Raw genomic sequence first — 72,089 nt, 5'->3', positions numbered from 1 at the left:
TGTATCAGTGTATGTGTGCAGAAAAAGCTATTTTCTTAGCAAGAAACTAACTACTTTCAAGACATTGATAATTTTCAATTATCTAGAAATATTTAAGCTTAAAGAAATACAAAGTTAGTTTCTTTTCGAACTCTACATTTAGCACGGCCGCAGGAGCTTAATGTGCCTAATTGCTCTTTTTACACGGGCGATTCAAGATTTGAGTTTTATGGGTTCAATCATCAAGATTTTTGGTGAACCTATTATATTTTTAAAGTTATAAATTTACATTTATTATTTATTATAATTTTAGTAATTTTTACTCATAAATTTAAGCTTTGCATCGAAAATATTGGGTTCAGTTGAACTCGGTAACTTTAAGCTCCATCCGCCCTTGCTTTTACATACTCTACATTAAACAATAAATTGAGAAATCCTAGGGGAAATAAAGGAAATAGAGAAGAATTAACCCAAATAGCCACCCAACTAATCTCTTAAATATAAAATAACTAACGAATGTATAATTATTAACAAGTAGTATATAATATATGTATTCCGCCTAGAAAAAGTAAACATTAAATCTGATCGGCTATTTGTGTAACAATTTGAGAAATACCTCACTTGGCCTAAACCAACATGAGCCAATTAATGACAAACCCAATTATGAAACGAGAAACTAAATAGTATAGTCACTCTAAAAAATTAATAGCCAGCAAAAAGTATATTTTTGTATATTAATATATAATATATAAAATATACATATTTTTTATATAATATTTTGTATATTAACTAGCGAATATAATTATTTTTGACCGACTGACCAAATATGTAGCTTGCCCATTATTAAACTTAAGGGAGTTCACTCCTACCAGCTTTTCTCTAGTAGTAATAGCGCTATTCACTTTTCAGTCATGTAGTTAATAAATAATCACTGTTATAGAGTTTCAAATTTCACAATTGAACTTCCATGACAATATCTCGGAATTACATCAGTAAAATTTGAAACTCTATAACAATTGCTAATTTTCATTTGCTGAAAAGTAGCTATTTGTGAATTTTATCCATTTCTCTACTCATAATTTATTATATCTAAAAATAAAATTTTGTTATAAAATAAAGACCGTAAAGTAAAGACAAGTATAGAGAGAAACTGATATATTATTCAATTTCAAACTAATGTAAATAATAAACTGAAAACTCCTCTATTTATAGAAGAAAGGAAGCAGCTGCGAGACTTTTCAGGAAGCAGCTGCAAGGCTTTTCTTGAGGTGCTTGTAAGTTGTCTGCATGAGATGCTTGCAATCTGCCTGCTTAATAAGAAGCTGCTGCAAATCATTTCATTGAGTTGCTTGCAACCTGCCTGTATCAGCTGCTGGTAGATAAACTTCAATAGAGTACCAAACGGATAATCTTCTTCAGGAAGATTCTCTATAGAAGAGTAGTAAATGGACATCCACAATATAATTAATTTCATAACACTCCCCAATGGATGTTCATTAAAAGATATTGTGCCTCGTTAAAACCTTACTAGGAAAATCGATTGGAAAAAATCTTAGTGAAAGAAAAAGAGTACACATATTTAGTAATACGCATTTCTAGCTGCCTCATTAAAAACCTTACAAGAAAACCCCCATGGAAAAAACTTTAGTAAGAAAAAAAGAGTATAATGCGTATTTCACTCCCCCTGATAAAAACCTTGTTTCAAATATTTGAGTTTTCGCATTCCAATCTTGTATATCATCTTCTCAAAAGTTGAAGTTGGCAAAGAGTTAGTGAACAAATCTGCTGGATTGTCACTTGAACGGATTTGTTGCACATCGATGTCACCATTTTTCTGAAGATAATGTGTGTAGAATAATTTTGGTGAAATGTGTTTCGTTCTATCTCCTTTTATAAATCCTCCCTTTAATTGTGCTATGCATGCAACATTGTCTTCGTATAAAATTGTGGATATTTTATCACATTTCAAACCACATTTTTCTTGAATAAAATGAATCACTGATCTCAACCATACGCATTCCCTACTTGCTTCATGAATAGCTATTATCTCAGCATGATTTGAAGAAGTAGCAGCAATTGATTACTTTGTGGAGCGCCATGATATGACAGTACCTCCACATGTAAACACATACCCGGTTTGAGATCGAGCTTTATGGGGATCAGATAAATAACCTGCATCTGAACCAACAATCACTGCACTACCTTTGTTAGCATAAAACAAACTCATATCAAGAGTTCCCTTTAAATATCGCAAAATATGTTTAATCCCATTCCAATATCTCCGTGTAGGAGAAGAGCTATATCTTGTTAGTAAATTAACAGAAAATGCTATGTCAGGCCTTGTAGCAATAGCAAGATACATAAGTGCACCAATTGCACTAAGATAGGGTGTTTCGGGACCAATGAGTTCCTCATCCTCTTCTGTAGGTCAGAACGGGTCCTTATTCACTTCAAGTGATCGAACAACCATTGATGTACTCAATGGGTTTGCTTTTTCCATGTAAAAGTATTTTAAGACCCTTTCTGTATAGGCAGATTGATATATTTAATATCTCGTCTGCTAAATGTTCAATTTGTAGTCCAAGACAAAGTTTTGTCTTTCCAAGATCTTTCATCTCAAATTCTTTCTTAACATATTCAATTGCCTTTTGGAGCTCTTCTATAGTTCCACCAAGATTTATGTCATCAACATAAATAGCAAGTATAACAAATTCTGATGCCATTTTCTTTATAAAAATATATAGACAAATAACATAATTTATGTAACCTCATTTCAACAAATATTCACTAAGGCGATTATACCACATGCACCCAAATTGCTTTAAACCGTACAAAGATCTTTGTAATATGATTAAATACATTTTCCGAGATTTTGAATTTGCTTCAGGCATTTTAAATCCTTTAGGGATTTTCATATAAATCTCATTATCAAGTGACCAGTACAGATAAGCTGTAACCACATCCATCAGATGTATTTCAAGCCTTTCACGTAAGGCTAAACTGATGAGATATCGAAATGTTATGGAATCCATAACGGGTGAATATGTTTCTTCATAATCGATTTTAGGTCGTTGTGGGAATCCTTGTACGACAAGGCGAGCCTTGTATCTTTCAACTTCATTTTTGTCATTCCTTTTTCGTACAAAAATCCATTTATGACAAACTGATTTTATACCAACAGGTGTTTGGACTACTGGTCCAAAGACCTCTTTTTTAGCAAGTGCGTTCAATTATGATTGAATTTCCCCTTGCCTTTTTGGCTAATCAGATCTTTGTCGACATTCTTTGACAGGTCGGGGTTCAAAATCCTCACTATCTTGCATAATGTTAAGTGTAACATTATATGCAAAAATATTATCCACCACTATTTCAGATCAATTTAAATTAATCCCATCACATGTAGAACTTATTAAAAGTTCCTTACTTACTTGAGTCTCGGGTTCATTGATTTCTTCAGAAAAATCAAAACTAATAAGATCTCGGGTCTCTTCAGGAGATCCCTTTATAGTATCGTTTTGATCATTTGTCAATTTTCTCCTTCGAGGATTTCGATCCTTAGAACCCAAAAGGCCTACCACGCTTCAAGCGTGCTTTAGGTTCACTAGCTCTCATGCTAGTAGATGGTCTTGCTGGCATATCAATTCGGATAGGCATATTCTCTGCAGGGATATGTGACTTAGTTATTCTTTTCAAATCAGTAAATGCATCTGGCATTTGATTTGCTATATTCTGAAAATGGATGATCTTCTAGACCTCCTAATTACATATATGGGTACATGGATCAAAATGGGATAATGATGAAACATTCTACATAATTTCTCTTTTGATTTCCTTTTTCTCTCCCCCTAATTGTGGGAAGTTAGTTTCATCAAACCGACAATCTACAAACCGAGGAGTAAATAAATCTCATGTCAATGGTTCAAGAAAGCGAATAATAGAGGGTTATTTAAACCCAACATATATTCCTAACCTTCTCTGCGGGCCCATCTTACTGCGATGTGGTGGTGCTACTGACACATATACAACACATCCAAAAATTCGTAGATGGACAATATTTGGTTTATGACCAAAAACTAATTGTGATGGAGAATATTTATTATAATGTGTCGGTCTGAGACAGATATGTGATGTTGCATGCAAGATTGCATGGCCCCAAACAGTAGTGGACAATTTTATTTTCATAAGTAGTGGTCTTGTTATCAATTGGAGGCGTTTAATAAATGACTCTGCAAGGCCATTTTGAGTATGAACATAAGCTACATGATGTTCAACTTTTATCCCAACTGATAGACAATAATTATCAAAATCTTGAGATGCGAATTCTCCAACATTATGAGGGCGAATAAACTTTATAGGATAATCTGGGAATTATGCCCTTAATCGAATTATTTGGGCTAATAGCTTTACAAACGCCAGGTTGCTAGATGATAGTAGGCACACATGAGACCATCTTGAAGATGCATCTATTAGAACCATAAAATATCTAAATATTCCACTTGGTGGGTGAATAGGTCAACATATACCCCTATGTATACGTCCTAAAAAGGCAGGGGATTCAATGCCAACCTTCATTGGTGATGGTCTAGTGATCATTTTGCCTTGATAACAAGCATCACAAGAAAATTCATTCTTTGTAATAATCTTCAAGTTCTTTAATGGATGCCCAGTCGAATTTTCAGTAATTCGTCTCATCATTATTGATTCAGGATGGCCCAGACGGCCATGCCAATGCACAAAAATATTTAGAATCAGTAAACTTCTAGTTTACGATATTGTGTGCTTCAACTGTAATAATTTTTGAATAGTATAAGCCAGAAGATAAAGCTGGTAATTTTTCTACAATGCATTTCTTGCCAGGAACATTCTTTGTTATACAAAGATATTTCATATTCATTTCATCTATCGTCTCAACATGATACCCATTTCGGTGGATATCTATAAAACTCAACAAGTTTCTTCGGGACTTAGAGGAGAATAATGCATTATCTATAATAAGTTTTGTTCCCTTAGACAGAAATATAGTGGCTCTTCCGGAGCCTTTAATCAAACTTATATTACCAGAAATTATTGAAATATTTGCTTTTTTCCTTATGCAAATAAGAAAAGTATTTCTAATCAGTATGGCATGAGTTGTTCCACTATCAATTACACAAATATCTTCATGATTGGTCTTTGATCCAAACATAATTTGAGGATTATTCATATTCTTCAAAATGACATAAACAAAACAAATATGATTGTAAACATCACTATCAAAGCATAACTTTTATTTATGTACAATAATTACATAACCAGTAATCTACTACAAACAATAAAAATTAAAATATTTACATTTCTACAGATTCATCACCGATCACATGACTTGTTTCTCCTTCTAGGAGTGCAAAGTAATCATCTACATCCAAATGCATGAAGTCTAAATTATCTTCAGAAATAAAATTTGCTTCAGTATTTTTCTCTGCCTTCTTTAGGGATGCTTGATAAACTTCAACCAGGTGCTTTGGCATACGACAGGTACATGACCAGTGCCTTTTTCCTCCACATCTATAACATGTATTTTCTGCATTTGTTGCTTGCACCGCTTCATGCTTTTGTTCCTTCCTTTTCCACTGCTGGTGGTGAAGAGGGTTCTTTGGTGAATTATTATTACCATGATTAGAGTTTCTTCCCCGACCACGTCCCCGACCACGACTGGGGCCACGACCTCTTCCACGCTTAGCTTGGTGAAAGTTTGTCTCATTCGCTTCAGTGAATTGACAAGAACCAATAGGTAAGCTTTCATGATTTTTCATTAATAGCCCATTATGTTGCTCAGCTACAAGAAGATGCGAGATAAGTTCAGAATACTTTTTGAATCACATCTCTCGATATTGTTGCTGCAGGAGTATATTCGAGGCATGAAAAGTGGTGAAAGTTTTCTCCAACATATCATGATCAGTAATATTATCACTACATAATTTCAATTAGGAAATAATTCTGAACATAACAGAATTATACTCACCGATAGATTTAAAATCTTGTAGCCTTAAATGAGTCCAATTATATCGTGCATGTGGAAGAACGACCATCTTCAGGTGGTCACATCTATCTTTTAAATTATTTCACATTATGTATAGATCTTAATAGTGAGATATTCTATTTTCAAGTCTTCATCAAGGTGATGGCGTAGGAATATCATTGCTTTGGCACAATCTTGATTTGATGCTTGATTTTTGTCCTTGATGGTGTCTGCCAGACCTATTGCGTCAAGATGAATTTCAGCATCAAACACTCAAGACATGTAGCTTTTGCCCGATATATCCAGAGCTATAAATTCAAGTTTAGAAAGATTTGACATTATTTAAAAAAAATGTTCGTACTTATGATACTTTCAAAGTATTTGCTCGAGATGGCAGAGTATCGTGCTGATAACGTGTTATAAAATAAAGACTGTAAAGTAAAGACAAGTATAGAGAGAAACTGATATATTATTCAATTTCAACTGATGTACATAATGAAGTGAAAACTCCTCTATTTATAGAAGAAAGGAAGCAGCTGCAAGGCTCTTCAGAAAACAGCTGCAAAGCTTTTCTTTAGCGGCTTGTAAGCTGTCTGCATGAGCTGCTTGCAACCTGTCTGCTTAATAAGAAGATACTGCAAATCATTTCATTGAGTTGCTTGCAACCTTCCTGCATCAGTTGCTTGTAGATAAACTTCAATAGAGTACCAAACGGATAATCTTTTTCAGGAAGATTATCTATAGCGGAGTAATAAATGGACATCCATAATATAAGTATTTTCATAACAAGTTTTTATTTCTTTCATCTATAATTTCGTATGTCAATAACGCAGTTGATATTTATGACTTGCACAGAAATTATAGATGGCTTTGTCTAGCCGAAAAGAAGAAACAAACAATTTACTTACTGTAAGAAATTATGAAGCGTGCAATCTAATGGGCCTTAAATGTACGGGCCCCAGGCCCAATTTTGTCTGGACATGGATAGAGTTTTGTGAATGGTTCAGCTTTTTTGTGGATCTAACTGTTATGTCTGCAATTATCCACTTTGGGAAAAGGCATTTTGTTCTTTTCTTCAATAGAGGTAATTGATGACCCGGCCCACATGAAAAAGACTTTAATATTAAGTTTAGGATTTTTCATTATTTGTATTTAAGGACATTGGCTTTATGGAGCTAAAGACAAAGTTTGATTCTGGATGAAAATGTGAAGTCCTTTTCTGAACTAGCATGTGTGTAAATGGTGACAATTTTTTCAATCATACTCTTGCCCTTTCCCAAAAATAAAAAATAAAAAAAATAAAAATTGGGGAGAGAGGGTTCTTGATACTTGTTTAGCGGTCAATGAAATGATGAGAATCATTAATCGAATTTCAATAGATAAATAATAATAGGTAATTTTTTCGCATCTTCTTATATATCTTAAGGGCTAGATTAACGAATATATATCCTGATAAGAGATGGCAGATTCCTAATGAAACAATTAAGGTGCAAACAAAATTGATCGGACACGGGCATCCAATTACATGCATATTTGTATTCTAGCATCTATAGATTGATAAAATTGGATTTTTGTCTCTGGGGTTTAGAAGGAAATTTTTATATTTATATACTGCAAGCTAGCTTATGTTAACTGAATTGTTTATAAAATAACTCTTCTTTTGGAAAATTAAAGGGCCTTATACAGTAAAGATTCTCCTTATTAACAACAATTCACTTCACTTTCTATTAAATAATGTAAAGAATGATGTATAAACAAGCAACAATAAGTCTCTAAATGATGCAATTAATATAGTGTACCTATACATATTCTGTTTTACGCTAAATTGAAAGCCAAATAACTTTATACAAGGGATGCCGCGGATATTTAATCTTTTAAGACATTTAGAAGGAAAAATAAAGTAGAAAGAGGAAGTGGATGGTAAATACAGATTTTAAGAAAGTTATATTGAATATTCGTTTATAAAGTCAAAGTTGAATAATTGATAAAACAAATTTTGACCTAGTCACTATCCAATAAATAGTTGCACATTATCAACAGCCTAGCATCATTTGACATGTTACATCCATAACTAGGTGCACAAAATGCCACCTAACTGACCCAATCCCACTGCTTCTCCTTCTTAATTTAACCTCATTTTCTTTCACACTTTTGGGGTAAATCTATGTCCCATTTCAATATTCACACCATTCCTTCCTCGAAGCAAAAACGTTAGAGCGAGTTATTCGGCACTTAAACTAATAAAAACTTGTAAATAACCAATGAAATAATTGAGGTGAGCGCAAGTTAACTCATATATCATATTATAAAAATTAATTTACTTTTTTCGGTGATTGTTTTATGAGGATTGAGGAGAAACAGTGATAAAAGGACATAATTTATTGGCATTGGGATTTTGGTGTACATATTTGTCTCTTTTAGGCATTATGGGAAGATCCAGCTGCATATCTTCTTTAAATAAATATTGGTAATAAATCCAATAAAATTCAATGTTTAACAGATTTGTATAATGGGGTGCCTCCATTCACACCAACGCTTCTTTAATGAACAAATCTGCTTGATGCCCCTTTCAATATTAAACTATATACAGTTGGCCATCTTTTCAGTCGTTGGACATAAAATCAAAATTTACTAAACAATTCTGATTATTTACACTGAACTCTAAAGCTGCCATAAGTCCATGTTTTGTTGGTGGCTACATTTTTTGTTAGGAAAATGGCAGTCCGGTACACGAAGCATTCCGTGTTTACGCAGGGTCCGGGGAAGGGCCACATCCTAAGGGGTATTATATAGGCAGTCTACCCTGCGGTGAGCATCAATGGCTGATTACATGGCTCGAACTCGTGACCTATATGTAACACGGAGACAACTTTACCGGCAGTCTACCCTGCGGTGAGCATCAATGGCTGATTACATGGCTCGAACTCGTGACCTATATGTAACACGGAGACAACTTTACCGTTGCTCCGAGTCTGAAAGAATAGAGCCAAGAAATGTGTTTTCATGTAGCAAAATTAAATAAAGTAAAAAGTAAATCCATATTTATAAAAAATAAAAATAAAAAAATCACCCCACTCCAAGTAAGATCAGAGTATGAGACAACAAAAGGAAAGCCCTATCAAGAATCTCCCCCTCAGCCAGTGAATGCAATAGTGCTGAACTCTACAATGATAATTACTCCTTACAAATGTCAAAATTTACTTACAAGATGTGCACTTAAACTTACTTATGTATCTGTATCCCCCCTCTATATATAGATCTATACCACAAAAAACTTAAGTCTAACACATTATTAATGAAACAAAACTTACATGTGTAAAAGGTACCGGAAACTAAATTCATATGGCATAATCTGAAGAACATGAGAAAGAGGCTCGTTATTCCTTCTCTCGAGGCAGCTAATCGCTTCTTTTCCACGTTCGTTTGGCAGTTGAAGACATATCCAATCAAGTAGTGACTCCAAATCCTTTGCAAAATCTAGCAGATACCAATCCAACAGTTTTGGTATTGCTACCAACTTCTTTGATGTTGAAATGCCAACAGCTGCCTGCAAATACTCCCTCTTTGCAACTTGAAGCTCATTTTCAATATTTGCTGCAGTGTATACTCTCACCTATTTAAGACAGCTCCTAAATTAGCATTTTTCTGAAAAATAAGTTGGCATTTTTGTGAAAAATGTGAAAATTTAGGTTGGTCAGTGCATGCTATTATCATATTAACCATATGTGCTGTTTGTAAGTTGAAAATTATGTAACATATTGGGATTGTTACGATGATCTAACATAGCGGATGTCAGACTAAACTTTTTCACATGTACTACTTGGAGAAACCAAGGTGCTTATAACTTACAGCAGGAGAGGAAAAACTTCCACAAGAGAGCGCAAATGTCACCAATGTTTCTGAAAACTCCAAACCAAAGATGCTGCGTGCAGTCATCTCGTCATTCTTTACACCCTTTGCAAAAGTCTGGTGAGAGCAATCAAATAGGATATACTTGTAAGTTATACTTTAGAGGCATGAGCTGGACAAAAAGTAATTTCCTTTATATTTGGAAAGCCACTTACATATTTTGAGTGATAAGGTAACCTCAGAATGAAGTGTTCAATGGTTATGGCATTAAGCAAGTGTCCACTAACATTTATTGTTGCCTGCAAAAGATGGAACTTCACCAATTAAAAAGTGAAGAATATGGATCATATCGTCGTCAACCAATTGAATTAGAAAACTAAAACAGTATAGTTGATTGCATGGATAGGATAGGACATCAAAGCATTACCTTTTGCATCAGTGCCACAACCATTTCAGGATTCTCAGGTAGGCCATACTCCAGGAATGCCTGAAATGTTAGACGAATGAAAAATAGTAAAAAGAAAATTTGAAAGGGAGCATACTCATAAATCAATATCACGTATTACTATCGACAGGTTATTCACAGAATACATTAAATTGTTAGAATGTAAACCTTACATTCATCATGCAGGAATTATATATGTTGATCCAGAAAGCAAGCTTTTCTTGGTGGGTGAGGCCCTGTAAGTTGACTGATGCAAGTTTCTCGAGTAGAAGTCTGGAAAAAAGGACCGATATATATGAGAAACCATCCTAATTGAAAATTTTGAGATTATACAATCTTAGTAAGCTAATTTTACCAACTTACTTTAGTCTACGAACTAGGAAAACGGATATTGTTGTTCGATTTGGATTGATTGAAGAAGCTTCAACTGCATATAAATGCTTATACGGACCGATATCTCTCCTTTCAAACCTTGAACATATGCCATAAGGATCTCCAAACTCTTTCTTCTCACATGAATTATATCCTGTCAATGAAGGCAATGTATCGGTTGTACTCCTGCTCTTCTTAGAGCTCATTCTGAGGAAAATATTTAACAAGCATTTCAGAATATTTTCTGAGATTGTATTTGGACTTTCAGCTGATGACGGTTTTCTGTCTTGATTAACAAAGACTCTCTCTTCCAAACTCCCGTGGTACACTACTTGGTCCTCAAGCTGAAAATTATAAAAGTACAATATCTGTTATGTTGTACAAGATACTCATTTCCGGAAGAAAAAAAAATGAAAGTCATTAATTATCAACCTGCAATTTCGGAGGATCTACGCGCTTCTCTGCTAATCTGTTCTCAGAAGGAAGCTTCTTAGCAGGAGTTTTGACAGTTTTCACTTTCGCATTTAGTGATCGATGCTTGCTTTTCGTGGAAGACCATGACTGATTCTCTTTTAAGCAGCTGTCATCTGAAAAGAAAATTGAATTTAACGAGGATAAATCACTCAGTTACCTTGACAAACATGAACGTCATTTTCCAGTTCCAAGAGATTACCTGAGAGAGAAGGCAATTGTCTACCTGAAAATGAAGCTGAATTCGCTTCCATTTGGGGTGACAACTTCGTTTGCTTCTGCTTGGGGCTCTTTACTTGATTTGGTTCAGTAGTATCAGTTACATTATCCATATTCCTCTTGGAAGACGAAATATAGACCGCTTCCTGATACAATCCTTGCCTGAAATGCACAACTTTCTCTTCTAGTCGAACAACTTCCTCCTCCAAAACAGCCACTTCAGCTAGAAGCTCCAGTGTCTGCGCATTTCCAATTACAGTACATATAGTGAATATTTTGGCACTAGCTCCTTCGACAGTACAGTTCAATCTTAAATTGTACATTGCACGAAGGAAATAAGGAACACGAACAATGTTGAGACATAATATAACCAAAAAATTGAAAATGTGCTCTCTCTAATAGTGTAAGCTATTCGATGAAAGGGTCACACAATTCAACAACAGACACCGCAATTACATCGTTGAAGAACAAGAAATACTAACATTTGGAGGGAGATAAGGAGGAAGACGAGGAAGAGCACCGAGAGGTCTAGTAAACGCCCTTTCGAGAGCTCTGTGGACGTTTTCCTCGTGCCTGAGTTTCTTCTTTAGCTTATCAACCTACAATTTACACATAATTAGTACAAATTATATACTACTAGTTACAGATTTTTACTGTAAAGCTAAAGAATTCAAGAATCAAAAATGTTTACATCTTGTAACAATGCCATCTTTCTTTCTCTGATTGCTTTTCTTCTATTTATGGTTGTTTTCTCGGCACCCATTTTCCTATCTCCTTGCATTTCCACTTTTTCCTTCAAAACAAGAAAAGAAGACATAAACAATTTAGCTTCCACAAGAAAAGAATTAGATGTAACGGAAAAGCATAAAGCAAACACTATAATGACCATAAACATGCAGATAAAAAGGAGAAAAAAAAAAGCAAAGATAAGATATGAAACGGATTTGGATAAGGATCAAAGCTTACACCTTTCTGCTTTTTCTCAATCTTAATTCTGAAATCAAATATCAAAACTCAAAATCTGCCGAAGCTAAGTAGATGATGTGAACTACAACAAGATTTAGAAGCATTCAACTAATCAAATAAATATTCAATCTTTTTCTCAAAACTACAATTAAATTTCAAATTACTTTAGTAAGCTCAGAAAATTTTCTTGGGAATTTCTGCTTCTAAATACATAATTTCCAGGAAATAAAAAAACAAGTAGGAGAACAAGATAGAAATGTCAAAAACACATTTTCCACTCCAAAATATACAATTAGAAGAGACTTCATTAGCAGAAAAGCTCTTACCATTACATTTTTGGATGGAGTTTTCAAAGACTGTAGACTAGTCCTGACTCTGGCATTCATCTTTTTATTGTATTTTTCTTCACTCCCCAGAAAAAAAGAATTAAATGAAGGTCGCAATAAAAGAGAAAACAGAGAGAATGAGGCCTTCAGAAGAATGAATTCATTGCATTTGCAGCAGATGCAGAACAGAGCGGGAAACTAATTGGGAGAGTTGAAATTCAATCCAAAAAACAAAAAAATTGAATGCAAAAACAGCAACCCAATAGGCCAAAAAAGACAAAAACAGAACACAACCCCTGCAAAAAATGGTTCAGTTGGATCCCAGCATTTTCTTGATTGGCGTGAAGTCAATGTATTTCATCTTCTGCTATAATCTATAGGCCACACTCACCATTTTTCAAGAACAAAACACTAGCTAGATAAAATAGGACCTGCATTATATATATTTTTTGTTTGATGAGTATATATATATACAGAGAGAGTGAGATGAAGTAGAAGGGTAAACGAGGAATAGGGAACTGTATTTTGTTTCTGTTTGAGATTGTGTAAAGACTGTATATTTATTGTCTATATTCCCTTGGTGATTAGAGAATGGACTGATGTGGTTGCATTTACTGTTTTAAATTTCTACTACTATATGTAGTTGTATTGTAACTGTTCGATTTGCACATGCACAATATTTTTTGTTTTGGTCTAATAAACTTTATAAAAATAGCTTATGAGAATATTACATAAGAATTCTTCTAATTTCAACTATGATCGGCGGATGTAATACTATGTTAATTTTTTTGTTATTTAAATTATTGCTACGCTCAAAATCGTATACACGTCCATTTTTTGATAAAATAGAAGTCTAATTTCTTTTAATGCTTTTTATTTTATTTTATATTTTAAAGGAAGAGTCTTGTAGTAACGATAAAATTATTTTCGTGAAACCTATAGGTCATGAATTCGAGTCATAGAAGCAATCACTAATACTTGCATGAATATATTCCGAGAAGTACCGTCCTTCTCCGGCATAAATACAAAATACCCTTTAGTCTAATTTATCCGTAAAGATTATGATTGACAATTAAGTCTTCGTGAAACACTAAATTTCCTATCTCATATTTGATTCCAAACTTTACTCTTTAACTCATATTGATTCCAAAGCTTTATTCTTATGTAAATACCTCCCTTTTAGATACTATTATAAAATTTTATGCCGTGTGCGGTTAACGTTATTCAGAAATAATTAATGATGAATTTATCAATTTTGCAACAAGAAAAATGTGTACTAAATATCCCATGTTCACGCATAGTCCGGATAGAGTTGCACCCCAAGGGGTGTGATGTAAGCAGCAAGTATTGATTTTTTGTGACCTATAAATCACATAAAAATAACTTTATCGTTGTGCCAAGGCTCCCATTTAATTTACTATTATTGCATATTCATTAATTTAAAATGCTAAATTCATTTTCATATGTTTCGTGGAAGGATGAGTGAAAGAGCATTGAAAGGTAAATTAGTGTTTGCGTTGTGAAAAAGCAAGAAAAAATACGCATCTAATAAGTGCATCATAGTGCCGTACGCTACCAGACAGCCCATCTTTCCGTATCATTATGAATTAACGTGCGCCATTACCCCTTTTTCTTTACTTTTGGAATTTTGCTTTCTTTTGGTTAATAACATTAATTCTAATTAAATTTATCTTTTTCTTTTGTTTCTTCTTTTGAGAATTGTCAATTTTCAGTACCAAAACTCATACAAGGGAATTTGATAAAATCTCACTCATTATTTGCAAACGAATTTCCATAAAAGCTAATGTGTCCATAGAATTTTGTACCACTTAGAATGCTTTGATTGGGTATAAATGCAAAACAAATCACAGCTAGATTCATTGACTTTTGGAGTGAGATAGGCCAAAATAGAAAGGAAGAATGTAATTGGTGAGAATCCACTAATTAGTTAACACACAAGTTATAACATGTATTAGTTTGGCTTTTTCGCAGTGCCTAATATTATATTTTCTCCTTTTTTAAATTAATAATAGAGATGATTTTACTATGTATTGTGTATTTAATTGTCTTTTTTGGGTATAATCATCTAGTATCCGGTACTCATTAGCTTGGCTAATATAGATTCGTCCACGTAAACCTCATTAAACGGAAAAATGCTTCCACCAGTAGTTTTTCCATTCATAAGGTTCGAACATGAAAACCCTAATTAAGGGGTAGGGCTCATCCATCTCGCCACACTCCTTAATTGTATATATTTAATTATCGACTAATCAATAATTTAATATTAAATACCAAAAATTACCTATTTTTAAAATTTTAATATCTTAAGATAAATTTCCAAAAATTGTTGAACTTTCTTATCAAGGTAAAAGTGAAGAATGTGGACATAAATATTAGTACAAGTAAATCTTCTTCCATTTTTTCTGGCTTAACCCCCCCAAATCCCAAAAGAAACCAAAAAAAATAAAAAAAAGAATTGTCCTTTCTTGAGATAAAAAGAAAATAAGATCTGGTAAGAGTGAAGGGGAAAAGGCTGATAAAATCACATGGCTGCCAACTAAAGTGCTTTAAACATGAAAGGGATTTATAAGGCAACCAAATAAATGAGAGTAACGGGCTTTTTGTATACTTGGATTTCACTCATTCGTTTTGTACCTTTAAAAAAGAAAAACATAAAAATGGTTCACGTTCAAATCACATGCTGATTATCAGAAACCAAAGTTGGAAGAGCAATTAATTTCATGATTTGGTCTCTAAAAGTTGGGTTATTAAAATTAAAAACTTTATACATTTAGCTAATCAAGTTAGCAACCCAATTAAAAGATTGTCATGAAAAGTACTTTTCCAATCTGATCAGAAAACATGTCTAAGTTAATTATTTGATACTCAATTTCATCACACTAGAAAAGTAGTATGAATCATTGAATTAAATTAAACCCTACATATTTGTGTAAAATGAAATACCTTATTAAATGATTTTTTGCAAAATAATGAAAAGCACCTTTGGGTAGCTTTTCAATTTTTGCAAACTGAAAAACTTTTATTTAATGTCGTTTGGTTGTTAATTTGTTTATCTGTTTTCGATACAATGATCACTTTTGCAAAAAAGGATTAGCTTTTTTGAAAGGCGACTCTATATTTTGTGTTATATTTAAAGTTATTTCGTAAATTTTGTGATATCTACAACAATGAGTTTCTTAATCTCATTCTGGTAATAAAAAAATGACTACCAAAAGAAACACTTATTAAAGAAGGAATTATTATATTACCCCCAAAAAAAGGAATTATTTTTTAGTAGGAAAAAGAATGGAAGGGCGTGATAAATACACATGGTGAGGTGGGAAACATTATTAGGGGTGGTGGGATTATGATATGGACATGCCACTCTTTTGCACGTGACTGACTCCAAACCACTACTACTAATATTTCATTAAGCTTTCTACTTTAGTATTATTGCTAATTAATTGGATAATTAGGGCATTTGACACGAAAAAAGATAAGGATCAACATATATAAGACAGATAGAAAATTTGAAACGACAGTTTCTTGAAGAGTGAAGTTTATCCTAATTTATATTTTTGTTCAAAAAATACAGTGGAAAAAAATGTTAATTACCTTGGCAAAGTTATAGCCCAAAAAGGAAAACTAACAAGTAATTTAATGCTTAAAATGCGTTTATAGAAAAGTATGATTTCAGGCATTTGAAGGTCAAATGAGTTTGTTCCTAATTTATTATTTTTGTTTGAAAAGAATATGGTGGAAATATATGTTGATCAGCTTGGCGAAGTTACAATCCTAAAAGAAATATCATTCCTTAAAAAGTGAATCCTAATGCTAAAAATGGGTTAACGTATGATTTCGTGCATTTACGGGTCGAAGTATTGCGCTCCCGTTTGGCATAATTTTGGTTACTTTTTTTTTTCAAAAAAATAAATAAATTAAACATTGTTTGTCTTTTTGGAAAAAAATTGAAACAAATTTTCAAGTTCCCAAAAATTGGTTTACGGCAGTTTTTAAGTGAATTTTTTTCTTCTACTCACAAAATTTCAACTTTTTTCTTAAATAAAATGTTTGTCCAAATACAACTTTAACTTCCAAAAAGTATTTTTCAACACAAATTCAAAAACTCTTTTTTTCAAGTTTCAACCAAATCTATATTTAATCGCTAGCTTAATCATCGAATTCGCTTAATACAATTTTCTTTTCCCATATAATGCAATGAATATTTTACTTTTTTGTTGATTTAGTTAGCGTAACTAATCGAATTAATTGGGCTAAATTATTGGATGCTGTAGAATTATATTCAAGAAGATAGGATTGGACTTGACATGAAATTTAAATCTAAAATTGTCGCTTTTACATATTTACCATTTTAAATAATGAAGATGAGAAAAACAAATGGATTGAATGGAATTGGAATGTAACGCCAACACTTGTTTTCTAGCAATAAATAAAAATCAACAAGTCAAGACATCATTGTCTACGTGCACGCTAAGTTTTTGGGACACAAAGTACAACTATTAATTAAAACTACCCCAATAATTAACTATGTTGAATCGGCTGTCTATAATAATTTTTTGTTACTTTTACGATCTAACTTATATATAATTGATGATATATATAAAGAATTAATTTGATTGATTATAGTATGTCCATTAACTTATTTTTGAAGTAACCAAATTAATTTTTCATATATAAATGATTAACATATCATCGAAGATCCTTAACCCGATAGTGTAAAAATTATATATGATCTGTTAACAAAAGTTAAACACATTATCTTAACTATGATGTCTTTATTACCCACTGTCAATATTTGATTATTAGCCAATAGAAATGGCTTCGAGCTCTATTAATTGTGTATTGGGAAGACAACTTTTAACAAGGGGAACTGATTTTTTTATTTTTTTAAAATTCTAGTTGTGAGAATTGTACTGGTTTCATAAACAAAATTAAATTCTATCTATACTACATATAGTACAAGTTTTCAGAAAGATAAGCATATAATATACGTGTTATTTTTTCCAAATCGAATTTCCAAGAATTCCGGATTTTCTTGTTTTCACTAGCTCTTCTATGGCCATACTCAAATCTTTCACGATCTTGCTACGTTGTAGTATTAAATTACCATTACATTATTTCTCGTAATTTTCGTGGTCCTATTACTATTGATTATTCACAATGCATTATTATTTTATTTTTCATTTGGTGATATTATAGTTTCAGGGTTCATATCTTGATCTTGACAATTTAGTCTTCTATAGTTTTTGTTATCGAGATATTTTCTCTTGTAAAATAAAAGGTTCTTACCGGTTCTTAGGACCTACCCTTATGCCTGAAAATATTACTATATAACAATAGTGTTTAATCCAAAAATAGATTTTTCGGTCAAAGTCAATATTAAGAAAAAATCGGGTTAATGATAACCAAGATTTACTTCACTTTCCTAATAATTTAAAGAATAAAGTAAGGAATGGAAACAATTGACAAAGAAAGAAAATACGAAATAGAGTGATAAACGCTCCCAAAATTGCGGTTAGAACTTGATGAATAAAGTAAAGAATGATTACGTATATTTCAATCTAAAATCAGATGTCATTACAAATGAGGTCTCAGTCCTTATATAGGAGCATACAATTATAATGGTTTCCTTACTTAATTCAAGCTCACTAATGTCATTAATTGCCTTGATTACCCGTTACCATATATAATTGCAACAGAAGTATTTATGGCTGAGGATTTCTTGTAACCGTAATTATATATCGATTTCATTTATGACGGGTTCGTACATCTTTCCTTCTTAACGGTCATTATTCATTCCGCTCGTGTTTCTCCTTTTACAGCTGTCAGGTCTTGTTCTTTTCTCAGTGTAACCCCGAAGGTGTTCCTTTCGTGCCTTTTCGCATTCTTTAACTCGTCTAATTAAGAACGCCACTTGTCGATATACTGACGGTCCGCGTACCATGACTTGTCACCTCGATGATAGTCCACGTGTTATGTCTTTTTTTCCACTAATACAGATAGTCCCCCCTCCCCCCCCTTCCCCCACCCACTTTCTGAATATTCGGAAAGTGGTAAGTATTTATGGCGGGAATTCTTTGCCGCCATTTCTTGAGTATCATTATGCCATTTTCAGAATCGATGCGACGTATGTCACATCCATTTAATGCCCATGCCACATGGCTTAGCTTGATTGGTTCTCTAGTTTTTCAGCGCTTTTTAGGGTTTTTCTGCGGCTGCATCAGTCACGAAGTGACGGTTCTATTATGACACTTCATAATGATCAACTTTGATGACGATTGCCTCTTCTTATAAATACTTCATCTCACTTGATTTTTTGAAATCCTTCTCCTTTTTGCTATATTTATCTTCATAACCTTCCTTCGTTTTCCTCTATCTTTCATCTGTATTTTCTTTGTTAAACTTGTCTTCTTCAACACCAGACCCTCGTAAAGTTGTGATAGTCGATCAGCTTGCTCCTTCTATTGCCTCTACTAGGAGTAGGAGAGGTGGCAGACTTCGCAGTATTGGTTCGTTATCTACTCGCAATTCTACTTTTCAAAGTAGTTCCGTCAAACCATCTTCTTCTAGATCTAGAGCCCCTTTAACCCCTAGATCTTCTTCTAAGAGTAGGGATTAGAATGAACCCATGCGTGGGCCTATAGTTTCTGAGATTGTTCCTCAAGAGTTTTCCTTTGTATCATATCGTGAAGCCATGAAAAATCAAGTTTCTTCTATAGTTTCCTTTAACCCTGTTGATCACTACCCAAGTCTGATCACTCCTGATATTCTTTCTTTAGTTCGACATAAATGTCATTGGAAACTAGATTTCCCAGTTTTAATTCCTAGTGCCAACCAAAGAATCACTTCTTACCATGTTGGCTTCTCTTTCGTTTATACCTACCCTTTCACTTTATGGTTCAAACCTCATATTGAACCGGTAATCATTGAGTTCTATCGTTATTTTAATGTTTGCCTTGGCCAAATCGGTCCTATTGTGTGGAGGGCAGTGGCATGCCTTCGTTATTTATCTGATTTGGTTTCCGCTCCTTTTACCTTCCGTCACTTACTTCATCATTACTCTCCTAAACTGTTTCGTGAATGTGTCTTTTCTCTCGTGGCTAGAATTAAAAGGGTTTTAGTCATCCCCAAGGATGACTGTAAACGTGGCTGGTATGCCCGATTTGTTGGTGCCCCACTAGTGGATTAGTGAGTGAAGACAACATGCATTTTCCCAAAAATAAAACTTTGCACGTAAGTTTTTTTTCTTTTTCTTTCTTTGATGTATTGACTTTCTTTACATAATCGTATATTTATTTCTTCAACAACCATAAAACTTTTTGAAGAAATTCCTTACTTCTATGTTTGGGTAGAAAAATATTGACTGCTGCTCCTATGGACAAAAGATCATGGAAATTTCTTTCACAGAAATTTGGTTGGAAAGTGAAGACTCACGATACCTTTTTATTCTCGTGGTTTCTTTCCCTCTTTACTTGTTCATATATAACTTTTTTCATCACCCTTTTTTTTATTAGGGTTTTCCATTCGTGGCATCAGCCCCGCATTTGTTCCCACATGTAAGTTCCGCACAAGAGCGGATTTTGAGTGCTCCGTCTTCCAAGAGAAAAACTACAGAAGCCCGTTGGTCTGATGATGAGGAGGATACTGAAGAAGGTTCCTTGGTGAGAAAACCGCATGTCAGAAGATGCGTGGTTTCAGATGTTGAAACCCCTATCTCTCAAGATTCCCCTTCTAGTTCAATTCCCTTTAGACTTGTCGATGAGCCGGAGAGTGCCCCTTTGGAAATTTCTGATGAAGACGTTGGTAACTTAGACATCCCCCCCCCCCCTCAAGTCCTGTTGAAAGGTTAATCGCCCATGGCTTTGAGGGTGATGAAGGACTCAGGCCTATTTTCCGAAGAGTTTCCACTTGCTTCATTTTCGGTATTGTCAGTTACACTTACTGTTAACCCCCTTATTTCCTTGCCTAGAGTTGCCCCAATGGTTGCCCCTAATGTTGTTCCTCGTATGGAAGTTTAGCCTTCTAGCAGTAGGAGGGGTATGGAAAAAGTTGTGATTGAAGTCCCCGATGGAGGGAATTTGTTGAAAAAATCTAGACAAGCTGATGTGTGGTTGAAACCGTTACTAGGACCCGTGGAAAAGAAGAAGTTGGAGGGTCACAATTCTTTGACTTTGATGAATGACATCATTCACTCTTCTCTTAAGGTATATCTTTACCTATCTTCATTTCCTTTCTTTTTTCTCATTGTAACTCTTCTCCTTTTGTCTTTTTGTAGATTAATTTGACAGGTACAGAGCTCATGAAAAGGATTTCATGGACTGACCAGTAGGTAATTGAGCTACGCACTGAGGCTGACAACTGGAAAGAACAATTTGAAGGCCTTCAGTTGGAAAAAGACGTTCTTGCAGAGGAGAAATGAGCTTTGGAGCAATAACTGAGGATGGTCTCCGCTTAGTTAGCAGTTTTAAAAGCTTCTTCCAGTCAAGTTGAGAAGGATAAGGACAGACTGGAATCTTCCTTTGCTGAACAACATTCTACGGCTACTGAAGAGATAAGGAGTTTGAAAGAACTCCTTAATCAAAAAGAAGTTTACGCAGGTGATCTGGTGCAGATGCTTACCCAAGCTCAAGAAGATCTCCGTTCCTCTACAAGTAAGATTTAGTTCCTTGAAAGTTCTCTTGCTCCTTTGAAGATAACTTATGAAGCCTCGGAGGCAGAAAAAGAAGAATTGAAAGCTGAAATTGAGCAGTGGGAGAAGGATTATGAAGCCCTCGAAGATAAGTCATCACTTGACGTTAGTTGGGCTTTTTTGAACACTCGATTTGAGACTTTAACTGAAGCCAACCAGGAAGGTTTTGACCTTAATTCTGAGATTACGAAAGCTAAAGAAACAATTGAATAGACTCAGCAGCATCAAAGCTTCTCTACGCCCGAGGACGAAGGTTCTAAGGGTGACGGAGATGGACTTGCTCCTAGTGAAGCCGATGTTCAACCCTCTTCTCCTCAAGATGATCCTTCTCCCCCCGTAGATGATGCTCCTTAGCTCTCCCCTTTTCTGATTTTTTGTTGAAAGTATTAGTTTGTTGGTTTTTGGTTGGAATTCCCTTGTGTTTTTTGGACAATATTTGGAAGGTTTTACCGCCCCTTTCTTTTTGGGGCAATGATATAAATATCTTTATTGCTCTTGCCGCATATTATGCTTTCTGCTCTTTAATTTTTTTAGCTTTATTCTTGCACTTAAAATGCTTTAATAGATTGTGACTTCCATATGCACGGGTTTTCAAAAAAGAGGGCCCTTTTATGTTAACGACACTAATGAAGATGACGTCTCTACTTCATATTGGTGCAAAGATATGAAACATGAATTAGATATGAAACAAAAAGTAATTTGAGGAAGTTTTAAATATTTGAACATCAAATAAGTAAGTTTGTACATCATTTTCATAATTGTTCGTATAACATTTTCATAACTGCTTTCAATGTAGCAAGTTTACAAATTCAAGTATGTCTTTCTGCGACTAAAATTATGGCCTTAACTTAGAAGTTCGTGGGAATATCTTACATCCTTTTTGCGAGTTTGAATGCCTTTGAATTTTTTTTTGAAAATCTTCAAGGGTTTCTTCAAGGTTTTGATTCATGCTAAACTATGCCCTTGGTATACATCTTCCTTCCTTATGTAACCTTCTATATGTAGAGTCCTCCCAGTGTTGGAGCATTGAAGTATGAAATCTCGAACACTGGATCAACTCCTTTCTTTTGGTCCTTTTCCTGAAAGGAAAATACAAACGGGACTCGAATGTAATTTTTTAGATGATGACTGCATAACCCTTTTTCCCAATCATAAAAGTTATAACCTAGACCGGAAATATTTGAGCATTCTGCGTGTCTTTCGGGTCTAATATCATCATTTGGTACGGGCCAACTTTTATCCTATCATCTAAAATGGTTAGTAAAATTCAAAAGAACAAACTAAAATTGAACTTGCGTGAAACCTAACCGTGAGTATTATCCTCGTTTAGAAGTAATACTTCTTTAAATGGATTGCATTCCAATTTGATGGTAATACTTTGCTGCCCATGGTTTCCAACTCATACGCTCATTTTCCAGCAATGCCTCTAACCCTATATGGGCCTTCCCAATTTGGACTCAACTTCCCCGCGTTTGCCATTTTTGTTGACCGGAACACGTTTTTGAAGACGAAGTCCCCAATCTTGAAGTACCTCAAATCGGATTTTTTGTTATAATATCGTTCAATCATCTGCTTTTAAGCCGCCATTCAAATTAATGCTACTTCTCTCCTTTCTTCTGTCAAATCCAAATTTACTAGTAACGTTTCCTCATTTGTTGCTTCAGTGGTATGTGTGTACCTCCTGCTTGGTTCACCTATCTCCACCGGAATCAAAGCTTTTGTTCCGTAAACAAGGGAAAATGGTGTCTCACCCGTACTAGTTTTTGTCATTGTTCGGTAACCCCATAACACCCCTGGGAGTACTTCTGGCCATTTGCCTTCTGATTCTTCCAATCGCTTTTTAAGTTATTGATGATAACCTTATTCGTCGATTCAGCTTGCCCATTGGCCGCTGGATGATAAGGTGCAGAAGTAATTCATTTAATATGCCAACTTTGAAAAAAATCAGTGACTTTCACGCCTATGAATTGTGGGCCATTGTCATAGAAAATCTCTTTAAGAACTCCAAAACGACATATAATATTTCTCCAAATGAAATCCGTAACTTCCTTTTCTCGCATCTGTTTGAAGGTACTTGCTTCTACCCATTTTGAGAAATAATCCGTTAAAATTAACAGAAATCGTACCTTTCCTTTAGCTTGAGGCAAAGGTCCTACGATGTCCATGCTCCATTTCATGAAGGGTCACGGTGATATAATTGAATGCAATAGTTCCGTTGGTCGATGCATGTTATTGGCATATCGTTGACATTTATCACACCTGGCTACGAAGTTTTCTGCTTCCTCTTCCATTTTTTGGTCAATAATATCCTCCCTTAGTATTGTCTTCACCAACATTCTGCCCCTGGCGTGATTGCCACAATGACCCTCATGTACTCTCTCATTACATATTCCGTTTGTGATGGTCTGAGGCATCGTGCTAAATGTCCACCAAGTATTTTATGATATAAATTTCCGCGAATTAAGCAGTACTGGCATCTTTTAACCGTAACAATTGGTTTTTCTTCTTATCCTCTGGGGCAAGATACCATACTGCAAAAAGTTCACAAATTCGTTTCTACAATCCCAAGTTAAATTATTAAAATTTACCTCACTCTTGGTTTGATCGAGTGTTGAATGAAAAAAATGTACCAAAATAGCATTTTCTGCATTTGTTGCATCTGCGATAGACGCGAGATTTGCCAAAGCATCTACTTATGCATTTTCCTCCCTGGTATTTGCATGACTTTCCATGTCTTAAATTGTTTAAGCAATTCTCGTACCTTTTTGAGGTATTGCTGCATTCGTGTCTCTCTCGTCACGTAAGTCCCATGCATTTGATTAACTACCTGTTGCGAGTCATTTTTTATCATAATTTGTTCAATACCAAGTTCTCGTGTCAGTCCTTAGCCTGCAATCACAACTTCATATTTTGCCTCATTGTTAGTGATTGAATAACATTTTATTGCATGTCTTATGACTTCACCTGAGGGTGGAATTAAAACAATACCCAAACTTTCTCATTTAACATTTGAAGAACCATTAGTAAATAGGGTCCAAGTCCCCGTATTAGCTCCGGTAAACACTTGTAGTTCTTTTTCTGCTTCAGGAACTAGGTTCGTGCTAAAATCTGCTAACACCTGCGATTTTATTGTAGTTCTAGGATGATATATGATATCATATTCACTGAGTTCTATTGCCCACTTAGCTAATCTACCAGATAATTCATGTTTATGCAATATGTTCCTTAGTAAAAAAGCAGTTGTAACGGAAATATGATGACGCTGAAAACAAGGTCGTAACTTTCTTAAAGCCATAATTAAAGTTAAAGCAAGCTTTTCTAGGTATGGATATCGTGTCTTAACATCTAGTAAATACTTACTAACATAATAATTTGGGGATTGTTTACCTTTATCTTCACGTACCAATACCGCACTTACCACTACTTCTAACACAACGAGACAAACGAGCAATCTTTCTCCGTCTTTTGGTTTGGTTAACATATGTGGATTCGATAGATGCAACTTTAGGTTCTTCAGAGATTGTTGGCACTCGTAAGTCCATTCAAACTGATATTGCTTTTTCAACACTGAAAAGAATTTAAAACTTTTTTCTGATGGCTTTGATATGAATCTTCCCAGAGCTGCTATCCTGCTTGTTAATCTCTGCACTTCTTTCTTGCTCGTGAGTATATCTGGTATTTCCTAAATATCTTTGATCTATGCGAGATTTACTTCAATACCTCTACTAGAAATAAGAAAACCTAAAAACTTACCTAAAGCCACACCAAAGCGCACTTTTCCGGATAACTTCATGTTGTACTTGCGGAGAATGTCAAAGGTCTCAAACAAATGCTGAAAATGATCCCCCTTGTGTTGACTTTACCAACATATCATCTATGTAGACTTCCATGGTTTTTCCAAGGTGTTTTAGAAACATTTCAGTCACCAATCTCTGATACGTGGCTCCAACATTTTTTAGGCCAAATGACATGACTTTGTAACAGTAAGTCCCCCTGTCTGTGATAAACGAAGTTTTTTCTTCATCTAGAGTGTCCATTTTTATCTTGTTATAACCTGAATATGCATCTAAAAAACTTAAAAGCTCATGACCTACGGTAAAATCAATTAATTGATCTATATGTAGTAAATGAAATGAATCTTTAGGACAAGCCTTATTTAAATCAGTATAGTCTATACGAACTCGCTATTTTCCATTCTTTTTTGGAACCACAATGGTATTAGCTAACCAGTCAGGGTACTTTACCTCTCGTATTGAACCAATTTTCAAAAGTTTTTGTACCTCATCCTGGATTACTTGATTTTTGAAGGACCCTTGCTTCCTTTTCTTTTGCGTGACAGGTGAGTGTAATGGATCCTCATTCAGCTTATGACTCATCACCTCCGGTGGTATACTTGTCATATCTGAATGCGACCAAGCAAAACAATTTGCGTTAGCACGTAAAAATTTAATTAACTTACCTTTCATCTCTGGGCTCAAATTTGCTCTGAGGTAAACTTTTCTGTCTGGCCAGTGGATAAATAGTATTACGACTTAGAGCTCCTTAGTGGTTGTTTTAATGTTATCATATTCCTTTGGCTCTTGAATCACATTAGGTCTCGAGTCGACATCAGTCTCCCCTTGCATGTTTTCAGTTGAGGTTTGAACAACAGTGTCCTCAACTGGATTCTGTAATTGCTATTTCGCATCTGCTTCATTGGCTACTGTGCTTGCAATCACCACCGAGTTAATACTTCGTGAAGCTTGTTGATCTCCACGGATTCTTCGAATTCCCCACTGTGAAGGAATTTGGTAACTTGATGCAATGTGGATGGGACAATATCCATATCATGAATCCATAGTCTTCCCAAAATTATATTATAGGCCATGTCCGCGTCTATCACTTGGAACTTTGTATCCTTGATGACCCCTTCTACAAATGTGGTAAGTACAACTTCCCTTTTCGTAACAACGCTTGAATTATCAAACCTAGACAAGGACTGTGCTTTTGGTATGACCTTATCATTAACTTGCATTGCATTCACCACCATCAGTAAAATGATATTCACTGAGCTACCTGGATCAATCAAAACTCGTTTTACATTAGTATCATATACAAGTAGAGATATTACCAATACATTGTTGTGAGGAATCATCAAGTCGTCCGCGTCTTCATCATCAAATATTATACTGTCGCCATCCAAGACTTTGCGGACTCTCTTTCCATGAGTGACGGTAACTTTTGAAGTCTTTTTCGCGGCCGTGTATGTTACATCATTAACCTCATCTCATTCGGTTATAACATTGACTGTTCTCTTTGGTGATGGAGGTTTTGGGAGTTCTTGTCTGTTCTTCATGTATGATTGTCTCTCTTTTTCACTGAATAGATCAGTAAGATAGCATTGCTTCAATAAATGTTTGACCTCTCCTTGCAAAAGCCTGCAATCTGCTGTCTAATGGCCATGATCATTATGAAACTCGCACAAAAAATCTGGGTTTCTTTTGTTCGGATCTGATCTCATTTCTTTTGGCCATCGCACCTTATCTCCCATACCTCTTAAAACAGCCACCAATCCGGAGGTGCTAATGTTAAAGCTATAATCCTCTATTCTTGTTTGTGTACTGGATCATTGCTTCAGGAATCCCACTCATTTTTTAACCTGGATGAAGAACTCGCGTCTTTTTGTCTTGATTTTGAATCAAATTGTTTATTCTCCTGTTTAGATCGAGAGTATCGCCCCGCAGGTCCCATGTATGGCTCGTACTTTTTTTTTTACCGGACCTCTTTTTTCTGATTCTGAGCGTCTCGAACCTGGTCTTTCTTCGGCCCTTGAAAGTGCAACTTTATCTTCTTCTATTCGCAGCTTCGTACTGTATCTATTGTACACATCAATCCAAGTTATTGCAGGAAATTCTCGCAAACTTTCTTTCAACCTCTTCTTGGCTTCTAAACTTTTCTTGTTTAAGTTACTCGCGAATGCCATAGCCGTCCAGTTATCAGGTACTCGAGGCAACACCATCCTCTCTCGTTGGAATATATTTACGAATTCCTTGAGCAATTCTGTACTCCCTTGTTTAACCTTGAAGATGTCTTCCATCCTTTTTTCAACTTTTTGAGCCCCCGAATGTACTTTTATAAATGAATCTGCAAGCTCAGCAAAAGAATCAATGGAATTTTTTTTAGGTAAAAGAGAATACCATATTAACGCTCCTTTATTGAGTGTTTCGCCAAACGTTTTAACCAAAACTGATTCGATCACCTGCTTTGTTAAATCATTGCCTTTCACGTCGGTAGTGAACGCGGTTACATAATCCCGAGGGTCAGCTGTTCAATCATATTTGGGAATATCAGGAATTTTAAACCTTTTGAAAATTGGTAAAGGTGCTGCAAATCACTTGGCTTCCAGGGTTGCTGTGAATACTTGTCAATATCCACACCTTTGATTACGGGAGGCATGCCATGTATTTGCTCTATACGCTCGTTTTGCTCCTGCAACTGTTTTTACAAAGTTAGCGCTAAACGTTGTAAACTAGAATTATTTGGTGTATATGACCCTCCATCGCGAGATTCATTGGGAATTTCTCCACTTACAGAGTTATCAAACCCCGAACGCGGGTTCCAAAAGTTGTTGTATTAACTGGTGGACGAGTTTGCGCTGCGTTGGGTAATCCTATGGCAAAAGCCTGCAGTGCACTGTTCACGTGCTCTGCAATCAATTGCTTTAGAGCATCCTGCTCCACGGTTTGGTTGTCTCTATGCTGATCATCAGTGCACGAAGCAGACCTTTCAGATGAACTTTCACGGGATTTGATGAGGGAATCTCGTAGGTGTGTGATGTGGTGGAGTTCCACCTTGTTGGTTTAGCTGGTTGTTCTCGTTAGCAGTTGACATATTTGGTCGTTAAAAATGAAGTTTGGAAAGTGAATAAATTATCAGATTTTCGGTAACGGAACCAATTTATTTAACCCAAAAATAGATTTTTCGGTCAAAGTCAATATTAAGAAGAAATCGGGTTACTGATAACCAAGATTTACTTCACTTCCCTAATAATTTGAAGAATAAAGTAAGGAATGGAAACAATTGACAAAGAAAGAAAATACAAAATAGAGTGATAAACGCTCCCAAAATTGCGGTTAGAACTTGGTGAATAAAATAAAGAATGATTGCGTACATTTCAATCTAAAATGAGATGTCATTACAAATGAGGTCTTAGTCCTTATATAAGAGCATACAATTATAATGATTTCACTACTAGAAATTCGGCAAAAATCGATCAAGGTCGACCGACCAACTTTGGTCGGTCAAAAAACAGGCCAAAAAACCGACCAAAGTTGGTCGGTTTTTCAAAATATTTTATTTTTTAATTTGTTTTACGAAACTGACCAACTTTGTCAGTTTTTCTTGGCGCAAAAATGAGGAAAACTATTTTTGAGTCCCGCTTAATTTATTTTTTAAGAAACCGACCAAATTTTGATCGGGTTTTCAATTAAAATAAATAAAATTAATTTTAAAAAAACCGACCAAAATTGGTCGGTTAATTCGGCCAGTCATTTTAAAAAACCGACCAACTTTGGTCGGTAATTTTATTTTTTAATAAAATCGACCAACTTTGGTCGGTTATTTTCGTGCGAAAATACAATTAAAGAGTATTAAATCAAATAAAAGATAGTCTTAAAACAAAATACACTAATGGTCTAGTGGTAAAATAGTATCCTGCCACAGTACAGACCCTGGTTCGATTCCTAGATGGTGAATCTTTTGGTTACACAATTAAAAAATCGACCAACATTGGTCGGTTGTTTTTTGCATCTTTGAATTTAATTGATCGAGCAACGTTGGTCGGTAATTTCCGACCACCTTTGGTCGGTATGCCTTTTCGACCTTCAAAATACCGTCCACACATAAATGGTCGCGTTTTGGTCGGTAATTGGCCATAAACGACCAACTTTGGTGTTGGTCGATTTTTTTGGTCGGTGTTTAGCGGATTTCTAGTAGTGTTTCCTTACTTAATTCGGGCTCACTAATGGCATTAATTGCCTTGATTACCCGTTACCATATATAATTGTAACGGAAGTATTTATGGCTGAGGATTTTCCGTAACCGTAATTAAATATCGATTTTCCTTATTTATGACGGGTTCATACGTCTTTCCTTCTTAACGGTCTTTATTTATTCCGCTCCTGTTTCTCCTTTTACAACTGTCAGGTCCGTTTTTTTCTCTCAGTATAACCCCGAGGGTGTTCCTCCCGTGCCTTTTCGCTTTCTTTAACTCGTCTAATTAAGAACGCCACTTATCGCTATATTAATGGTCCACGTACCATGCCTTGTTACCTCGATGATAGTCCACGTGTCATGCATTTTTTTCACTAATACAAATAGAAAGGTAGTCACGAGATCTTATATCACTTACCAATAAGGTCATATCATTAGCACTACAATTCAAAATTAATAATTACAATATCACAAGTTTGAATTCGAATCATTTCTGTTCATTGAATATTCAATTAACTATGTGAAGGAAAATATGATTTTGATCCTGCTTAATCTCACCATAATTAAATGACCTCTTCAAATCAACAATGTGTTTGTTCACTCTATTCAATATTAATGTTCTAGCTATATATTTTGTTATTCTATTGCTTCTCTTAGATCTCAATTTTTGGGGACCAGATTCATAAATTTAGACCTGGATGTATACAAAAATTATAAAGACAGTAGCGAGTAGTCAATAACTTGGGGGACATACAAATATATATACATTAAACATTTATTTAACTCCTAATAATATTCATATATGACAAATCTCATGTTTGACCAAAATAGAGAAATGTTGTATTCATGCACTAACAGACATAGAAACAAATGGATTTCCTAATTTTTTCCGACAGTATTGCATATGGGTACACTTCTCTTCTCTTTTGTGCATAATGGGAGAAGATGAAATGTCCAATAAAAACAAAACTTAATCCTCAGTATTTTAGTGTTTACTTCTTAATTTAGATTAGATTCTGTATCTCCTAGAAACTCGACAAGTTTTAATACTTTATTTTGCACTAGTAATTAAGTCTTTAAACTCCTAGCTAGCTAGTCCTCCAACATGTCCTTTGTAGTAGGAAACAGACCATGATCAAATAGTAGCTTAGTCTGATTAAACAACGAGATTTTTTATATAAATAGCCGACCATATTCGCTGTTTAGTTCTTCTAGTCAGTATATATATATATATATATATATACTTTTTTTAATTTAAGTGGTGGGATAAATGACTATAACCAGGAAAACACAAGCTCAAGCTTATCCAAGAAAGCAAACCAAACATCTGAAGAGGGGGAACATCGACTAATTAGATTATTAATGACCAAATGACTATTTATTATTAGTAGTAATTTTTTTTGGTGCTAAATAGTAGAAAGAAAGAGACTTGACCCTCATCTTAAATTGTAATGTGTGTACTGCAGATTTCAACAAATCAATTACTTGCTTTGAGCCTTTGACAACTGACCTCTCGTAATTTCACTCACAAACAAATTAATATGATTTATTGAGTTTACATGTTACTAACTATGTTTAGTTGGATGCTATATCATTAATCCCACAAGATTTAACAAACAACAACAACAATACAGTATAATCCACTAGTGGAGTCGGGGATGGTAGTGTGTACGCAGACCTTATCTTTATCTTAGGGTAGAGAGACTGTTTTCGATAGACCCTCGGCTCCCTCCCTCCCAAAACTCCCCAGCTTGCTCTTGGGATGACTCGAACTCACAACCTCTTGATTTAAAGTGGAGAATGCTTACCACTAGAGCAACCCACTCTTGTCTATGAGTACAAGATTTAACATAAGGATAGCTAATTGAAAAGCAATATGACCAACTAGAATATTTTATTCTCCAACTCTTAATAGACGTTCACCTAACCCCTTTTTTCACACAAAAAGGTATACTAAATGTCCTTCCTTTTCAAGTATTTTCATTTCATATCTGTCCCAACTCCCAACTCCTAATCCTAAACACAGCTAGGCAGTTTTAAGAATCATTATTCGTGTTGGCACAACACAATTAATTTCAGCCCCCCCACACACAAATAAAGGAGAAAATATAACCTCTATACTAACATTTAACTTCATATACACGGGTCATTGGCTAAGTTATCGCGAGTGGAGGATCATAATAATCATATTTGAAGTACAATTTATATCACATGTAAAATCTTTTGTTGATGACTTAAATATGCGATGAAATAGCGTAAGTGATGAAATAACTTTACTGTCACGATCCACTGTGATTTCTAACTTTTTATTGTGCCGATTGTCAAAAAGAAAGAAAGAAATTCTATAAGCAATATCCTAAAAAAAGTCGTACTAGTGAGACTTTTAATTAAAAAAAGTACGTATACTACTATTTAAGTTGGCCTAGAATTGTAGGCTCACCTGATAGGCAACTGGAAAAGAAGGTACAATTAGCAGAATGATAAATTTGTCTTCATGCACTGATTTAATTATAGAATAGTTGTCTAAATTGACATTTCACCAAAATTTCATCACAAGGGATTCTGATTTAATTAGTTTTAGAATTTAATATACCGTTTGGTCTAAGTACAAATGTAATGATTTCTTCTTAGACATACGGATAAGCAATAAAGATGACGATAATGTTGTTAGAGGGTTCAGATTTCCACAAAAGGACCATGCACCAACCAATGTTTGGTCACTAATGAATCGTTGTCTACTACCCTTTTTCTTGAAATAACTACCTTATATTTGATATTCTTTATTAGGAGTTTGACGTTTCCGGAGAAATGTTAGCTATTTTTGTGTGGCTTATAGGTTACTGGTTTTAGACGTAGATACAGTCGCTAATGTTTGTATTAAGGTAGGTTGTTTATATCACATCGTTTGGGGTGCGACTCTTCATTGGACGCTGCGTAAATACGAGATACTTTATGCATTTGACTGCCATTTTCATTCTTTAATAAGAGTTTTACCATTTTGAGGATTCGAACCTAAAACTATTGATTAAGGTGAAGAATCTCATCCATAGTCAAGGTAAGATGTTTACATCACACCGCTTAGAGTGCGACCCTTTGTCGGATACTGTGTAAATATGTACCGAACTGGTAGTTTCTATTATTTACCAGGAATTTTACCGTTTCGAGTATTCGAACCCAAAACTTTTGATTAAAGTGAAAAATCTCATCTATTGTCATCACATGCTTTTGTGGTCAAGATGGAGATTTTAATGTTCTTATTAGTAGTAATAGTATTTTTTTTTAAATTTTCTTAATGATTGTGTTTGCTATATATAACCACTAATTGATCATAGTTTCACATCATCCAAAATTATTGTACCTCCCTTCCATTATATCTTTTTTTCACTACTTTGTCAACCTGTTTTTTCCTTTAGCCCCTCCATGTCTTTCCTCCTTTTAGCAAAGTAATTGATTAGAAAAGAAAAGATAAAGATGTTGGACCATTGTCAGCATTTATCGTAGCAATTAGTTATCTTACTACTTCTCCATATTCCATTTTTTTTTTTTTTTTGGGTTCGGTGGAGATTTCTATGATATATGGTGGTCTACTTGAATTTCCCTAAATTCAAGAGCTAATACTAAACCTATGATACTACAATTAAGACAATACTATTTAAATAGTTGCTACATCAAAGGTCAATTTTATGACAATATATCTTGGTCAAAATAAAGGAGTGTTGACGTAACTGGCAAAGTTGATGCCATTTGATCAGGAGGTCACAAGGTTCGAGTTGTGGAAACAGTCTCTTGTAGAAACGCAAGGTAAAGTTTCGTACGATAGACCCTTATGGTCTGGCCCCTATCCGGACCCTATACATAACGGGAGCTTAGTGTACCGGGTTTTCCCTTCTTTTTTTTTAAATCTTGGTCAAAATAACTTAGTTTCGAAATTGTTTTGTTTAACCATGAGCTATCCATATGCTCAATTAATCTTGATTCGTATCTTGTAGGGCTTCTTTAAGGGAAAAATATGCTTTCTACCAAAGTTTTTTTTTATTTTTAAGACTCGAATACGAATTCTTCGATTAAGGGCAGAGGAATCTCGTCCATCATGTCATGTAGTTTTAAAATATTACTCAAGCCTAATAAGCAATCATGTAGGAAAAAACTATCAAATTTAAGCTAAAAGCGAAGGAAATATCAGAGAAAAAAAAGAAGGAAAACTAGAAAGAATCATACTCACTTAGACAATAGTCAAAACAAGTAGTACTAATTTGTTAGTGTGGTCCTAACTATGTTTGGAGGTCCCCTTTGTGTGTTCTAATCTTCATGAGTTTCTGGAGATTTTAACTTTAAAGTAGGAAGAAGCCAGAAAATAGAAAGAGAATTGAAAAAAAATAAAGATGAAAACAGTGACATTGCACTGGTGCTGTCATCATAAAAGGGCAAATAGCAACCACACGCTAAAAAGCTAGACCCTTTTCCATTTTGTGGTACAATCAAAAGCCACTTTTTATCCAACTTGGAACTTGTAGCTTTAATTTGATTAACTCTTAGCTGTCTTATTATATGGGATGGGATACCCACCCCTAAATAATAATAATCTTATTAATAATGTCATAAATCTTAAAAGCGTCGGTTCGGTGCATAATGTATCCCACGTTCATACAGGATCTAGAGAATAACCGTATTTCAAGGGGTATGATGTAGACAACCTATCCTGATGCAAATATTAGTGACTGATTCCACAGTTCGAACTCGTAACCTAGAGATCACAAGAAAATAACTTTACCGTTGCTCTAAAGACTCCCCTGGATAATTTCATAAATCTTGCATTGATAAAAACATTCTAAACCTTTTAAGGAATCTCAGACTCATCCAATGAATAGTTTTTAGACATAATCGTAGTTTTCTGACGAGGAAAATGAAGTCTCAACATTCAACAATAATGCAATGACAAATTGAAACATGTGAATCACTATCATTGTGCTTTTGGAGCACTATTGTGCAACAAGTCAGATATGTACTCCAACACTTCACAATACAATTATATAACCATAATAAAAAACTAAATGTTGTCCATGGTTATTATCTTAATGAAATGGATAAAAATCCATGACATCAGAGTTTAAATTCTAAGAAAGACAAAACAAAAAACTAGGTAATTTTTGTTTATTAATTTAAACCTTAATAAACAAAGTTACTCAATATTCATACTGGAACTCAATAAATTAATTGTGGTGCACATAAATTAGCTCGAACATTATTGTTATAAAGTAAAATAAATCAAATGGTGGAAAGATATATATATATATATATATATATATATATATATATATATATATATATATATATATATATATTTACCTTTCTGAAAAGAGAGAAGTGGACTCCAAAGTCAGAAGAGAGGAAATTGATTTGATTTATAGGTGACATTTCCACATCTTGCAGAACTAGAAATGTTTGTAAATAACTTTTGGGAGACCACATTTGTGTACGAATTGACTTGTTCTGGCACCTTAATTTTAGAATCTTCCTTTATATTTCCAGTTCATGAATTTGAACGATTACATTTTACTGCCAATGAAAAAAGTAAAAAAGAAATAAAAGAAGATTGTCGTAGAAAAATATTAGAGGGGATGTTTAAAGTGTAGTATTAAGATTAGATATTGATCAAATTCTTAAATACTTGTTTTTGTGGTCTAATTGAAAAAAAAAAACAGGTAAAGAAAATAAATAAATAAATAAAATATAAAGTAGAAAGGTTACAAAAGGATAGTGGGGATCCATGCCTAATTATAGCGACTGTACTCAAAGGAAATCACGAGGGGATCCATCTTCATACATGTGCTTTTCTATTGCTTAGCATATGTGAGAAAATTACGAAGTATTGTGTAAATTTTCTTTTTCAAGGAGTTTAAGTTCAATGCAATAATGACCAAAATAATACTCATATAATTATGTTAATTAAATATAATTATAAAGAAATATTTATATTACACATTAATTGATACCTTAGGAAAAGTAACATAACATACTATCACTAGTTAAACTACAATAATTATAGATTTTTTTTTACACTATCAATATATACCCAAGGGGCCTTTCGTATAACTCCAAGTAAAGGGATCTACTCAATATTTTATAGGAAAAAAAGAAGAAGAAATGAGACAACAAGATGGACCTAGCTAGAAGAATAAGAGCTCTTTAGCTATATGAATGAGTAGGTGCCAGAGGCAGAGGCAGGGGCGGAAGTAGAAGTCGAGCTACGGGTTTGACCGAACCCAATAACTTTTACTTAAACAATGTATTTTTGTAAATAGATTCATGAAATATGTATAAATATTACATTCAAAACCAAGTCATTACTCATTAATACTTGAAATTATCGTTTTAAAATTCGGAACCTATAAATTTGAAACCTTAGCTCCGGCTCTGGTAGGTGCTAGCATGCTTTGTGCAAATGATTTTGGATTGCACCAGCTTTCGTAAAAGAATGGTGCCTGTGAAAATGAAATCAGCCCTTTTTGGCATTACGGTTTTGGATTTATGCCCTAAAAATTACACCAACTCTCAAAGTAATATGTAGAATATGAACCAACGAACTCCATTTTCTCCTTTATCTTTCGCATTTCTCAATATTCAGAAGAACTACCACACAAGCCTACACAAGCAGAAACAAGTGACAGAACGTCACTAATTACTAAATTTGGGCTAAGAGAGCTTACAACAATGGCCTATAATTTAGAAGTCCAACAGTCAAGTAGTTGGGCCGGCTCAATGGGTGGTCACACTCAAATTAGTAAAAATAGCATGGGCTAGCCAGTTTTTGGATCAGTAACCGAAAATAGTCAGTATTTGCAAAGTCATTGAAAAATAACCACTATTTTATGCAGAGATAAAATATAGAGAAAAATATCCTAGCTGAAATACGGAAAGTTTCAGCATGATGTTGGATTATAGAGCTCCTGCGTATAAACTTCCAACATATTATATTGGAACTCCAGCACATTATGAAATTCCAGCACGTTATACTAGAATCTCATATTTAAAAAATTCGAATTCCAGCATATTATGTTGAAATTTTTTCCGAATTTCCAAAGGTGTTTTTGTTCAGATTTTATCTTTACCTGAAAAAGTGATTAAATTTTGATTACTTTTAAAACTGTGACTATTTCTCAATTACTAATCGTGAATCAGGCTATTTCTGATTCCCCATATTAGGCCCTTCACTGATCCACATTTAATTGTGAATAATTACAATTAAACTATACCTTTTCTTTTAAAAAAGAAAAAATGACAAAAGAAAGCCGACTCTCGATCATTATCTTTTGCTTGTAGCCGACTCTAAATAATTGTTTTTTTTACCGTACTCTTTCATCTTATTTGCTCTAAGAATTTGTTATCATCCCTCCTTTCCGTCTTTTACTTTTACCTCTTGACCTTGGTGTTAATGAGTTGGGAATAATTTCCATGTTAATCATTTCGAGTAAATTTCTAAAAATACAGGCGAAGTCCTCCATATTCTTGCAAAATTAGGAATGCGTAATGTTAGTTGATGTAACACCTTCAGCAAATCCACATTGCCAAAACAAGAAATAGATGATGAATATATAAGAAAGCAAGTCTTAGGCCATAATTAGGCCTTTCAAACCATGCGGACGTGAGTCCAAAACAGACAATATCACTAGACAGTCGATGAGTATATCAGAAAGCAAGTTTTAGGCCTTAATTAGGCACTTTCAAACCGTGCAAATACGAATCCAAAAGCAGACAACATCACTGGACAGTTAGAATCGATAAGTATATAAGAAAACAAATTTTAGGCGCAAAACAGATAATATCACTAAACGGTCAGAGTCCAGCACTAATCTTGCCGTCCATTGCATCAAATGCCCTAGGGAATATTCAACTAAGTTAGAGACTTTATGATAAACAAAACAGAAAAGTAAACCAGAGCATGATTGGAAAATAGGTAACATAAAAAATAAGAGTATCAAACAAGGGCTTCCAAGTGTCATTAATCAGTAATACATATAATTCGGCAACATTTTCTTTAGAGATTTCCAAAAAAACAAGAACAAAACAAGACGATGCCGAAATCATGAACTATATTGGCCGGACATAAAAGTTAAACCTTAGGCATTTAAACGGGACAGATGAATTATACTTGTCATCTTCTCACACAACTTTAAAATGGTTAAAACATCATTTCTCCACTTCTTTTTCCTAAGCTTGTTAGCTTTAGTGCATTGTTACGAAGCTAAAAGCCTAAAGCCAATTGGTCATTATTTCAGGCAAGACATGGAAAAAACTAGTATTACTAGTACTTATTATCCACAACTTAGTAGGACTTCACCAGTGCATGTTGGTCCTCAAAATTCACTCAAAGAGAATGACAGAATTGAACAACTACCTGGTCAACCTCAAGGTGTAGATTTTAACCAGTACTCAGGGTATGTTACAGTTGATCCAACTGCGGGAAGAAATTTGTTTTATTATTTCGTCGAGTCGCCTCAAGATTCTGCTTCTAAGCCCCTTGTCTTATGGCTCAATGGAGGTTAGTTTCCAGTTTTTATATGCTTAGTTATTCCAAAAAAATGAAATGAGATCAGATATTGTTGATGCTTATGCAGAGTTCTATGGTGATCAATCAAGTATTTTGCCATATTTTTGGGAAAATTCTGAATGGCAAATTAAGTGTACAATATGAACACATAAAATGCAAAAGTTACTTGACACGGTTCACCTTTTACTCTTGTAGGAACTTTATTAAAACAAGTTTAAAGAAAATTCAAATTTACCCATTTATATTGTGAAATATCTTAATTTTAATCTTCATTATACTTTGGTCTACATATACCTTTGTTGTTAGCAAATCATCTCGTATTTGCCCTTGACTTTTGTTTACCCAAAAAACGGATAGAGTTGAATTTGTACGTAGTTCTAAGGATATGTGATGCAATTTTAATACAAATCGTAAGGATAAATAGAAATGTCAAGTATGGACTGCAAAGAACGCGAAATAGATAAAGTTGTAAAGAAGATGAATTTTAGGACTAAACAAGTGGGATCAATTTAAGAAGCTTGAAAGAACAACTCTTCACTATGGGAGGATATGATGCTTGGATTACAATGTAAGCCTGAAAACTTGCCTTCTACAAAAATGATAACTATCCCCTTTATAGTAAAGGGATCTTACTTTAGATATAATTAAAAATACGTAGTGGGAGACCCATGATAAACCAACTTTTCCACAATTCCTGCCGAGATTCTCTCCTCTAGTGGGATTGCAACGATTCTTATCTATAAGCTCGATATTGACTCGAGTTTTCGGTCTTGACTCGAGCTCTCGATCTTGGCTTGAGCTCAATTCTGACTTGGACCCTTGAATTAATTCGGGGTCAATGTTAGTCGGTCTTTGGATCATAAGCTCGACAACTTTACTTTGCATCGTAACTCGATTTGGATTCGAGCTTGATTATAATATCGAGCTGTACATTGATCGGCCCCTCGGTCTCGAAGCTTGTTTGTACCATCTTCGGAACCCATCTCGAAGTATTACTTCGATCGATTATATTCGAACTTGATCAATCGTACGAAGGCCGAAATCTATTTCGACCGTATACAGATAGTCCCCTCGTTTCTCAGGAAGAATGTGGTGAGAAACGATATGATTTTTCAACGGCTCGATCGGATTATAAGCTGACGTTTACATTGGGCTTCGACTATGACGCACGTGATAACTGTCCCGTCGATTTAGTCTTTCAAGGTATTTAATGCGTGTCATACGGTGGTCGGCCACCGCTGATACTAAACCGCCATTGCTTACCTATAAATAACCCTTCTTTTTATCATTTATCACTTTTACATCTTCAACCTTCCAAATTTCCCAGTTTTGTTTTCGTATTTTCTGAGTTTATTCGCAAATCTGTGATTCGTCTTTGCAAAATTCTTCTTCCGAATTACCAAATCTTTGCCACTTCTTTAAATCTAAAATGGTGAAGACATCCAAAACTGTTCCCCAAAAAGAAAAAGCTTCTTCTTCCCAACCCGCCGCCGATAAAACACCAGTGGATCCTCGTCCTGAGGAGTGCGTTCCGGCGGTGTGTGTTCTTACCTCCGATTTAAAACTTGATAAAGGTTCGCCGGTCCCTGGCCGATGTGAGCCCCTATCGAGATATATTTGTTCGATAACTCGGGAGCACATCGAGAGGATAAAGAGAGATTGTAACTAGGAGAACAAAGAGGTGGTAGTGCCGTCTACCGAAGAGGATATTACTACTCACGTGAGAGGGTTCTTAAGCATGTATACTTACCTTTTCACGTTAGGTCCCCTCGATCCTGTTATCATAGATTTTTGTCGTAAATACTTAATAACCCTAGGCCAGATACATCCTTCCTTTTGGCGGATCGTTATTTTGATCCGATATTTTGTGAGTAAAATCAAGGGGATGCCTTTCACCCTCGATCATCTTATCCGATTATACCGTCCTCACCTTTTTCGAGTAGGGTTAATAAAACTCCAACGTCGAGCTAACAAGGCTTTGTTCTCGAGTATAGACGAGGATAAGGATCGAGGCTGGATGGGCCGATTCGTTTGAGTGAGTACTTCGGACCTGATCCCAACTGAAAAGATGCCTTTTCCCGAAGAGTGGAACATGAAGCGTAAGTGTAGTTCTGTTGTTATCTCCTATTATGTTGTTCTTTCATTTCTTTTCTCACCAATATTCCCCTTTTACGATGCAACGGTTCCCTGGATGCCCGGTGCAGTGCTCGATCTCAAGAACTGGGTACGAGATCTGGTTTCGACCTCCTCATATGCCGAGCTCTCATGGCGCGACTTGTCAAAGGACCGATGGGAGGCCAAAAATTACGGTGTGCACTTCTCTCGTATCTTTTGGTATTTCGAATAAGATGCATTTCACATACTTCAGTAAAAATTTTCGTATGCAGGTGTGGGCAAGGATGTAGTTTTGAGGCCCTCGTCTGCCGAGGAAGAGGCTTCGGCCTCTGTCCCAAAGCCGATGAAAGATAATAAGAGGAAAAGAGCCCCCATCCTCGAAGATCAAAAACCGAAGAAGAGGACAGCTCGTAAGCCGAACAAGAATGCTATTCCTTTAACCGTAGAATCATTTCTGCATCTGAGGGATGAAGAAGAAGAAGAAGAGAACGATGGGTCTGCTCTGGCGGCCCTAACAAAGAAGACCACCGTTGTTCCACAGGCAGCTGGATCGGTGGTGGTTCATAAGGCTCCGCCTTGATCTGAGGATATGTCGGAGAGAGATTCGGGCAGAGTCCCCGAGTTGCTGGAGATCGAAGATGTTTCCCATCGAAGCCGACGGGTGGGGAATATGTCTGAAGGGGCCCTTCCCGAATCTTTTCGAACCGAAGATAATGCCCCAGATGACTTATTTGGGGCAGTAGCAATCGAAGGCTCGCCTACCTTCCCTTCTTTTTCCGCAGGGGCGATTTGGGAAGCCTAAGCTTTGGGGGCCCTCGAATTAGATAGGCCTCACGATGGAGAAGATCCTTTTTGTGACCTGTTCATCGGCGTCGAAGACACTGCCGATACAAGTGACGCATCAGATCTTTTTCACGGAGTGCAGCAGGCTTTGATTCGGGTAGGCCTTAAATCATATAGCGTTACCTTTAAGTTTGCTTTTCTTTTCTGACTTCGTTTCTTCTTTCTTTGCAGGCCACGACAGTTCATCGAGAATCATGTTCTCGGTCCCGAACTGAGCTGCGTCGATACGAGGTCGAACTTCAACGGGTTACGGAGGAAAGGAACTTCTTAAAGATCCTTTTGGGCCAAAAGGGAGAGAAAATAAAAGCCCTCGAAGCTGAGTTGGCCAGGGCTTACCAAGATCAGATCGATCTATCCGAGCATGTAATAATGCTTTTAAAAGCCTATGGGCTTGATACCAGAACGATGGCTAATCTTTCGGTCTCACAGCTGCAGCAGAAAATCGAGATGATCGGAAAGCTCCGTGAAGAAGTTGATGTGATAAGAGCGGAGTCGTTGAAGTGGAAAGAAGGAATGGACCGCTTTGCGGCAAAGAAAGAAATTGCTCGAGCCCAATTGTTATCGGCCAAAAACCAACTTCAAAAAATGAAGGAGAAAAACTTGGTCCAAACAAGAAGAATAGAGGAGCTCGAGGCTCGGTTGGCCTCTATACTTGCCAAGGCCGAATCTGACGCCAAAAAGGCAAAGGCCGATGCGGATGCACTCGTGGCCGTCTTTCGGGCAAATACTGAAGCTGCCCAGGTCCAAGAACGAGAAGCAGCCGAGACCGCCGATACTCGGTCACATTGGGTCGCCGAACTTGCTAAATGCCGATCTCGGAGGGAGACCCTCGAGGAGATCCATGCTCGAGGTTTCGACCTCGCTGAAGAGATAAAAAGGGCCAGAGAACTCAAAGCCAATGCTGAAGCTTTGGTTTCCGATGACGATGATGATGACAATGATGATGACGATGAGAGTAAGAGCGAATTCGAGAACGGGGAGGGGGGGGATCCTGATAGAGAAGAGATTGTTCCTGGGGATGACCAGGAAGCTTAGTCCTTAATTTTTACGTTGTAATCAATCATGTAAACATTTTTTTTTTGCCGACTTGCTTCTGTTTTGTTTCCTGTCTTGTGAAGACTTTATTCATGCCTTATGAATATTTTCGCAAGGATTTAAACAACTTAATCAAATTTGGACTTCGTAGCCTCTATAACCGAGTGAGCGCTTACTCAAACTTGAAATAAGGTAGCTCATAGGCATGATGGTCGAGTGAGTGCTTGCTCGAACTCGAAATAAAAGTAGCTCGTAGGCTTAGTAGTCGAGTGAATGATTCGAACTCGAAGTAATGTAGCCCGTAGGCATAATGGTCGAGTGAGTGCTTGGTCAAACTTGAAATAAAAGTAGCTCGTAGGCTTAGTAGTCGAGTGAATGATTCGAACTCGAAATAAAAGTAGCCTATAAGCTTAGTAGTCGAGTGAATGATTCGAACTCGAAGTAATGTAGCCCGTAGGCATAATGGTCGAGTGAGTGCTTGCTCGAACTCGAAATAAAAGTATCCTGTAGGCTTAGTAGTTGAGTGAATGATTCGAACTCGAAATAATGTAGCCCATAGGCGTAATGGTCGAGTGAGTGCTTGCTCGAACTCGAAATAAAAGTAGCCCATAGGCTTAGTAGTCGAGTGAATGATTCTAACTCGAAATAATGTAGCCTGTAGGCGTAATGGTCGAGTGAGTGCTTGCTCGAACTCGAAATAAAAGTAGCCCGTAGGCTTAGTAGTCGAGTGAATGATTTGAACTCGAAGTAATGTAGCCCGTAAGCGTAATGGTCGAGCGAGTGCTTACTCGAACTCAAAATAAAAATAGCCCGTAGGCTTAGTAGTCGAGTGAATGATTCGAACTATAATTAATATAGCCCGTAGGCGTAATGGTCGAGTGAGTGCTTGCTCGAACTCGGTCCTGTTTGCATAATAAATCTCGAAATAAAGGAATTTTTCTTGGATATAAGATATTGGTAAAGAAGAGAACTTTCTTTACAAGTCATTATACATGTGTTCGTATTTTGTGTCAAGGCTCGGGCCAACTACACGAGCATGGTTCGTTTTGACCATTTGGATCTTACAACTTTTCCTATTGGAACCCTGTTGTCATGAAATAATTATCTTACATCAGAACTTGATATATTTGAGGGCTAATGCCCCCCAGTATTCGATGTCGATTGCAAAGAAGTCTTGGATACTGTCGTATTGTTTCCAAGTACAACACGATCATTGGTTGCCTCATTAAAAACCTTTCCGAAAAACCCATTTGGGATAAAACCGATCTAAGGAAAAAAGAGTGCAACGCGTGCTTTCAAACCTAAGGCTTCGTATTGAAGGATTCATCTTAGCTCCTGATCGGACTTCTACAGGGGTTAGTTTTGAAATGTAAACGAATACGGGAGGGTCGTACCTTAGCAGTAGTATCGTTTTAGACGCGACACATTCTAATTGCTTGACAGTTGTTTGCCGTTTAAAATGCCGAGCTTGTATGATCCATTTCCGACGTTTTCGAGAACCTGATATGGTCCTTTCCAGTTTGGTCCTAGTTTTCCTTCGTTTGGATTTCGGGTATTGATGGTGACTTTCCTTAGCACTAAGTCCCCGGGCTTAAAATGGCGGAGTTTGGTTCTTCGATTATAGTATCTTTCGATTCGTTGCTTTTTGGCGGCCAATTGGATGAGAGCAGCTTTTTGTTTTTCATCCGATAACTCGAGGCTAGTGTTCATAGCCTCGTTATTTGATTCTTTTGTTGTATATCAAAATCTGGTACTGGGTTCGCCGACTTCAACTAGTATCAAGGCTTCGGAGCCATATACTAAGGAGAATGGGGTTGCAACCGTACTAGATTTTGATGTTGTTCGATATGCCCAAAGGACTTCGGGTAGGATTTCTCTCCATTTTCCTTTAGCGTCGTTCAGCCTCTTCTTTAGGTTTTGAATAATAGTTTTGTTCGTTGATTCAGCTTGTCTGTTCCCACTGGGGTGATACGACTTTGATAATATCCTTTTTATTTTGTGATTTTCGAAGAATTTCGTCACTTTGCTGCCGACAAATTATTTCCCATTATCACACACTATTTCGGCGGGTATCCCGAATCGACAAACGATATGATCCCAGATAAAGTCTATAACTTCTTTCTCTCTTACTTTCTCGAACGCCTGTGCTTCAACCCATTTAGAGAAATAGTCAGTCATAAATAAAATGAATTTAGCTTTACCTGGGGTCGATGGCAGAGGGCCAACGATATCCATTCCCCATTTCATGAATGGCCATGGGGATAGGACCGAGTGAAGTTGCTCTCCGGGTTGATGGATCATTAGTGCAAACCTTTGACATTTGTCATATTTTCGAACAAATTCCTTTGCATCTTTGCCCATATCGATCCAATAATACCCTGCCCTGATTATTTTTCGGACTAATAAATCGGCACCGGAATGATTCCCACAAGTACCCTCGTGCACCTCACGTAGGATGTAATCGGTATCTCCCGGACCTAAGCATACTGCCAATGGTCCATCGAATGTCTTTCGGTATAGCGTTCCATCTGAAGCCAACGTGAATCGAGCAGCTTTGGTTCGTAGAGCCCTTGAATCTTTAGGATCCGATGGGAGCTTTCCATTATTTAAGTATTCAATATACTTGTTTCTCCAATCCCAGGTTAAGCTCGTAGAATTTATCTCGGCATGACCTTCTTCGATCACGGATCTCGAGAGTTGAACGACAGTCCCCGAGCTCAATTCACCTTCCTCGACGGCTGATCCCAAATTCGCAAGTGCATCAGCCTCACTGTTTTGCTCTCATGGAACATGCTGTAAAGTCCATTGTTTGAAATGGTGCAAAGTGATATGTAGTTTGTCCAAATACCTTTGCATTCTATCTTCTCGAACTTCGAAGGTTTTGTTTACTTGATTTACCACCAGCAAAGAGTCACACTTGGCTTCAATGACTTCTGCTCCCAAGCTTTTAGCTAGCTCGAGAGCTGCAATCATGGCCTCATACTCGGCCTCGTTGTTAGTCAACCTGATAGCTTTAATAGATTGCCTAATAGTGTTACCCGTGGGTGGCTTTAAAACTATGCCTAGCCTGGACCCCTTCACGTTCGAAGCCCCGTCCGTAAAAAGGGTCCATACCCCCGATGATGTACCCGATTTCAACAAGAGTTCTTTTTTGACTTCGGGTACGAGGGTTGGCGTGAAATCAGCCACGAAGTCTGCTAAAATTTGAGACTTGACGGTCGTACGGGGTTGATATTCGATATCGTACCCACTGAGTTCGACGGCCCATTTGGCCAATCGACTTGATAGTTCAGGCTTGTGCAAAATATTACGAAGAGGGTAAGTGGTTAATACGCATATGTGGTGACATTGAAAGTACGATCTTAATTTTCTAGAGGTGCTTATTAGTGCAAATGCCAATTTTTCTAGGTGCGGATATCTAGTTTCTGCTTCTCCTAAGGTTCGACTTATATAATAAACGGGAAATTGCGTACCTTGCTCTTCTCGAACTAGGACACCGCTTACTGCGATTTAGGATACTGCCAAGTACAAACAAAGTTTTTTTTTTTTTTTGGAGTATGAAGTAATGGCGGGCTCGATAGATATCGTTTTAATTCCTCTAATGCCTGTTGGCATTCCGGGGTCCAAGCGAAATCGTTCTTCTTTTTGAGTAGAGAGAAAAAATTGTGACTTCTATATGATGATCTCGAAATGAATCGGCTTAAGGCTACAATCCGTCCTGTTAGCCTCTGTACAACTTTCACGTTGTCCACGATGGTGATGTCCTCGATGGCCTTGATTTTATAGGGGTTAATCTTGATTCCCCGATTTGACACCATGAAGCTGAGGAACTTACCCGAATCGACTCCGAAAGCACATTTTTCGGGGTTGAGCTTCATGTTGTATTTCCTCAAAATCTCGAACGTTTCTTGCAAATGGGTCAAATGGTCCTCTGCGCGCAAGGACTTAACTCGCATGTCAACAATATAAACTTCCATTGATTTACCTATTTGTTCTTCGAATATTTTATTTACTAGGTGTTGGTAGGTAGCTCCTGCATTTTTAGCCCGAAGGGCATCACATTATAATAATATGTTCCATATTTGATGACAAATAAAGTCTTTTTCTGATCTTCCGGGTTTATCTGGATTTGATTATACCCGGAATAGGCATCGAGAAAAGTAAGGATCTCGTGGCCGGCCGTGGCATCGATCATGCGGTCGATGTTGGGCAGCGGAAAGGAATATTTGGGGCATGCTTTGTTCAAATCCTTATAATCCACACACATTTTAAGTTTGTTCCCTTTTTAGGCACTACAACTACGTTGGCTAACTATTCGGGATATTTCACCTCCCGAATAAACCCTATCTTGAGAAGTTTGGTTACCTCGTTCTTTATGAATGTGTGCTTTACCTCGGACTAGGGTCTTCTTTTTTGCTTCACTGGTCTGAACCTAGGGTCTAAGCTTAGCCGATGTGTCGTTATGTCCGATGGGATCACTGTTATATCTAAATGGGACCAAGCAAAGCAATCAATGTTATCGATAAGAAATTGAATAAGTTTCTTCCTGAGTTCGGGGATCAACCTCGTTCCCAAGTATACCTTCCGTTCGGGCTAGTGCTCGATTAGTGTGACTTGCTCTAATTCCTCAATCATTGATTTGGTAGCGTCGGAATCATCGGGAATCACGAAGGATCGAGGGATCCTCTGATCATCATCTTCTTCGGTCTTCTGGTTATCTAGTCGAGTCAAAGTTGATGTCTGTGATTGCTATTTGGTATCTCGTTCCCTTTCTGAGCCCGATCCCTTTACTGGCGAAGGCGAGGATATTGGTTTCGCTTCCTCGATGGAGAATATTTCTCTTGCGGCTAGTTGTTCTCAGTACACTGTTTTGACTCCTCTCGAGGTTGGGAATTTAAGGACCTGGTGTAGGGTCGAAGGTACATCTCTCATGTTGTGGATTCGTGGCCTTCCAAAAAGGGCGTTGTATCTCATGTCGCCTTTAATCACGTGGAACTTCGTTTCCTGGATGGTCCCGACTACATTTATTGGTAGAATTATCTCGCCTTTGGTGGTTTCACATGCCATATTGAATCCGTTTAGAACCAGGGTCGCGGGTACGATCTGGTCCTGCAGGCCGAGTTGTTCTACGATCTTCAATCTGATGATGTTGGCCGAGCTACCTGGTTCAATCAACATACGCTTAACTTTAGTTTTATTCATGAGTACAGATATTACCAGTGCATCGTTATGAGGTTGTATGACTCCTTCTGCATCTTCATCATTGAAGGACAAAGTTCCTATGGGTGTGTAATCTTGAGTTCGAGATCGCTTTTCTCTCACAATCGATGTCTTAGTGCGTTTAAGCACCGGTCCCTGAGGGGTATCGACACCGCTGATGATCATGTGAATGACGTGCTGTGGTTCTTCTTGTTCGTTTTGCTTGCCGAAATCCCTGTTTTTAAAATGGTTATTCGCCCTATCGCTTAAAAATTCTCAAAGGTGCCCTTTGTTGAATAACCGAGCTACTTCCTCTCTTAGTTGCCTGCAATCTTCCGTTCTGTGGCCATGGGTGCCATGATACTCGCACATTTGATTGGGATTCCTCTGGGCAGGATCGGTCTGCATGGATTGAGGCCATTTATTGTCTTTGATGCGTCCGATAGCCGAAACGATGGCGGATGCATCAATGCAGAAGTTATATTCCGATAATCGAGGCGCTTCCTTAGATCCGGCAAGCCTATCGAACCTACTTCTGCTCATCAGCCTCCGATACCCTTGACCTCGATCACTTCTCTTGTTATTTTGTCTGAGGTTATGTCTCGATTCACTGATTCTGCGGTTTCCGTTGTACGGTCAGTATCGATCCCCGATCGGACCTTGTTCTCGATTAATATCCCTTCGAACAGCGGATTCAGACCCCAATCGGTCATCTTTGACCCTAATTTTTGATTGGTACCGATTGTGCACGTCGGCCCACGTGATGGCTGGGTATTCAATCAGGTTATGCTTTAACCGTCGTGAAGCTGTCGAATTTCGTTCGTTTAAACCTTGAGTGAAAGCCTAAACAACCCAATCGTCTGTGACTGGTGGCAGGTCCATTCGTTCCATTTGAAAACGAGATACGAATTCCCTCAGCATCTCGTTATCTTTTTGTCTTACCTTGAAGAGGTCCGATTTCCTTGTTGCGACTTTTATGGCACCGACATGTGCTTTCACAAAAGAATCTGCTAACATGGCGAACGAGTCGATGGAATTTGGTGGTAGGTTGTGATACCAAATCATTGCTCCCTTCGAGAGGGTTTCTCTGAATTGTTTTAACAACACAGATTCGATTTCATGAATGCTATTTTCGGTTTCAGAATGTAGGTTTGCCTCAATGGCTACATGCGAATTGATATCTATCGACGCTCCGATTCAAGCTCCAACGGTGTTTACGAGTGGTCTTTCGATACTGGGTGTCAAGTTATTGTTCTCATCTTGAAGATCGGCTCCGTTGTCGATTGATGAATCCATTTGATCGGTAGTTAGTCGTTGCTAATCCGAAATCCAAGATATTTTTGAAAACAATCACAAAACACAATGGCGTATTTTTTTAGATTTGTATCAAATAACCACTTTATCCTTAGCCCCGCGGTGGGTGCCAAACTGTTTACCCGAAAAACGGATAGAGTTGAATTTGTACGTAGTTCTAAGGATATGTGGTAAATTTTAATACAAATCGTAAGGATATATAGAAATGTCAAGTATGGATTGCAAAGAACGCGGAATAAATAAATTTGTAAAGAAGATGGATTTTAGGACTAAACAAGTGAGATCAATTTAAGAAGCTTGAAAGAACAACTCTTCACTATGGGAGGATATGATGCTTGGATTACAATGTAAGCCTAAAAATTTGCCTTCTACAAAAATGATAACTATTCCCTTTATAGTAGAAGGATCTTACTTTAGATATAATTAAAAATACGTAGTGGGAGACCCATGATAAACCAACATTTCCACAATTCCTGCGGAGATTCTCTACTCTAGTGATATTGCAACGGCTCTTGTCTATAAGCTCGATATTGACTCGAGTTTTCAGTCTTGACTCGAACTCTCGATCTTGGCTTGAGCTCAATTCTGACTCGGACCCTTGAATTGATTCGGGGTCAATGTTGGTCGGTCTCTGGATCATAAGCTCGACAACTTTACTTTGCATCGTTGCTCGATTTGGATTCGAGCTTGATTATAATATCGAGTTGTACATTGATCGGCCCCTTGGACTCGAAGCTTGTTTGTAGCATCTTCGGAACCCATCTCGAAGTATTACTTCGATCGATTATATTCGAACTTGATCAATCGTACGAAGGCCCTTGTCTTATGGCTCAATGGAGGTTAGTTTCCTGTTTTTATATCCTTAGTTATTCCAAAAAAAAGAAGTAATGAGATCAGATATTGTTTATTCACTTATGCAGAGTTCTATATTGATCAATCAAATGTTGTGCCATTCTTTTGGGAAAATTCTGAATAGCAAAGTCAATATATATATATATATATATATATATATATATACTTCGAGAAAAAGGTCCAAAATTAACCCTCTACTCTTTGACTAGTATAATTTAAGATTACCCTCCATTATATTTCATGTTAGAGCTCTGTTATGAACAAGGGCAAACACAAGACTATTTACTAACTGCAAAGACATGAATGGCCCCAAAGTATAACGATGAGTAAAATGAAGATATTTCATATAGTAAAACGGTATTTCTCACCCTTTTCCTTTAGAACAATATACACGCTCCTGTGCTATTTTCATGTTCGTGATTTCAAAAAACATTATGTAACAAACAGGGCCAGGTTGTTCCTCACTTGGAGGGGGAGCATTTGGAGAACTTGGGCCATTTAGAGTTAACAAAGACGGTAGTCTAAACATGAATCAATTTTCATGGATTTCTGGTGAGTAAACTCAAAGACTGTAGTAATAGTATCAAATCTTAAGTCAAGTACTCTCAGAACATACACTACTGAGTTTTGACATTCTCTTCTTCATTAGAGGCCAACATAATCTTTCTCGAATCGCCTGCTGGTGTTGGATTTTCATATACAAACACAAGCGCGGACTACAATTTTAGTGGAGATAGAACAACAGCTATTGATTCTTACACTTTTCTAGTCAATTGGCTCGAACGATTTCCAGAATACAAAACAAGGGACTTTTACCTTACTGGAGAGAGCTACGCCGGGCATTATGTCCCTCAACTTGCTCAGCTTATACTTCTGCACAACAATTACTCAAATCAGACTATCATCAATTTGAAAGGCATCACTGTAAGTTTTTTTTTTAATCTGATTAACATCTGTAGCAGCTCACATTTTCCTCTAATTAGACCAATATCGTCGTTTAATGAAAATTTACATCTCAGATTGGCAATGCCTATGTTGACTTTGAAGCCAACATGAAAGGAACAACAGAATATTACTGGTCTCATGCACTAATATCAGATGAATTATACAACAAAATCATATCAAGTTGTAATTTTTCTAGTCCATCTTCTGCATCCAAGAAATGCAACGACTACTTGGACCAAATTGACAAAGAAATTGGAAATATCTTTCTATACAACATTTACGCGCCATTGTGCCCCAACGGATCACCCTCAAGTACCTCAGTAAGCAGTGTCATATAATTTTTAGTGTTTATTGTCTTAGAAAAACTAAAGAATGTACAATTAACTAATCCTCTCAAATTGTTTGGTCTTTTTTTGTTTGTTGAATAGACCTCAGAAGTTGATCCTTGCATGCCATTTTATATTCAGTCTTACTTTAACAAACCAGAAGTTCAAAAGGCTATCCATGCAAACGTTAAAAATCTTCCCTATCCATGGGAAAGCTGCAAGTATAACACTCTTGATTATTTAGTAAAAACATTTTTTTTTTTGCCTATTATACATTTCTAAAAATATTTCTAACATTATATCAATTTTTTTTATTGGGAACAGTAATACGCTTAATCTCAGCTGGAAAGATAGACCATTGACCGTTTTGCCACTTTTGCGTCAGTTGATGAAGAGTGACTTAAAAATCTGGCTATATAGGTAAGATTTATGGAAACAAAATCCACAGAATTTCAAGATAGCATAATGATAAAAGGGAATTTTAACAAGCTTGAACAAGTGACAATATGCATTGCAGTGGTGACATGGATGTTGTAGTGCCAGTGACAGATACGAGGTATGCTATAAAGAAGCTAAAGTTACCAATCAAGACAGCTTGGTACCCTTGGTATTTCCAGGAAGAGGTAAATGCTCATCATTAAAAAGAAAAAAAATTGTTAACTTTGTTTTTTCATTTTTACTTGCATTTGGAGAAAGGGAGCCTTGACGTAACCGGTAAAGTTATTGCCATGTGACCAGAAGGTCATCACGGGTTTGAGTCGTGAAAACAACCCCTTGCAGAAATGCAGGGTAGAGTTGCGCATAATAGATTCTTGTGGTTCTGCTCTTGGGAGCTTAGTGCACCAAATTGTATTTTTTTTTTTTGCATTTGGGGGGATCGGTTGTTAATGATAGGGTCAGGTGGACAACGAAGGCTCATTTATTAGTAGCGAAACAGTTAGTAAAGGAAACCATAAACTTCAAATTCTGGATCGTCTGTGAGTATTGTTACAAGGAGAAGACGCTAAATGATGGTGTTGATTTTGTGTAGGTTGGTGGATATGTAGAGGAGTATGAGAACTTGACATTGGTGACAATAAGAGGAGCAGGGCATTTTGTTCCAACGTATCAGCCAAGTCGTGCCCTTTCTTTCTTCTCCTATTTTCTTAGTGGAAAACTTCCCCCTAAGGAGTAGTAGGCTACAATAAAGCTTTTACTTCTTCATAACAGAAAAGAAAAATGTGTCTAAGACCAACCAACCATTTTTCACCCTCAATATTGACCCCTCTCTCTCTCTCTCTCTCTCTATATATATATATATTATAGTCACGGTCAGCAATTTACTCTCAACCCGCTTGCACTATCTTCCACCACAGTACTGCTCATCTTATCATGAACATTAATTAAAGCTGTCACTGTTGGGTTTAAGGCTTATATATGCTGTTATACTTGCATCATATCTCATGTTTCCCGTTAGGCTTTCAGTTTTTTCTAGTTCAGTGCTGATGATCTGCATATCAATGTAAAATGTAGAATGCTAAAGGCTTCTAATTTCCGGAAAAAAACTCATAACTTTTTTAGGACAAATGCTAATGCAATGAAATAAAAAGAACATACATAAAACTCATCAAAAGATACATATATCCAACTCCAATTAGCGCGCGTTTGTTACTGTCATCCATTAACGGGAAAAGCAAAATAGAATAACTTTAAATTGGAAAACTAACAAGAAGATACAAATAAAAGTGGACGACGAATACTTAATTAGAGTTTTATAAGAACCCATTGTTAATAGATTAAATAACGTTTTGTCAAATTATTTATGTACTTGAAGTTTTTAATATTTATAAAAAAGAATGTCATAATCAAATTCAGATTTTCCCTCAACTATTTAGTATAAAAAAAGATAAAATAAGCATGACCATGATTAAGTGATTCAATTCAGTGAGAATGTATATTCATTAACATAATTAAGTAAGAAAAGTGTGTTAACGCGTGTCACTTAGCTCAACTCTTATGTACCTCTCTCCTGAAAACCAACTGAAAATGCAGAAAAAATTGTCACAAACAGAATTACGGACTTCAACAGAAAATAATTAAGAAAGACTGAATCATGATGTGGCAAAAGACAGACGAGCCAAGAAACGACGTTGCCAGATGAGCCAAGAAACGACGTTGGAATGGAAAGTTAGAAGACATTTCCTATATTTTATACGCATAAAAGTCCCTCCAAGTGACATTTTAATACCAAAACATATACATTTGGTTTCCACGCATGCCAATTTCCACTACCATATGTATCAAACACATAAGAATGACGCAATGAGCACGTGGAGAAAACAATTACATTGGAGATACAGATGAAAGATCTCCAGTGACAGCCTCATATCCCATGAACACAACAGCGCCCATGGTATTGTACAAAGTGATAAGACGCTACTGTTAAATTTATTAGAGCGTGCATTCACCATGATTATAAGGCAAGTTCTCCCTGTCTTCAATGCAGGATAATACATAACACAAATGGACCCAAAAAAATATATTTTATAACAACAAGTGGATATTTTGGTTGGTTTACTTCCTAGTCCCGCAATACTTTTCTCAATTACCATCTAACTATTGGCGTGAGGAAACTTAATATACTTTTTTAAACTATGGAAAAAATCATGTCACGCAAAACCATAAAAAGCAGACTGAACAAACACTACTAGGAACGCGAACTTACAAAGCAATCACGAGATGTAGGCGGTCTCACACACCTCTAGGTTTGAACCGTAAAGAACTCGGCATCTACAGCATAAGATGGTAATCTCTGCAGATGTTTGGATGAGAGAGCCCTCCATAGAGGTGTTATGTTACCCTACTTTTCAGTTGATTCCTTAGAATAATACAATGAAAAATTATAAACTGCCAGAGTTACCCATGCAGATACTTACAAATGGAGCACAAGATTTGAGTACTTGAAGTAAACGATTACAAAAATCAACACGTTGTGCATTACGAGGAATGGCTAAAAGTTAGATAAACATGTTTCTCTTTTGAGGAAATTTAGGTTGGAGTATGAACCGAGAGGGGCTCGCTTTATAATCAATTCTGAAGACATCAGACATCAAGCCAAAAAAATGTTAAAAGAGAAAACTAAAGGGATATCTACATATGGAACAATTAAAAAAGATCCTATTCACAAAAGACAGCCTTACCTCACAAGAAAAGTTGGCTAGACAAGTGGGTAAATACCTCCGCAAAAAAAAAAATTTCGTCTCCCCAACGTCTCCACATATGCTGTGTCAATTAGATCCTACACCTCCCTCTGCGCTTCTATACATAAATACTTCAAAGATTTCAAAATACAGCGCCACGTTGAAGCTGCATGTATAGAAAGCTTTTAATCAGCTTTGCCATTGCAAAGATGACCATAGAGTGGAACCAGAGCTCTCTCAGCCCACCATCTGAAGATACAACAATTTTTTGTAAGTAACACATAAACTATTTCAGAGCGACGTGCACATTAATCATTTTAAACATGTCTGCATGTCTGTTTGTTGGTCTATTATGCATTTATAGCCAGTGATAATAAATATGAACTTTGGAAAAAGAATTTACCAGAAGCCACATTACATGGCCTTTAGACCTTCTGTACTTGCTCATGTACACTTAATGCTTCCAGAATGCTACTCACCCACCTGCACCATGTGATCATAGCATAAAGTAGATCAAATTTAAGCAAATCTTACAAACACACAACGGAAAATGGAAACCAATATATAGTCCCTTGCCTCCTCCTACATATCTCACTACATGCCTAAAAGCATCAGCAAGAAATTAACAGCCTTCAGGTAGTCAGAGTTAGCTTTCTTTTAACACTTACTTCGTAGAGAAGTGTTATCCTGTGAAAAAGGGCGCAGAGCCGCATACAGCCTAAGAGAAAAGAAGATAGCAGTTTCGCTTGACTGAATGGCTAATACTTCATAAGTAAGTTCAATAAAACACTAGAATTTTAGACAATTCTTTCCGACGAGCTGCCAATCTTGACAACAAAACCTGCCACTGTCACAGGGTTTACTGGTGACACCATTAAACAAGCACACCCTGTTCAAGAAAAGTTACTGAAGGAAACAACGGCATTGGGGTTAACCATCCCATGGGCAGGAGAGGTAGTAATCCCAAGTCACAACATCACCCAATTTACTCAGCATAAAACCTTCCAGTCAGACGGGAGTTTAGATTGCCAAGATCAGGGGCACTGAAGAAGTGGCTAGATAGCAGCAGCGCCTTGCCCTTAAAAAGCTACTTAATAAAATGTACCCCTTCAATAAAAGCTACTTAATAAAATGATAACCCTAGAATGTAGTAGTAGTAATTACCCTTTAATTAATTACTGTGACGTAATATAGAGCCATCATGAAGACGCAAGAAAAATGTGGTAATAGGTAGGAATAAAAAGGTGGATCTTAGAACTTTTTAAGTGTTTTGTAGGTGAACTTTTGAAAGAAGTGAGTTCCATAATTTCGAAAAGGTCAAACAAACGATATTCGCTGGTTACAGTAAGGTTAAAATTGCTCAGAGATAGCCCTAATGCAGTGTTTGGTATAATACTAATGGAAATTGAATTCCTGCGAAGCTGTTCCCATCAGGGTTCTAACTGGTTGATCTGTATAATTCAAATAAAAAACAACCCAGGTTAGGAGGGACAGACAAAAAATATATACACTAAGAAATCTTTTGAAGAAAGAAAAAGGCATAACAGAATGCGCCCCCAGGGCCTAGCTCAAGTGGCAAAGGGTGGTGGATTTGTGTCTTAGGTCACAGGTTCAAGCCCCCCACACCATGCAAAGCAAAGCCTGGTATTTAAGTGGAGAAGGGTAGAGGGGCGGGCCCATTATCCACCGAGTTTCGAAGGCTGCGGTTGGTCCGAAGGATCGGCCCCAGACGGATTTCTCGGTCACCAAAAAGAAAAGAATGCAACATATTCTTATATTGACACTTTATTCTCTTCCCACAGCCAATTCCTAGCAGAGACGGGCAGTGAATATTACTTCCAAGCGAAAAAGATCATACCAACTACACGGGGCAAACATGGGCACTAAAAATAACAATTGTCATATTGGCTTTACAAGATAGAGTCAACGTATCTTATAAAATCACGGACACAAACAGAAAGGGAGAAAAGATGCAACAAAAGAACACATTAAGATACTAAATCAACAAGTTACCCTTCAAGACCAGGACTTGTTGGATAGTATATATTTCTCAACCCAAGTCTTTTAGCTGCAGAAGCTGTAGTCTCCCCAATACATGCAACAGCATTGTCCCACTGTCTCGATGCTGGAATAAGATTAGTCCATACCCTGTCACATAACTCAGCAAAATGAAAAAAAATGAGAAAGGAAAAGGATGAAGAACATAATGGTGCATTTCTGTCCCCTGGCTCAATGAATAATATCTAGAAACATTTATGCATAATATTCTCTAGTATATTGGCGGAATTACAAACATTAGCTATAGAACCTAGTGCTTGCTTATGCCAATATTAGACATCAATAGATCATCCGTTTACATTTGCTACAAGAACGAACAATTTTGGAGCGTCCTACCGGATGGCAGAGGGAGATGCTACAGCAACAACAGGAGCAGAGAGTGCTAGCTCAAGAAGATATTGATCAACCTGATTGACTGGTGCCTGCAAGAAATGACATACATTATACGCAACAAGATGAGGTCTAATTAGTTTAGATCAACTTAAGGATCCAAGAGGCAGTGTGATAGCTAAAACTTTGACCATTTATCAGGATAAAAGGACAAGTGACCCTCTCTTCAGGGTAAGTATGTGTTAACCAAATTTGCAAGCACACTAGTCTCATGTGAGTATAAATGAATCTTTCTCCAAAATGCAATAAAGAAATATTGTACCGTTGTGTATGTGTTCAACCGAGTAACCTCAAATCCCCGCTCAGAAAGTCCTTCCTCTGAAATAAAAAGCCGTATGTCGTTCAAGATTACTTCACATAGTTTCATACGCTGAGGAAAATTTCCATACTAAGTACGAAATATCAAGGTGAGACAGTTGCAGTCTTGCAGATATCAGATGAATCCTGATCTCTGTACTAATTACGACTAGTAAAAAGGAAAGGAAGCCATGATTTTTGTGGTTATTCCTTTCCTTACCTTATTTTTTTCTTTTAACTTTTTCGGATAATGGTTGAAAATAGAAAGACACCTCCATAGAAACTAAGAGTTCCATACAGAAAAAGAGATTTCTGTAAAAAATTGGATGAATGGGAGAATGAGGAGAGACAGAAACATAAAGAGAAGGAGCAATATCATGCACACCAATGTCAGTGCCCGCTTTTGCTGAAGCAGGATAGAGAACAGTGCACTTATCATTCCCATTCTTTGGAAGCTCTGAAGCTAAAACCTTACCAGTTGCTGAAAATGCAATCAAAAAGAAGTTTTCAGTCAGTGACGAAAAAGAAAATATCAGTTAAATTTAGTCAAATTTTCTGCAAATACAAGGGTCTAAACGAAATGACAAATACAAGTGTCAGCCTCGACGCACATGTTTGTGGCGTATGCTATGTTTTAAATGTCAAAGGAAAAGTAAAAAATTGACTCAATACCCTTTGATGGTGTAAATGCCACATCAAGATACTGCTTTGAAGACTGAACAGCTTCATCGAATATGCTAGCTGTACCAGATCCAACGACACCTACTCGGACAGATGGGGTCCCAGCAGCTCTAATGCAAATTAGAAACATGAGGGAACCAGATAGTGCAAAAGCAAATATAGATCATTTAGGCAGCTTAAAGAATTTGAAGCTTCTATCAAGAAATTAACTGTAATGGAAAGCATCTTTTCTGGGAACTAAATATTTGTACCATTTTTAGTCAAAAAACTTCATCTGACAACGTAAGTACACACATTACTGTGGACACTAATGATTTTTGCTAATTGTGTATGCTGAAAATCAATCTATTGAGAATCTTTTATACAAGCTTCTATTCTTCTTCAAGGAATATGTCCACAATGGATGGAAGGTTCATACTAAAACTGTGTCACATAAAACTACTTATCAATTAAGGGGATAATCAAGACTTTATATGAGAATAACCAACCATAACATATAGGAAGTATTTGCATCTCAGCTTACGAAGTCGAACGAAACATCTTCAAGTAGATAAGATTCTAAAACTTTCTGAAAGAATAATCAAAAAAGAGCTGCTCAAAATAAATAAATAAAAAAACCCAATTTGTCTACACAAGCAAGCAGCAATATTATCAAACACCTTCAATGACTTTAGTTTTACAGACAAGTCAAAACACTAAATGACTCAAATTAACATCAGGTCTTGTATACTGCTCAACATTTTTATACTTTTAAAGCAAACTTCACAGAGATTTTCCCCAACAGAGGAACGATATTAAAGACTTGTCAAAAGGATACATTAGTTATTCAACATAACAAGGTGAAGAGCTTAAGACAAGATTAACCCTCCTTAATGGAAAATTTCAACCTAGCCCTTACTTCCAAGCATCAAGAAAAACCTTTCCCGCCTCTGGTGAAGTAATGATAATCCAGTCAAACGCGGCGTCTGCTATCACAAGAAGAAAGGAGAAAGAACATTAGTGCCACTCAAGACACCAGAGGACATATGTTTAATGAGGACTTTCACAGTCATAGAGTTTGCTGATATAGTTCGCTATGAATTATAATCGAACACCAATCAATAGTAATTTATAATGGATGCACAGAGGCACGCAAGATACCCATGCAAGTGAGAGAAATATTGTTCTACGTATTTTGTGGGGCCATTTGAGAGATATTAAAGAGCAACATTCCTTTTTACTTGTCTTATATGTTGTTCATGTTTATTGAAATTTCTTTTCTATTAAGCCTAAATATGTCATTTTTCCTGAAGCATAAATGTTCTTCTTATTAATCATCTAGCATAATTTATTTAGTAACTAAGAGTATAGCTTGTTAATGAGAAGGAAATAAAACCCACCCCAACTTTTAGAAACCTAGGTATAACTGAAAATTAGAACTTCATATAGTCTCAAGGAGGGAAGGTAGGTTACATGCTATGCATACCGTGGCTGCTGCCGCAATCAAGCTTGTTTTTTGTTTTTCAAAAGATCGCACTCAAGCTTGTGTTCATACTCATTTGTTGCATTCGTGAATTTCACAAATGAGAGGAAGTAGTAAACGGTAGTACTAGTTTCAGCAATGGAAATAATAATAAAGTAATTCATGGAAGTACCAAATGGGCCTAATCTTAAGTGTACAATATCTATAGCCTTGGATAATATAGCAATGGAAGTTTGATTAGTACTTATAACAGCAATAGCAATAACAATAAAGTAATGGAAGTGCAACTTAGCTTGTCTGTTTACAATTGCTATAGCCTATGGTAATATCTTAAAGCAATGGCTTCACTTAATTTTGTGTCTGAAGACGTAATATGTTGTTATTCCAAAAATGTCATCTCAAAACATTGCCCAAGTCAAGTCTCATTTGAAGCCAACATCATCAAGAGGAAGACCAGAAAAGGGGTGTTGTGCCCCCCCCCCCCCCACACCCACAAACCCAAACCCGCCACAATCCATAAAAAAGAAATATTAGTGCTTAGAAAGTTTCGGTTTTGCACATTCAATAAAGGATAATCATGCAGGATCCTAAGAAGTGTCATTTGACCCTGAGAGCTCGAGAAAATTTATATTCTAAGAAAAGAACATCAATTTACCCTGTTTAAAATTATAATTTCAGACTTCTAGAGCACCAATCTAACCTTCAAAACAGATTTCCTGTAGATAGAATATTTTCTAAAACAAATCAAAGCCAATAGTAGAAAATAGCTACAATTTGGGCAATGAAGGGAAATGGAAAATTCCATAGAAAAATAAATTACACCGATGCTCAACGCTTAATCTTGGGCAAGTAAATATGAACAAAGATTTTCAAGCCAATGCACAGATAGCAAGAAACCTACCACTTAATACAGAAGTGAGCCTGCCTAGATCAGGTAAATGCATGTGCTGAATGAGAGGAAGCTCAAGACAATCAATTCCATGTCTGGCCTGTAACCAAGAGAGGAGGGAAAACATAATTATTGAAGATACTACATTTACTACTTCCTAGAGAGACATCCATGCTAAAAAGTCGTTTGCCCCACATTTATCAAGTCTAGATCACCACGATCTTTGGTGTTAGAAATTTGGTCGGATTAAAAAGTTGTTTGCCCCACCTTCTCTCGCTCATGACGATTTCTTAAATGCTTTTTATGGATACATTGTTTTTCTACTTCATTTAAATCATATCTATCTATTCACGAGGAGATAACCACGTGATTTGAGAAATTCTTTTGAAATTTCTATCACTCATTTGCCTTTTCTTTTCCCCAAATAGAAAGCAAACAAAAAGGTATTGCAGGCCATTCATGAACATGTGTGTTTGGTATGACAGAAAAACATTTTCCAAAAAATACAGTCATTTTCTGGAAAATACTTTGCGGTGTTTGGTAGAGTGGAAAATATCTTCTGCAAAAAATATTCGTAAAGATTGATAATAGTGCTATCAAATTGGATAATGCTTTATGAAATTTCCGAGTATTAAAGATTGATAATAATGTCTAAGTAATATTGAAGCATTGATATGAAGTTAAGAGCTGAAATTACGCCTCATTCTGGCAAGAAAACACCAGAAAATGACTTATTCTTCAAATTCTTTTGAACAATATTTCCTTCATACCAAACACACCAAATTGTAAATCCAGAACGCGAGAAACAGAAAAAAGCTCTGCACATGATTCTATTCTCTTCACCACATCCTTCCGATGACTTTGTTGAATCAAGTTTATGAACACACTCTCTTCTAAGCTATGCCTAGTCCCTCATGGAACCGCTAAACCAAACTCCTCTTGATTTTTAGACTAATTTGCAGTTTTTTTCTTTTCGACAGGCTTATTCGCAGTTCACTGTTTCCTTTCTCCACTCTATCGTACTCATCCTAGAAATGCAAGTGATCAGCAGCTAAGCAGTTTAATTTGTTTAAGCATTTGATCAAACATCTAATGTGTCACTTCCTTTATCCCAATGTAGCTACCGAAAACATACCAAAACATAGCCTACGCAAAAAAATTATATCTCGCAACAATCACTAGCACTGAACCACCACGAAACAACCACAGAAACCCTAGAACTTCAACATTATTCATGAGAACCAAATTTAAACTGAAAAGGAAAAAAAAGCATATAACCGGAATGTTGAAATTCTTATTGAGTACCAGAGAATTCATGAGCTTGCCGTTCTTGCCGCGTTCTCTGGTGACAACAACTTTCGGCTGCTTCGAACACGAAACGGAAACCGAAGAAAGTGAAACACACGCGCCGACTCTGAATGAACGACGGAAGCAGCTCCGTCGCTGCTGCGAGATGGAAGAAGACGACGTCAACGGAGGAGGAGAGAAGGAGGAGAGAGAAAGCTTCGACATTTTGTGAACGTGTTGCACTGACGACTGCCAGCTGTAAGCCTGTAACCGATTTTAAACCGCAACTTTTCCTCAGTCGTCAGCAGCTTCCCCAGTTAAGTAATCTCAAAAGCTTTAATATAATTGGAGTATTTAATTAGTGGTACTAAGTACTAATCAACAATAGTGGAATTTCTCGACACGTGGCACAGCTGAAAGGATAAGAATTTTGTGCTTATAACACGTGTACAATAAGTAGGGCCCGCCAGTCCGCTGTGACCTACCGACCATTGTAGGCAATGATGGTATTCTACTTTACTGTTATCATCAGCTGGTCTACGGAGATAAGAAGGCTTGAATTTAGACCGTAGATTTTAATCAAGATAGTGAAACTTCTTATCTGACGGTTGTAATCAGGATTTGGATTAGATTAATGTGTGAGCAAATACTGGTGAAAATATTGGTTAGGATCTAAGGTGTGTGCCCCAAGATGCAACAGATCTTAATTTGACATCCTTGTTCTCAAAGAACACGCAAAGCAAAATTAAAGGTGGGGTCTCTTACTAATAATGTGGGGGCATTCATTAGTAATAAAGGATTAAAATAAAGTAATTAGAGTACTCTTTTCCTCTTTTAGTGAGGCAAAAGTTAAGTTTAGAATTGTATAATCTTGCTTATCATATCACAGAATCACTCCGAATCCGTTTAGTACATTTTTTCGGTCCAACTTTTCATAAATGTATCCCACACAAAATTACATATTGGCCCTCCAATTGAGGTAGAAATTAGAATACATAAAACGGATAAGAGTCGATTTGTCCCTCTGCTATCATAAATAAGTCTTATTTATCCTCTATTTAAGTTTTTTATTAAAAATATCCCTACAGTTATACATTAGGTTCATATTTATCCATTACACGTTAAAACGAGTTACATTTGCCCTTCGTTATACTTTAAGATCGTATTTACCCCTCTACTCTTCAAAAATGATTACATTTGCCCTTCATTATACTTTTTTGACATATTTATCCTTACAATTATACTTTAGGATCATATTTGCCCCTCATCCGATAGATCGCCATGTTCCGCCTTTGTTTTCCTACATGGCGCATATGTGGATTTCTTTTTTTTCCAATTTAAAGATGGTCACCTATTTAAGATAATTTAATCCGCTCCCCCAATTTAAATAAGACACACAACTAAAATAAATGGAAATCATAATTTCCAATCCCTCCCCCTCCAATTCATCCCCCCCACTCGTCCATCTCTCTTCTCCGGGCCAGCTCCATATTTTTCGGAGAGCGAGAAAATTTTGGACAGTGAATGAACGAAACTATAGTGTTATCTCTAATTGATTTATTTAATTATTTCACCTTTGTCTATGTTAATTTATTTCCCTTTAATACTTAGGAGTTAGGAGACATGAATCACTCAATGATATTTTGAAGTGTTTGTAGAGATACAACTCTGTAAAGTTTAAACTGGGTCAATTGACCATGATTGATCCACGAAAAGTAATTTTCTGATACGACATTTACGAAGATTGTGCGAAATACAATAGTTATAGCAGCGACAACATATTGGCAAATAATAACTTTGAACTCAAAATCACTAATCTAATACAGCTCACAATTATTGCAGTAACCAAAGTAAATTACGAGAAGTTGCACAACAATGGAGTTAATGAAGTCTTATTTAAATTGGGTGGGTAGATTAAATTATCTTAAATAGGTGATCATATTTAAATTGGAAGAAAAAGAAATTCACATAGGCGCCATGTAGGAAAACAAAGGTGGGACATGGCGATCTAACAGATGGGGGGTAAATATGATCCTAAAGTATAATTGTAAGGATAAATATGTCAAGAAAGTATAATGAAGGGCAAATGTAATCCTTTTTGAATAGTAGAGGGGTAAATATGATCCTAAAGTATAGCGAAGGGCAAATGTAACTCGTTTTAACGTGTAAGGGTTAAATATGAACCTAATGTATAACTGTAGGGATATTTTTGATAAAAAACTTAAACGGAAGGTAAATAAGGCATATTTATGATAGTAGAGGGGCAAATCAGACCCTTATCCGTACATAAAATGCCACCTAGACTTGTACCCAAAATCTTTGTTATACATTTGTTGACCACGAAAATATTTTTAGACACTTAACCTTTCAAAAGTGTATCTATTACACACCACTTTTGTATTTCACCACTCTTTACAAGTAAGTGTAATGTCACGCGCCAATGGAATCTTGACACGTGGATTAATGTAATGACTCGGTCGGTCGTTTTGAATATTATAACCCTGTTCCCCCATTTACTGCTCAATTTATGCCTTACAATTGATTTATGGCTTATCGGGTTAGTTGGTTCGGGTCCGGAAGGAATTCGAAGTGAAATGAGACACTTAGTCTCATAATTAAAAATTTTAAGTTAGAAAAGTTGTCCGGATATGAATTTGTATGTAAACGACCTCGGATTTAAATTTTGATGATTCTAATAGCTCCGTATGGTGAATTTGGATTTAGAAGCATGTTCGGAAAATTATTTGGAAGTCCGTAGTGGAATTTGGCTTGAAATGCCGAAAGTTGAATTTTTGGGAAGTTTGACCGAGGGGTTGAATTTTTGATATCGGGGTCAAAATACGATTCTGAAAATTTTCATAGGTCTGTTATGTCATTTATGACTTGTGTTCAAAATTTGAGGTCAAAAGGACGTGATTTGATAGGTTTCGGCGTTGTTTGTAGAAATAAAAAGTTTCAAAGTTCATTAGGCTTGAATCTATGTGTGATTCGTGTTTTTAGTGTTGTTGGATGTGATTTGAAGACTCGACTAAGTTCGTATGATGTTTTAGGACTTGTTGGTATATTTGGTTGAGGTCCCGAGGGCCTCGGGTGAGTTTCGGATGGTTAACGGATCAAAAAGTGGACTAAAATAGCTGCTGCAATTTCCTTCTGCTGCAAGTTCCTTCTCCCAGAATTGAGCCCAAAAATCGAGCCCAGAATCTCCCAGAATCGAGCCCTGAATCGTGTCCAGAATAGGGCCATGATCGAGCCCAGGATCGAAGCCACGATCGAAGGCAGGGTTAAGGGCCATGATCGAGCCCAGGATCGAAGCCACGATCGAAGGCAGGGTCGAGGGCCATGATCGAGGGCCAGGATCAAAGCCACGATCTAAGGCAGGATCGAAGGCCAGGGTCGAGGACCATAATCGAGGGCCAGGATCGAGGGTCAGAATTGAGGCCCAGGATCGAGGCCCAGCATCGAGGAACACGATCGAAGGCCCAGGATCAAGGCAGGATCGAGGACTGTCTGGGCAGAATTATAAAGCAGGGGACTTCGTCCCATTCACCATTTTTGATAAATTGGAGCTTGAGGAGAGGCGATTTTTGATAGATTTTCAAGAAAAACTTGAAGTAAGTCCCTTGTGATCATTTCTACTCCATAATATTAAATTATCATCGAATAATCCGACTAGATTATATGATTTTGAGGTGTAAATCGGAGATTTGAACTTAGAAATTTGGAAATAAGATTTGTAGATTTGAGGGTCGGATTTTGGTTAAATTAGTATGGGTAGACTCATGGTTGAATGGGCTTTCAGATTTTGTTACTTTTTGTCGGGTTCCGAGACGTGGGCCCCACGGGCGATTTTTAAGCTAAATTTCAAGGTTTTATGAAAAATTAGTATTTTCTTATGGAGTTAATTCCAATAAATTTTATTGACTGAATCGAATTATTTATGGCTAGATTTGAGGCGTTTGGAGGCCAATTCGCGAGGCAAAGGCTTATTGGAATAAAAAATTGCTCGGATTGAGGTAAGTAACAGTTATAAATCTGGTCCTGAGGGTATGAAACCCCGGATTTTTGTGTCATGTGATTATTTCAGAGGTGACGCATATGCTAGGTGACAGGCGTGTGGGCGTGCACCGAAGGAATTGTGACTTGGTCCGTCCCGTGAAACTGTAAAGTTTAATAACTTGTTGTTAGCTATATGCTCTTTTTGTGTTGAAGAAATTTGACGGTAAATCATGTTAAAAATCATGCTTAGGCTATGTGATAGTACTGTTGGGACCCACAGAGGTCGTGTACTTATTAAATTATTTGCTAATTACTGTCTTGTACTCAGTCATGATTTTACTTGTGCATCATACCTCAGTATAGGGATTGAGGACTGAGTAAGGCCGAGGGCCTGTCGGTGAGGTAAGGATATATGGCACGTGAGTTGTCCGTGCAGGATATTATAACACGTGAGTTATCTGTGCAGCACGTGAGTTGTCCGTGCGGATTATGGCGCTTGGGCTGTAGAAGCCCCTCCGGAGTCTGTACACCCCCAGTGAGCATGGGTACCCGTTGAGTGTGAGTGCTGAGGGCTGAGAGCCGAGTGGTTAAGTTGTTATGACGAGTTTAGTGACTGTTACCTGAGAGGCTGTACTTGCTTTTTATTTGTTGTTGCATTTAGTTGCTATCTGTCATTATTGTGCAATTCTCTGAAAGATTCTATATCCGGATTACATGAACATGAACTGTATAAAAATTAATTTGACTTAAACTGCTGGACTTGAAAGCATGTCTATTCTTTGCTAGAATTACTGAAAATAAACTATAACTATGTAGCTCGTCACTATCTTCAGTTCCTTTGTTATTATTGTTACTTGCTGAGTTGGTTGTACTAATACTACACCCTGTACTTCGTGTGCAGATCCAGGTGCCTCTGGACATAGAGGGTGTTGATTCTTTCGCACAGTTGATTTTTCAGAGATTCTGAGGTAGCTGTCGTGTTTCACAGACCTTGCCTCTCCTTCCCTATCTCCTAAATTATAGTATTTGGTCTCAGACTGTTATGGACCATATTTTCCAGACTTGTATTCATATTAGATGCTCATGTACTCAGTGACACCAGGTTTTGGGGAGTGTTCGTATTAGTATTTGTGGAATTTTGTATTGTATTTAAATATTATATCTTCAAACTTAAAAGAAATTGTGGTTTATTGATATTATCGGCTTGCCTAGTATCGAGATAGGCGCCATCACGATAGATTGGGATTTTGGGTCGTGACAAGTTGGTCTCAGAGCCTAGGTTACATAGGTCTCATGAGTTATGAGCATATTTAGTAGAGTCTTGCTGATCGGTACAGAGACGTCTGTACTTATCTTCGAGAGGCTGCAGAACCCTTAGGAAAATTTTACTTTCTTGTATTCTGTCGTGCGAATTTGTTGATTCCGGAAACTAAATTTTTTTTATTCTATTCTCTCACAGATGGTGAGGACACGTACTACCAGATCAGATGGTCAGCCACCAGTGCCACCAGTTAGGACCGCGAGAGGCCGGGGCCGTGGTAGAGGTCGGGGCCAAGGTAGAGGTGTAGCTTGTACCACAGTTGGACCCGCACCTGTAGTACCACCAGTTGCTTCAGGTCAGGAGCAGATTCCAGATATAGCTGAGCCGACAGGATCAACTCAGGCACCAGCTGTGCCTATTGAGATTCTAGGCCTTCAGGAGACTTTGGCCCAGATATTGACAGTTTGCACTGGTCTTGCTCAGGTGGTTTCGGCTCAGGCTGCACCTGCCACTTCTCAGGCCGGGGGAGGTACTCATACCCCTATTCCTCGTACCCTAGACCAGGTAGTACAGGGACTTCATTTACCGGGGGCACCACCAGCCCAGCCGGTTATAGCTGCTCAGGCCCCGATAGTTCCTGTTATGGCAGATGATAAGTAGATGAGACTTGAGAGATTTGAGAGGCTTCGACCTCTACCATTTAGTGGTGCTGAGTCAGAGGATGCTCAGGGTTTTCTGGATAAGTGTCAACGGATGCTTCAGACAATAGGTATTCTAAAGACCAGTGGGGTCTCGTTCACTACTTTTCAGCTTTTTGGAGCTGCCTTCAGATGGTGGGAGGCTTATGAGAGGTGTAGGCCGGTCGGTACAGCACCCCTTACCTGGAAGCAGTTCTCTAGTCTATTCCTGGAGAAGTTCGTGCCTCAGTCCCGCATAGAGGAGCTGCGCATGCAGTTCGAGCAGCTTCGTCAGGGTGATATGTCCGTGACATAGTATGAGATGAGATTTTCAGAATTGGCCCGTCATGCTATCTGGTTGATTCCTACAGACAGAGAAAGGATCATGAGGTTTATATATGGCCTCACTTTTCAGCTACGATTACTCATGACTAGAGAGAGGGTGTCTGGTGCTACTTTCGACGAGGTTGTTGACATTTCTCGTCAGATTGAGATGGTTCGCAACCATGAACGGGTTGAGAGGGAGGCTAAGAGGCCTCGTGGTTTAGGTGATTTCAGCGGTGTTCATTCAGGGGGTCAGTTTTACCGCTGTAGGGGTCGTTTTTACAGACATGCTCATACGGGTCGTCCAACTCATCGTGGTACATCAGCTAGCCATGGTTCTTACAGTGCTCACTCAGGCCAATCTTCATTTAGTGCACTACCAGCGTAGAGTTCTCATCATGCCTTGTCCGCTCAGGCTTCTACAGATAATTCTTTGGGTTATCAGGAGCAGCAGTTCCGTCAGAGGAGGGGTTGTTTTGAGTGCGGAGAATTGAGTCATTTCAAGAGAGATTATCCTAGGCTGTTGAGTGGGGCTCTACAACAGAGTTCTCGCCGACGGCATCAGCACCAGCAGTTACACCACTCGCCCAGCTAGCTCGGGGTGGGGGTCAGGCAGCTAGGGGTCGCCCAAGAGGGGGAGGCCGGTCAGGTGGCGGTCAGGCCCGATTCTATGATTTTCCTGCCAGGCTAGATGCTATTGCTTCAGATGCAGTGATCACATGTATTATCTCAGTGTTCCACATGGAGGCTTCTGTATTATTTGACCCTGGATTTACTTATTCATATATATCATCATATTTTGTTCATTATCTGGACATGCCCTGTGAGTCCTTAGTTTCACCTGTTTGTGTGTCTACAGTGGTGGGCACTATTATTACTGTGGACCATATGTATCGGTCTTGTGTGGTAACTATTGGGGAACTGGAGACTAGAGTTGATCTTTTATTACTCGGTATGGTTGATTTCGATGTAATCCTGGGTATGGATTAGTTGTCTCCATGTCATGCTATTCTGGACTGTCACGCAAAAACCGTGACATTGACAATGTCGGGGTTGCCAAAGGTTGAATGGAGAGGTTCTCTAGATTTTGTTCCTAGCAGGGTAATTTTTTATTTGAAGGCCCAACGTATGGTTGGAAAGGGATGTTTGTCATATTTGGCCTTTGTGAGAGATGTTGATGCTGATACTCCTATTATTGATTTAGTACCGGTCGTGCGAGACTTTTCGGATGTATTTCTTGCAGACCTGCCGGGTATGCCACCCGACAGGGATATTGATTTCGGTATTGACTTGGTGCAGGGCACACAGCCCATTTCTATTCCTCTGTATCATATGGCACCAACTGAGTTAAAAGAATTAAAAGAGCAACTTTGGAAACTCCTTGAAAAAGGGTTTATTAGGCCTAGTGTGTCACCTTGGGTGCACCGGTTCTGTTTGTGAAAAAAGAATGATGGTACTATGCGGATGTGCATTGATTATAGGCAGCTGAACAAAGTTACAATTAAGAATAAATATCCCTTGCCATGTATTGATGACTTATTTGACCAGCTTCATAGAGCGAGGGTGTTCTCCAAAATTGATTTGAGATCTCGGTATCACTAGTTGAAAATTCGGGATTCGGATATTCTAAAGACGACATTCAGAACTCGTTATGGCCACTATGAATTTCTTGTGATGTCTTTTGGGCTAACCAATGCCCCAACAACATTTATGCATTTGATGAATAGTGTATTCCAGCCATATCTTAATTTATTTGTAGTGGTATTTATTGATGATATTCTGGTGTACTCACGTAGCTAGGAGGAGCATGCACAACACTTGGGTATTGTATTACAGAGGCTGAGAGAGGAGAGACTTTATGCCAAATTCTCTAAGTGTGAGTTTTGGCTTAGTTCGGTGGAATTCTTGGGACATATAGTGTCCAGTGAAGGAATTAAGGTGGATCCGAAGAAAACAGAGGCAATTCAGAATTGGCCCAGGCCATCTTCAGTTACTGAGATTCGGAGTTTTCTCGGCTTGGCCAGTTATTATCGTCGCTTCGTGGAGGGTTTCTTGTCTATTGCATTGCCTATGACTAAATTGACTCAGAAAAGGTGCTCCGTTCAGATGGTCAGATGAGTGTGAAGAGAGCTTTCAGAAGCTCAAAATATCTTTGACTACAACTATAGTATTGGTGTTACCTACAGGTTCAGAGTCTTATACTGTATATTGTGACGCATAGCGTATTGGTCTCAGCGCAGTGCTGATGTAAGACGGTAGGGTGATTGCCTATGCGTCCAGACAGTTAAAGGTGTATGAGAAGAATTATCCCGTCCACGATCTTGAGTTAGCAGATATTGTTCATGCCATGAAAATTTGGCGGCATTACTTATACAGTGTCCAGTATGAGGTATATACCGATCATCGGAGTCTACAACATTTGTTTAAAAAGAAGGATCTTAATTTGCGGCAGCGAAGGTGATTAGAGTTGCTTAAGGATTATGATATCACCATTCTCTATCATCCCGGAAAGGCCAATGTAGTGGCCGATACCTTGAGTCGTAAGGCGGAGAGTCTGGGCAGCTAACATACTTACCGGTAGCAGAGAGGCCTTTAGCCTTGGATGTTCAGGCCTTAGCCAACCAATTTGTTAGACTGGATATTTCCGAGCCAAATCGAGTTTTGACTTGTGCGGTTTCTCGGTCTTCTTTATATGATCGCATCGGAGAGCGCTAATATGATGATCCATATCTGCTTGTCCTTAAGGACACAGTGCAGCATGGTAATGCCAAAGAAGTCACTATTGGAGATGACGGTGTATTACGGATGCAGGTCAGGCTATGTGTGCCTAATGTAGATGGTTTGCATGAGCTGATTCTCTAGGAAGCTCACAGTTCGCTGTACTCTATTTATTCAGGTACCGCAAAGATGTATCAGGATTTGAGGCATCACTATTGGTGGAGGCGAATGAAGAAAGAGATAGTTGGATTTGTAGCTCGGTGTTTAAATTGTCAACAGGTAAAATATGAGCATCAGAGACCGGGCGGATTACTTCAGAAACTTGAAATTCCGGAGTGGAAGTGGGAGCGTATTACCATAGACTTCGTAGTTGGGCTCCCACGGACTTTGAGAAAGTTTGATGTTGTTTGGGTGATAGTAGATCAGTTGACCAAATCTGCACATTTTATTTTAGTTGGTACTAATTATTCTCCGGAGCGATTGGCTGGGATTTATATTAGCGAGATTGTTCGCCTACACGGTGTGCCAGTGTCCATCATTTCAGATAGGGGCACGCAGTTTACATCACAGTTTTGGAGAGCAGTGTAGAGAATTGGACACCCAGGTTCAGTTGAGTATAACATTTCACCCTCAGACGAACGGACAGTCCGAGCACACTATTCATATATTAAAGGATATGCTACGCACTTGTGTCATTGATTTTGGGGGTTCTTGGGATCAATTTCTGCCACTCGCGGAGTTTGCTTACAATAACAGCTACCAGTCGAGTATTTAGATGGCTCCGTATGAGGCTTTGTATGGAAGACGGTGCCGTTCTCTGGTGGGTTGATTTAAGCCGGGTGAGGCTAGACTATTGGGTACTGACTTGGTTCAGGATGCTTTAGAGAAGGTAAAAGTGATTCAGGAACGGCTTCGCACGGCATAGTCTAGACAGAAGAGTTATGCCGACAGGAAGGTTCGCGATGTCGTTTACATGGTTGGGGAGAAGGCTCTGCTCAAGATTTCACCCATGAAGGGTGTATTGAGGTTCGGGAAGAAGGGCAAGTTGAGCCCTCGGTATATTGGGCCTTTTGAGATACTTAAGAAAATTGGAGATGTGGCTTATGAACTTGCCTTGCCACCTAGTATATTAGGTGTTCATCCAGTGTTCCATGTATCCATGCTCCGAAAGTATGTCAGGGATCCGTCTCATATTCTGGATTTCAGTACAGCACAACTGGACGGTAATTTGACTTTTGATGTGGAGCCGGTGACTATTTTAGATCGGTAAGTTCGAAAGCTGAGGTCAAAGAACATAGCATCAGTGAAGGTACAGTGGAGAGACCATCCAGTCGGAGAAGCTACTTGGGAGATTGAGCAGGAGATGCGGAACAAATATCCACACTTATTTGAGACTCCAGGTATTATTCTTAACCCGTTCGAGGACAAACGTTTGTTTAAGAGTAGGAGAATGTAACGACCCGACCGGTCGTTTTGAATATTATAACCCCGTTTCCCTATTTACTACTCAATTTGTGCCTTACAATTGGTTTATGACTTATCGGGTTAGTTGGTTCGGGTCTGGAAGGAATTCAGAGTGAAATGAAACACTTAGTCTCATAATTGAAAATTTTAAGGTAGAAAAGTTGCCTGGATGTGGATTTGTATGTAAACAACCTCGGATTTGAATTTTGATGATTCCAATAGCTCCGTATGGTGATTTTGGACTTAGGAGCGTGTTTGGAAAATTATTTGGAAGTCCGTAGTGGAATTTGGCTTGAAATGTCGAAAGTTAAATTTTTGGGAAGTTTGACCGGGGGGTTGACTTTTTGATATCGGGGTCAAAATGTGATTCAGAAAATTTTAATAGGTCCGTTATGTCATTTATGACTTGTGTGCAAAATTTGAGGTCAATCGGACGTGATTTGATATGTTTCGGCGTTGTTTGTAGAAATAAAAAGTTTCAAAGTTCATTAGGCTTGAATCTATGTGTGATTCATGTTTTTAGTGTTGTTGGATGTGATTTGAAGACTCGACTAAGTTCGTATGATGTTTTAGGACTTGTTGGTATATTTGGTTGAGGTCCCTAGGGCCTCGAGTGAGTTTCAGATGGTTAACAGATCAAAAAGTGGACTAAAATAGCTGCTGCAATTTCCTTCTGCTGCAAGTTCCTTCTCCCAAAATCGAGCCCAGAATCTCCCAGAATCGAGCCCTGAATCGTGCCTAAAATAGGGCCATGATCGAGCCTAGGATCGAAGCCACGATCGAAGGCAGGATCGAGGGCCAGGGTCGAGGGCCATAATTGAAGGCAGGATCGAAGGCCAGGGTCGAGGGCCATAATCGAGGGCCAGGATCGAGGGTCAAAATTGAGGCCCAGGATCGAGGCCCAGGATCGAGGGCTGTCTGGG

At 37.2% G+C, this 72,089-nt stretch overlaps 3 protein-coding genes across 7 annotated transcripts; 1 reads left to right on the top strand and 2 right to left on the bottom strand.

Annotated features, from left to right (window-relative positions):
- Positions 1 to 9,118: 9,118 nt before the first annotated feature.
- On the bottom strand, positions 9,119 to 13,156 carry LOC104101894 (uncharacterized). 2 transcript variants are annotated; one of them, XM_009609443.4, is made up of 11 exons: positions 12,626 to 13,156; positions 12,025 to 12,126; positions 11,816 to 11,932; positions 11,317 to 11,572; positions 11,076 to 11,230; positions 10,635 to 10,987; positions 10,445 to 10,544; positions 10,254 to 10,313; positions 10,042 to 10,125; positions 9,827 to 9,943; positions 9,119 to 9,590 (listed from the first exon to the last, which is right to left on the bottom strand). In XM_009609443.4, the coding sequence occupies exons 1-11, from the start codon at positions 12,683 to 12,685 to the stop codon at positions 9,285 to 9,287; spliced, it is 1,710 nt and encodes a 569-aa protein (XP_009607738.1). In that variant the 5' UTR covers positions 12,686 to 13,156; the 3' UTR covers positions 9,119 to 9,284. The 2 variants fall into 2 exon arrangements, with proteins under 2 accessions (XP_009607738.1, XP_009607739.1); XM_009609444.4 differs by having other exon boundaries at positions 11,341 to 11,572.
- A 24,209-nt stretch (positions 13,157 to 37,365) lies between these two features.
- LOC104101895 (putative serine carboxypeptidase-like 23) lies at positions 37,366 to 51,904 on the top strand. Its single transcript, XM_009609445.4, has 8 exons — positions 37,366 to 37,845; positions 49,660 to 49,764; positions 49,862 to 50,136; positions 50,232 to 50,477; positions 50,586 to 50,704; positions 50,808 to 50,903; positions 51,001 to 51,106; positions 51,514 to 51,904. The coding sequence occupies exons 1-8, from the start codon at positions 37,482 to 37,484 to the stop codon at positions 51,655 to 51,657; spliced, it is 1,455 nt and encodes a 484-aa protein (XP_009607740.2). The 5' UTR covers positions 37,366 to 37,481; the 3' UTR covers positions 51,658 to 51,904.
- Positions 51,905 to 53,283: 1,379 nt separating this feature from the next.
- Positions 53,284 to 61,051, bottom strand: LOC104101896 (uroporphyrinogen-III synthase, chloroplastic). Of its 4 annotated transcripts, none has more exons than XR_001970348.3 (11): positions 60,745 to 61,050; positions 59,452 to 59,539; positions 57,987 to 58,053; positions 57,080 to 57,198; positions 56,793 to 56,888; positions 56,373 to 56,428; positions 56,057 to 56,142; positions 55,676 to 55,810; positions 54,066 to 54,145; positions 53,663 to 53,911; positions 53,284 to 53,369 (listed from the first exon to the last, which is right to left on the bottom strand). XR_001970348.3 is itself a non-coding variant. In XM_009609447.4 (10 exons), the coding sequence occupies exons 1-9, from the start codon at positions 60,949 to 60,951 to the stop codon at positions 54,088 to 54,090; spliced, it is 912 nt and encodes a 303-aa protein (XP_009607742.1). In that variant the 5' UTR covers positions 60,952 to 61,051; the 3' UTR covers positions 53,436 to 53,828; positions 54,066 to 54,087. The 4 variants fall into 4 exon arrangements, 2 of the variants coding, with proteins under 2 accessions (XP_009607742.1, XP_009607741.1); XR_687571.4 differs by lacking the exon at positions 53,284 to 53,369 and adding an exon at positions 53,436 to 53,555; XM_009609447.4 differs by lacking the exon at positions 53,284 to 53,369 and having other exon boundaries at positions 53,436 to 53,828; positions 60,745 to 61,051.
- Positions 61,052 to 72,089: the final 11,038 nt, after the last annotated feature.

Source organism: Nicotiana tomentosiformis, chromosome 4 (genome assembly GCF_000390325.3).
Source record: "Nicotiana tomentosiformis chromosome 4, ASM39032v3, whole genome shotgun sequence".
Lineage (NCBI taxonomy): Eukaryota > Viridiplantae > Streptophyta > Magnoliopsida > Solanales > Solanaceae > Nicotiana > Nicotiana tomentosiformis.
The sequence above is the reverse complement of the archived record's forward strand: the minus strand, read 5'-3'. Positions and strand labels throughout refer to the sequence as shown.

Coding starts and splice junctions, on each gene's coding strand:
- LOC104101894 (XM_009609443.4), bottom strand. CDS start 12,685: ATGAATGCCAGAGTCAGGACTAGTCTACAGTCTTTGAAAACTCCATCC. Junction 10,988..11,075: donor TAGATCCTCCGAAATTGCAG/GTTGATAATTAA, acceptor TATAATTTTCAG/CTTGAGGACCAAGTAGTGTA. Junction 9,591..9,826: donor GAAGTTTTTCCTCTCCTGCT/GTAAGTTATAAG, acceptor TGTCTTAAATAG/GTGAGAGTATACACTGCAGC.
- LOC104101895 (XM_009609445.4), top strand. CDS start 37,482: ATGGTTAAAACATCATTTCTCCACTTCTTTTTCCTAAGCTTGTTAGCT. Junction 50,478..50,585: donor GATCACCCTCAAGTACCTCA/GTAAGCAGTGTC, acceptor TTTGTTGAATAG/ACCTCAGAAGTTGATCCTTG. Junction 50,904..51,000: donor TTAAAAATCTGGCTATATAG/GTAAGATTTATG, acceptor TATGCATTGCAG/TGGTGACATGGATGTTGTAG.
- LOC104101896 (XM_009609447.4), bottom strand. CDS start 60,951: ATGTCGAAGCTTTCTCTCTCCTCCTTCTCTCCTCCTCCGTTGACGTCG. Junction 59,540..60,744: donor GCAAGCTCATGAATTCTCTG/GTACTCAATAAG, acceptor TCTTGGTTACAG/GCCAGACATGGAATTGATTG. Junction 56,429..56,792: donor AAAAGCGGGCACTGACATTG/GTGTGCATGATA, acceptor TTTTTATTTCAG/AGGAAGGACTTTCTGAGCGG.